Here is a 60,948-nt window from a genome sequence, read left to right as displayed (position 1 = left end):
TACCTACATGCTGGATCATTCCCATATAAATGTCCCACATGGCCAAAACTTCAGAGCTGATATTCTCTCACTTTGTAAGTGATTAAACCTGAATGCTTCACAGATCAGTGTAATATTTATAGCTTATGTTTGGCAGCAGCAATGGAACATTATTATGGAATTAGTTGTGAACATTTGGGCTGTTTACGTGGAGGATAATTGCAAAGGTATGCTGTTCCTCAGGGGTTTTTTTAGTTGTGTGAAAAGGTCAGATAGGAAATCTACAAGGAAAGCAATTAAAATTAGGATTCGTGTCGACCACATTGTGTAATTTACAGGCAATAGTTCTTTCAGTGTCCATAATCAAATTGAGTGCAATATTGAGCTTTAATGGTATAAATTTGACTGTTATGTTGAGCTGTTGGCTGACTAATAGTAGAAAAATCATATGGCAACAAACCAGCTTTTTTTCCCCTCTGTAGATGTGATTGTGCTACATAAACCTACCAGAATAAATCTTTGTTTTGGACTTTTGTTAAGTGGGCTTTTGTCCTTTTAGGTTCACAGATGGGATTTGAAATTTAATCTGTCTTCTTGCTGCCTTTGTTGTTCGGAAGGTCTTTGAAGCCTTCCCTGTATTGCCTTTGAATCTATGCACATTTCTTCAGTCACAGCCACGGAAAGTTGTGTATTTTGGTGGCTTCCCTCACTCTTTTCCTTCTTGCACACTCAGTTTTTGAGAACTGCCTACTCCAGACAGTTTACCAAACAGTGCCACACTGATTGATGCAAACGAAGACTGACATTGTATTGTATTGATAATTTATTTCATTAATTTAAAAGAAAAACAGAAAAGCAAAATTAACAAAACATTACAAACCATTGAACGAAAAGGAGCAGTTTGGAAGAACAAGTCTTATATATTCTGCCCCTTTTTTACAATACAATCTTGCAAAGCATCATCAATCGACATCATTGCATTTCTATGACTTTGTCACATGCCACCGACTTTCCTAATTTTAACCATTATTTAAAAGACTACATCCCTAATAGATTACATTTTAAACTTCAAACATTCTAAACATTATTAACAGATTACTTTTTGGCTTTGTTACAGCCCACTGACTTATTTCATACTTACGAAATACATCAAGTTTAATATGTTTTTTAAATAATTTAAGCGACCTTGATTCTTTGATTTCTTTGTTGAGGCTGTTCCATAATTTTACACCATTCACTGCAATACTCCGTTCCTTTATCTTGGTTCTGAATCTTGGTTTTTTAAAGACTTCTATGCCCTTCAAATTATAACTACTTACTCTTTTTTCAAACATATTTTGAATGTTTATTGGTAAGGCATTGTTATTCGCTTGGTACATTATTTGTAGTAATTTCAAATCAACTAAATCATGAAATTTAAGTACCCTATACTTAATAAACAATGGATTAGATGGATCTCTAAATCGACTGTTGCCAATCACTTTTAAAGCTCTTTTCTGCAAATAAATAAAGGTTGTGTATAAGTTGTACATGTTGATCCCCAGATTTCTACACAATAAGTCAAATATGGAACAATCAATGAATTGTACAATGTTAATAATCCATAAGGATTTAATGAATATTTAACTTTATGCAAAACAGCAATGGCTTTCGCTATCTTTACTTTTATGTAATTTATGTGTGACTTCCATGTAAAATCTTCATCAATCATAACTCCTAAAAATTTCGTTTCTTTTACCCTTTGAATGTCCATTCCATCTATTTTTAATGACACATCATTTTTTTTAACTCTGTCATTAAACAATATGAAATTTGTTTTATTAAGATTAAGTGACAATCTGTTTATATCAAACCAATATTTCACTTTTTCCAACTCTGTATTTATCACTTGTGCTACTTCCTGTATATCTGATCCAGAGTAAAATAATGTATCGTCAGCAAATAAAATGCTACCAAGTACATTAGATATATTCACAAAATCATTGATATACAAAATAAACAGTTTGGGTCCAAGTACCGACCCTTGTGGTACTCCACACATAATATTACACAATTCTGATTTAGTATTATTTATCTGAACAAACTGTTTTTATTTTCTAAGTAGCCTTTTACCCCCTCTTATTCCATATTGTTGTAACTTGTGAAGCAATCTTGAATGATCGATAACGTCAAAAGCTTTTCATATATCCTTATTATCTATTGCTGTTGATATTTTCTGTTAGTTCCATAATTGTCATAGCTGTTGAATGTTTTGTTCTGAATCCATACTGAGCATTATTTAAAATATGATGTTTCTCAATGAATTTATCCAATCTTGTCACAAAAACCTTTTCCATAATTTTAGAAAACTGTGGAAGCAATGACACTGGCCTGTTTGAAATGTTATGTTTGTCTCCATTTTTATATAATGGGACTACCTTGGCAATTTTCATTTCGTCTGGGAAAATTCCTGTTGACAGAGACAGATTACAAATGTAAGTGAATGGTTCAATAACAGTTTCTATTATACTTTTTACAGTCATCATGTCTAAATCTTCATAGTCAGTTGATCTTTTGCTTACACAGTTTTTTTTACAATATTCCTTATTTCATCTTTTTCCACATTGTCAAGGAAAATACTATTGACCGTATTTACAATTGTATTTAATTTATCTTCTACTATTGGTTTATTTCCCACCAGATTTGATCCCACCTTTGAGAATAATCATAATCAAACTCATTTACAACTTCTTTTATATCATTTATCTCTTTATTTTCCTTGACAAGGTAATTCGGAAAAGTTGATTTCACTCCGTCACTTTCCATCACATTTTTATAATTCCCCATGTTGCCCTCATATTATCTTTACTCTTATTCAGTTGTTCACTATAATAATCTTTTTTTTGTTTCCTAATTATTGTCAATAGTTTATTTTTATATTTTTTGTATCTGTTCTGTTTCCTTTGTTTGCATTTTTAAAAAGCACTTATATTTATAGTTTTTCTTTACACAAGCGTTTTTATTCCCTTGGTCAGCCATGGTTTATTTACTCTTTTCTTACTAGTTTTTATTAATTTACAATTTTTATTATATGATTTCATCAGTATTTTCATGAATGAACTATATGCTACATTAACGTCACCGACATAAACCTCTTCCCAATTTTGATTTTTAAGATCATAATTTCAGTGACTTGGTGATCATAATTTCAGTGACACGTTCAGTGACTTGGAAATGTTTATGTGTCCATCTCCTGACTTGTCTCAAGAAAACGGGCTGTAAAAGTGATCATTTGTATTAAAATGATATTATTATATTTAGTTTGTCCAATTACCTATGGGCTTTGGAAACAGGAGGACTATTTCTAAAAGGGGCTGTAAATCTAAATGGTTAATGTAATATTTTGTTAAACCACTTTAATTATAACTGATAGTCTACACTACAAGAACATTTGGACTGTCTGATTTCAGTTCCATTGTGGTGGTCTACTGAAACAAAATTATGAAGCATATCACCATCCAAATACTTATAGACCGTATTGTATGTAGCATTTGTGGCTACAAACATCTATGGCGCCTGTTTGCTGAAAAATGTGTGTTACAGTATAAAACGACGACTCTAATTTCCAAAAGCAGACACCAGATCTCCCATTGCTGATTCTAATTATTTTCTCATATGTTGTTACTCAAAACACACTTGACATTTCAGGGAAACCAAGATGGATGAGGTATTTGTCCCCGTTGATGCCACTTTTAATGAAGCAAGAAGCCACACTACCGAAACAATGTTTTTGGTAACAGTGTTTTTGATACGGTGGCCAAGAAAGACCAAACCACTTCCACATTAAGACATCACAAGTAAATGCAGAAAACACTTACAAATACAAAAAAGACCTGCATCAAATCTATGACAGCTAGTTTTTTTTTTTTATAAAAAGTCTTGCAAATTGAGAATGTTTAGAAACAGGGAAGATGAACGTAACCTGCAGCACGTGTAACAATTTAATGCGATAATGTCTGCTGCAAATTCAAACAATGCAGACAAAAACATAGACAACATAAAGAAGGTGAATAGCCACAACACAACAGAAATACTAACAATACAAAAAGAGGTTTCTGTCTGTAGGGCTTTAACTGATGAACTATGGACATCACTGCACGCTTTTTACCTTTCTCACTGTTCCAAGCAGTTTGTGGATCTGAACTATGGACCAAAGTCATGGTCCAGAAGTAGAAGTTTGTTGTTGTTTTGAAATTTTCAAAGTTTTTATATATTTCACAAAAATTTTATGCAGGTCCAAGCCATTATTCTAATCCAAACCCAAACCATTTAAAATGTAATAATGAACAATGTCCTGAACGTCCCATTTTCCTCAGGCTTTCAAAGAGAAAAGCATGTTCAACAGGCGCTGGCTTCATCCTTACATAGGGGACACCTGATTCACACCTGTTTGTTCCACAAAATTGACTAACTCACTGACTGAATGCCACACTACTATTATTGTGAACACCTCCTTTTCTACTTTTTTTTTTTTTACTAACAGCCCAATTTCATAGCCTTAAGAGTGTGCATATCATGAATGCTTGGTCTTGTTGAATTTGTGAGAATCTACTGAATCTACTGGTACCTTGTTTCCCATGTAACAATAAGAAATATACTCAAAACCTGGATTAATCTTTTTAGTCACATAGCACTGCTATTATTCTGAACACTACTGTATTTTCATGTTTTAATAATTCATTTGCAGTGCACTGAAAAGTAGATGTCCATAAGGGTGTCAAAAATCCAACCCCTCATCCGCGTTGTGACACCTGGGTAACAGATCAAGTAGGGGGTGATTCTTTAACTATGGGCACTATTGGCCTTGTAAATGTAATTTCCACCACACCATTGCCTTACAATATAAAGTGCCTTGGAGCAACTGTTTGTTGTGATTTGGCGCTATATACATGTGCTCTGATGTCACTGTTTAACTCCATAGAAACTACCCAAACAATCTTTCATACAAACTGTTTAAAGGGACATTACAGTGTTGTGGTGGAAATTACGGCAATAGTGTGGGACAACTACATTTTGTTTAAAAAAATCACAACAGTTGTATGACATTGAATACCCCAATATGTTTTGATTATTTTACTGATATTTATTCAGAGATATTTTAAAACATTAGAAAAAACATTTCTTTACCATTCATTTTTATCATTGAAGATCAAAAGTCTGGGTGTGGGACAAGCACATGCATATAATGATGCTGAAAAAGGCGAAAAAAAGGCGAAAAAGTCATCATAGACTACTAGAACAAATTTCTTAACACACTTTCATTGTAAAGATAACTATAAAAGTGTGAAATTTCCCCTTTTTTCTGTTTTTCATACAATATGATCAAAGGACATAAGTGCCCGTAGTCTTAAGAATCACCCAGGGGATTTCCTGTTGGGGTGAGATATGGTGGGGACCTTGTGTGCCCCATGGCTGCTTCAGTAGCCATCAAGGCCCAAGAGGAACCCTGAGCAAGAGACAGCTATCGGGGCTCTGGTGCAACAAAATGTCCTCAACGGCAGATCAGGTGGAAGAGGGGATGGCTTGTCACCCAGCGGCTGTGAAGGTGGATGAAGGCTGCAGCAGGTCCTCAGACTTTCAACGTCTTGGATTTCCCAGCCATCGGACCAGGCTAAGGATCTGTCAAGGACTGTGTTTGTCGGTGTGCAACAATATTCCCACATTAACAAACCCATGCACAGGCTTCTCTGGGTCAACAGAAAAGAAACTGTGCGCATCACAACTGAGCCTGTTTAGTCATCAACTTGTCCACCATCTCGTCGGGGAATCGATCAAGAGGCAATCTTCCTCACCCCCGAGGGAACGTCACTCTCTCATGCATCGTTCCAGACCGACAACAATCCCAAAAAAGAAAAAGCAATTTTTGCCATCATTTATAGGTTGTTTGGTGCCAACCACCATGACATTAAGCCCAACCAGATCTCTCATATCTCATGTTTCATGTTTTTCCCTTTGGTGTTCCTGAAGACAATTCCTTATCCATTATTGCACAAGAATAGTCAAATGTCATTTTCCGGGCTATATAAAACAATTGCCTTCATTTCATTTCCTTGCAGGTTTTGCTTCAGTCATGAAATTGATGTGATTTAACCAGCAGCAGTTTTGGCTCTGAATGCACATTTCAGCTGACGGAAATAACAAGCTGAAATTACATCTTAAAATTTCTGCGACACGTTTGCAGGAGCTGTTTGCTGCTGATGTCGTAGCAGGTCGTCATTACAAATCTTATATTGCTCCTTGATGAAACGGCAGAAGAGCAGAGTTAGTGGGATATGTTCACGGTCACATCCCAACCTTTGGCAGGGAAGCAGTCCTGATGGAGACGGATGTCAGACATTAACAGAGGCTCGCGTCACAGACAGTGCATTTTCTGACAGAAATGGGACCCGGTCAGTAGGTCAGGTGACTGCTAATCTTCCTGCTGCATTACTTGGCGCTCTTCACACAGCTTGACTGACACTCTCATTCTCTGTTCCCTCGCTGATCTTTTCGCTCAATGTGTTTTTGTCCTTTTGACTAATAGAGTGAGGGGGAAATATGTGTATACAAGTAAAATAAACACGTTTTAAAAGTATTTGCGGGTTTATAGGCTTTATCTTGTATTTGTTTGGTTTACAATTCAACACCAATGCCTTTTGTTTGATTTTGATTTTGTAACAAATGAGGCTGGCTTTGGTTCTATTGCTCAGAGATGTGGCCAAAAAAGGTGATGGAATGCAGCGTGCTCGCTGCACGCGTTTCCCACCGCAGACACTCGATGACAGTAATTCAGATATAGGAGTGGCCGGGATGGAGGATGCGATTGCCTTACGCATCACCGGGGTTATTTTGCATTTTATGTCCAGTGATTATCGGATGACAGCATCTGGAAGGACAGAACGGTACAGCTGAGTGATCCAGAGAGACGACACCTTAAGAGATATGACAAACTGTGAAAGGAAACACTGCTGGTGCTTATCAGGTAGTGAAATAAGATTACTGCAGACTCTGAACTCCCAGCATGCTTCAGTCCAGCTTCATTCCAACACCAGTTACAATATTAATCCCAACTACCAGAAATAAATGAAAACGTCTTTGGTCAAAACGCATAAGGTGGAGTTGCGTCAGGAAGGGCACCCGGTGTTGTGCCAAATCAACATACAGATCCAGCTTGGATCTGTGGTGGCGACCGTGAGTGAAACAAGAGAGCAGCTGAAGGAAGTTACTTTTACTATTTATCGTCTTTCAGACATCATCATCATCACTGTGTTCATTTTCACGTTCTGCAACACATTATGGGCATGGACACTTTGAGTGATAACCGGCGTGTTGATGCATTTTTTTTCCATGCATTGTCGCTGCGGTCAGCCAAAGGCGGGCTCAGGCTGCAGCTACTGTAGCATTTTATTACAAATATCTGTAATCGGAGGGCTTTTTTATAGAGCAACAGACTCTTTTTCCAGGCTAAGTGAAGATCTTCTAAATTAGTGAGACGCCATTTCCTCTCCAACTTACGGGTTATCTGCTTTAAGCTGCGAGTTTGTGAGTTATACCACGGAGTCAGGCACTTCTGATTTAAAGCTCTCTTTTTCAGAGGAGCTACAGCATCCAAAGTTGTCTTCAGTGAGGATGTAAAACTATTGACGAGATACTCTATCTCACTTACAGAGTTTAGGTAGCTACTCTGCACTGTGTTGGTATATGGCATTAGAGAACATAAAGAAGGAATCATATCCTTAAACCTAGTTACAGCGCTTTCTGAAAGACTTCTAGTGTAATGAAACTTATTCCCCACTGCTGGGTAGTCCATCAGAGTAAATGTAAATGTTATTAAGAAATGATCAGACAGAAGGGAGTTTTCACGGAATACTGTTAAGTCTTCAATTTCCATACCATAAGTCAGAACAAGATCTAAGATATGAATAAAGTGGTGGGTGGACTCATTTACATTTTGAGCAAAGCCATTTGAGTCTAATAATAGATTAAATGCAGTGTTGAGGCTGTTATTCTCAGCATCTGTGTGGATGTTAAAATCGCCCACTATAATTATCTTATCTGAGCTAAGCACTAAGTCAGACAAAAGGTCTGAAAATTCACAGAGAAACTCACAGTAACGACCAGGTGGACGATAGATAATAACAAATAAAATTGTTTTTTGGGACTTCCAATTTGGATGGACAAGACTAAGAGTCAAGCTTTCAAATGAATTAAAGCTCTGTCTGGGTTTTTGATTAATTAATAAGCTGGAATGGAAGATTGCTGCTAATCCTCCGCCTCGGCCCGTGCTACGAGCATTCTGGCAGTTAGTGTGACTCGGGGGTGTTGACTCATTTAAACTAACATATTCATCCTGCTGTAACCAGGTTTCTGTAAGGCAAAATAAATCAATATGTTGATCAATTATTATATCATTTACTAACAGGGACTTAGAAGAGAGAGACCTAATGTTTAATAGACCACATTTAACTGTTTTTTGTCTGTGGTGCAGTTGAAGGTGCTATATTATTTTTTCTTTTTTAATTTTTATGCTTAAATAGATTTTTGCTGGTTATTGGTGGTCTGGGAGCAGGCACCGTCTCTACGGGGATGGGGTAATGATGGGATGGCAGGGGGAGAGAAGCTGCAGAGAGGTGTGTAAGACTACAACTCTGCTTCCTGGTCCCAACCCTGGATAGTCACGGTTTGGAGGATTTAAATTGACAAGATTTGTTATGCGTCGACGCGGGTTGAGGAGCGGACCTGCGTCTGACAGAACCCAGCGGTAAAAATAACCAGAAGGCGGTTCCCAACAGAAACAATTTTTTTTCACCTGTGCTTACAAATGTAAAACATAAAAGCGTCCCTCTGGTGGAGTGATAAGTGGCACGTTCACCAGCGCCCACAAAGATTAAAGCCCGGCGCTCCTGGACTCACTACCACCGCCAAACACCCCCCAGGTGGACACGACGAACCGATTCTCTGTGGAGCAAAGAGAAGGTGAGGTGAGTCAGCAGATACAACTCTATCTTTCGCATAACACACGCTATCAGCAACACACTCAGGTCAATGTTTCTTTTTAACTTTATGCAAATGAGCAGCCTCTCACAACAGGTGGAGGATCACTTATCCTGCACGCCACCGCAGTGAGAAGCAAGCTGCACAATTCTCTTCACAATCTCAGTTTACTGTGTAACAAAACACCAAGATACTATCAACACTTACTTAATCATTACCTTTAGCGTGTGCTGACAGCATGTGTCCTCACCCTTCCCTGCTTCACGGCTCGATATGTCAAACCCAGGCGCGGTCCTCAGCGTCTCACAAACGAACATCACAAGGTCGAGTTCCCGGCAGTTCTGCTCAAATCACACATGACTTGTATGCAGAACGCCATCCAATTATCTGCTTCAGCTGCAAGTCTTCAAGGCCGCACGTGAGCCCCTGCCACAGGTGTTCCACATGACGCTAATAAGGGTGAGGACTCTTCAGCCAGCACTTTCTCCACAGACAAATCAGCCCTCATGCCACCTGGAGAGCAAAGAAAAGAAAAGAACACCAACACAGCCAGCCACGCCCCCCCAACACACAACAGTACCCCCCATCAATGGGAAGCCTCCCGGCGACCGAACCAACCAGGCCCGAGAACAGCATCCCCCTCCAGGGTCCACGTCAGGAAGCAGGACAGGCACCGCAGCAGGAAGGCCGGCTGGAACCAACAAAAAACCCCCAAAACATTCCCCAAAAACAGGGTCACTCACACAGGAAAAAAAAACAAACACAAAAACCCACCCAACAACCTCCCCAGGGGACCGTCCCATCAACCCCGGGAAGAAAAGAAAAACCCCCAAACGCAAAACCCCCAACATAGTCCCACAAACACAATACAAACGTAAAAACATAAAAGAAAAATAACAAACAACCCCCCCAGAATGACCTGCAGAGCCCAACCCCCCCCAGAAGGCCTTCATTGCCAGTTCCAGGAGGAACAGCCAAACCATAAGCCCAACAAAGGTCCCCAGGTGCACATGGAGCAACACGGCGCCCCCCCCAGGGGACCGTAACATCAACCCCAGGAGGTACCCACCCCACAACCCCGGAACCCCAGACTTGGTCACCATGGCTGGTCGGTCCCAAGCCAACTCCCCCCCAGGGGACCGTCCCATCAACCCCGGAGGTGGAACCCGGAAGGAAAACAAGATGAAATCAAAACCAACCCCCGGAGGGCAACAAAAACAACCCCGGGGGATAGAAACGACCACAAATCCCGCTACCCTCTCCAGCACCCCGAAGACCCCAGGTCCCTCCCAGAGCCCCCCGCGGCTCAATTTCGGCAAACGGCCCAAAATAGTAAGCCGGAGAAGGGAACAAGGAAAAAACCAACCCAGCTCAACCCCAAGGCGCAGCAGAGAACTGGAAATGCGTCCAGTGCCACAACTCGGCCATACCCCAGCCGCTCAGGAGGGTGGAACTACCGAAATGGCAAAACGGCAACAGATCGGCCCACCCCTCCGACTGAGGTAAGTCTCCGCTGCACCACACCCCGGCAACACCAATGACGAACGGTACAAAGGTTCACCGAGGCTGGAGTGGAACCGGGCCCTAACCAAACCAAAGAAACGCCCCCAACCCCCCCCCCCCCCCAGGTGCAGAGGTCTCTGAGAATGCTCAGCATGACCAACCTGCACCACCCACAACCCACAAGACGAACGGTCGTGGGGAAGTGAGGTCGGGGTTAGGGATGTAGAGAAATAAAACAAAATAAAACGACCCAACAAACCCCAAAAAAAAACCTAAACCACATGCAAACTTGACAATTAAGTGAGCCCAACAATCACTCCACCAGATACGCCCCTAAGTCCCCAAACACTCAACCCCTGATTAAAGAAAAAAAACCTTTACTTGTGCTGGAAATTTTTTTTTTTTTTTTTTTTGTGTTATGTTGCCTGTCCCAGAACACTTGGAGTTACGTCGCCGTTATTTCTCTTGACGCTTACGTGTCGGGGCAATACAGACATCTCTACTCGTCCGAGCTGCATGGGCTCGTCAACAGGAGGAGCTGGAGGTCCCGTCGGAGGAGCCTCAGTGGGGTGAGAAGAGGCGGCCCAGACCTGTGTCGGGGAAAGCCCCGAGACAAAAAAAACCGCTCTGATGGGCATCCTCTCTCACGTCCATGCTCCCTCATCCGATCATCCAGACGAATCACCAACGATATTAGCTTGTCTAAATCGTTTGGCTCATCACGGACCGCCAGCTCGTCTTTAGTGCCTCATTTAACCCGTCTACAAACACGCCCCGTAAAGCTACGGCATTCCAACCGGATTGAGCAGAAAAAATCCGAAAGTCCACGGAATACTCCGCCGCACTCCGCCTCCCCTGCCTGAGATTCAGTAACCGTTGAGCACCGGTATTCGTTTTCACCGGATGGTCAAAACCAATCGGAACTCCCGGGAGAAATCCTTAAAGGACCCTAACAATGGCGAGTTGTTACTCCACAACGCAGTGACCCAAGCTAAGGCGTCGCCTCGGAGCAGATTTGTTACATAGGAAACACGACTTCCATCGGGAAGAGAAGGCCGGTCGCTGAGTAAAGACCAAAGAACATTGCATCAGAACGAAGCACAAGCTTCGGCGTCTCCCGCATAAGGCTCCGGATGACAAATAACCGGTTCGAACACCGAATCCCTGGTGACGGAGTTATCTGCCCCGGTATCGATGATGCCACAGCTGGAGCTGCAGGAAGCGGAACGGCTTGCGCTGCAAGCTCCGTAACACGGGCGTCTGTTTGTTCAAGTCGATTTGCGAGATGCTGTAATTGCTTCCATATTTTCTCCAAGTGTTCTTGCACCTTTTCGGCAAAAGGAACCGCCTCTGCCGCTGAGTCCATTATGGAATGGCCGGGAACTACTGTTATGCGTCGACGCGGGTTGAGGAGCGGACCTGCGTCTGACAGAACCCAGCGGTAAAAATAACCAGAAGGCGGTTCCCAACAGAAACAATTTATTTTTCACCTGTGCTTACAAATGTAAAACATAAAAGCGTCCCTCTGGTGGAGTGATAAGTGGCACGTTCACCAGCGCCCGCAAAGATTAAAGCCCGGCGCTCCTGGACTCACTACCACCGCCAAACACCCCCCAGGTGGACACGACGAACCGATTCTCTGTGGAGCAAAGAGAAGGTGAGGTGAGTCAGCAGATACAACTCTATCTTTCGCATAACACACGCTATCAGCAACACACTCAGGTCAATGTTTCTTTTTAACTTTATGCAAATGAGCAGCCTCTCACAACAGGTGGAGGATCACTTATCCTGCACGCCACCGCAGTGAGAAGCAAGCTGCACAATTCTCTTCACAATCTCAGTTTACTGTGTAACAAAACACCAAGATACTATCAACACTTACTTAATCACTTAATTACCTTTAGCGTGTGCTGACAGCATGTGTCCTCACCCTTCCCTGCTTCACTGGGCTCGATATGTCAAACCCAGGCGCGGTCCTCAGCGTCTCACAACGAACATCACAAGGTCGAGTTCCCGGCAGTTCTGCTCAAATCACACATGACTTATATGCAGAACGCCATCCAATTATCTGCTTCAGCTGCAAGTTTTCAAGGCCGCACGTGAGCCCCTGCCACAGGTTTTCCACATGACGCTAATAAGGGTGAGGACTCTTCAGCCAGCACTTTCTCCACAGACAAATCAGCCCTCATGCCACCTGGAGAGCAAAGAAAAGAGAAGAACACCAACACAGCCAGCCACGCCCCCCCAACACACAACAAGATTTCTAGAAATGAGAGCTGCTCCATCCAAAGTGGGATGGATGCCGTCTCTCCTAACAAGACCAGGTTTTCCCCAGAAGCTTTGCCAATTATCTATGAAGCCCACCTCATTTTTTGGACACCACTCAGCCAGCCAGCAATTCAAGGAGAACATGCGGCTAACATGTCACATGTCATGTCCGATTGGGGAGGGGCCCCAGAGAAAACTACAGAGTCCGACATTGTTTTTGCAAAGTTACACATCCGATTCAATGTTAATTTTAGTGACCTCTGATTGGCGTAACCTGGTGTCATTACCTCCGACATGATTACAATCTTTCCAAATTTACGCTTAGCCTCAGCCAGCAGTTTCAAATTTCCTTCAATGTCGCCTGCTCTGGCACCCGGAAGACAATTGACTATGATTGCTGGTGTCGCTAACTTCACATTTCCTCAAACAGAGTCGCCAATAACCAGAGTTTGATCCTCGGCGGGTGTGTCGCCGAGGGGGAAAAACGGTTAGAATGTGAACGGGTTTGGCGGTGTACACGGGGCTTCTGTTTAGGGCTACGCTTCCTCCTCACAGTCACCCAGTCGGCCTGCTTCCCTGCTGCTCGGGATCTGCTGGAAGGGAACTAACGGCGGTGTAAGCTACCTTGGTCCTCATCGACTACAGGGGCCTGGCTAGCTGTAGAATTTTCCCACGGTGGCGGAGCCGAGTCTCCAATTCGGCCCAGCCTGGCCTCCAAAGCTACGAATAAGCTACACTTATTACAAGTACCATTACTGCTAAAGGAGGCCGAGGAATAACTAAACATTTCACACCCAGAGCAGAAAAGTGCAGGAGAGACAGGAGAAGCCGCCATGCTCAATCGGCTAAGAGCTAGTAGCTGCGCTAAGCTAGCGGATTCCTAAAAAACACACAAAGTGAATAATGTGTAATAATTTAGAGGTGATTCAGCAGAGGGAGTGCTTTAGTTAAGGCACGTGAAGATTACACTGTGAAACAAATCGTTATCTAGTTAACTAGATCAATCTAACTGCGCAGATTAAACAGCTAACAGATACAGCAAACACCGCTGTGCTCCGGAACAGGAAAGTGATACAATACCGCAGTGAGAGCCAACCACTAAGTAGAGGCCAAAAAAGGCATTTGCAAAACTGAAAATTATGTTTGTGAAGTGTGATTCAGCAACACTGCCATCTACTGGATGGAAATGTGAATAGCGACTTATATACTTGTGAAACTGAGCAGTTTTGCGCTGAGAATGTTATCAATATTGCGTAACCGAGCAAAGTGGTGAGATGCAGTGGTTCGGTGATCCACAAATGCTGAATCATACTTCACAAACAGAATTTTCAGTTTTGCTAATGCTTTTTTAATAATGAAAAAAACGACATACTTACAAATACACTTTTTTTTTTGTTTTGGTAAAACCCACACAAGTTACAAATCAGAAATTTGTGTTTGTGGATCACAAAACACATGTACAATTCAAGGAATATTAGTAAATTGCGCTCTGAATTTGCGGGTATGAGGGTGTTGCTTTGTGTGAATCGTGAGCTGTTTGTGGATTTGTGCAGTTTTGCGCTGAGAATGTCAGTATTGCGTAACTGAGCAAAGTGATGAATGTGTGTAATCGGTGATCCACAAATGCTGAATCACACTTCACAAACAGGATTTTCAGTTTTGAAAATGCCATTTTTTTTACAAATGAAAAAACTATTTACAAATAAACATTTGTAAAAACCAACACACAAGGTACAAATCAAGGGATATTTGTAAATCACCCTCTGTGTATTTGCAGGTATTAATGAGACAAATTTAACTCCATAAATCGATTGTCATATAAAATTCTGTTGATACTAAGGCTGCAACTGATTATTTTCATAATTGATTAATCAATTAGTTGTTAGGTCGATAAAATGTCAAAAATAGTGGAAAGATTTTGGTTTTTATCCAGATTCCAAGATGAGGCGTTCAGGTGTCTTGTTTTATCCACAGCCCAAAGATATTTGGCCATGGATATTGTTACAGTAACCTCAAGTATGTGTTGGTAAGTTGTTATATGGCAGTTATGTGACACCCTAATGGATTTTGTGTACATTTGAATTTAATATTGAAAAGCCCATTTGTTGCACATTTTGCATTATATCTCAATCAAAAGTGCCTCAGTCACTCTCATTTGTGACAGTGGGGTGCAAACTGGCACTCTATGAGTAGAATAAGTCTGATCCGGATCTGATCCATACTGCGGATTTAGTGGATATTTGATCTTAACATTGAAAAAGCTACTCTTAACATGACTTTGACTTTGAAAATTTTTTCCAAGGTAAAAATTAGTGGACTGGAAACTAGTGTTGGCAGAGGTTTGTGCTGTACGAGCACGGTGCTCTAGTTAAGTGTTTACATGCAAATATGGTTGTGTGGTTGCACTGCACAACAGTAATGTGTTTCAGATTGCCCCACTGAAATTTCTACAGGATATTACAGTATGGGTTGTACAGTGATCTCTGACAACCAGAGGTACCGACCACTCATGCTCAGTTGTCATTTCGCCTGTAAATGATTGTCTTTCAGGCACAACTTCAATGGCAGAATCTAGCCCTGTGTGCACTCAGACTTCTAAAGACAACTTCAGCCACCCACTCGGACGCACGCGCCACCCCTCCTCTAGATGATGCACCTAAACAGTATTCTCCTAAAATTCAACAGCTTGTCAATGACATAGCCAGCCTGACGTTATAGAGGTGTCAGACCTGAACGAGCTCCTCAAGGTGCGGGACAGTGTTGGAAACTATTCTTAGCACATATTAATATGAACCACAGTCAGGCTCTGATTATGTTTTCTTAGAAATAATCTTTATCTTTTTGTTTTAGAAACTCTGAATATAAAGGATGTTGGAATGATGCCGATGGGGACCATGGCTGCATCAGCTGTACAGCAAATCAGGTGAGCTTTTTGCTCCACAGGTTTTAACTGTAGTGTGGAGCGTGCACAATATAACTGTATAACATTAACACCTGACAGTATTTCAGCATTTTATCACGATACATCCTCTCTGGCACAGTAGTAACTAAAAAAAAATCTCAGGTTGTAAATGTCATTTTTGTTGTGTAACAGGCTGATGAAGAGGAGGAGGTTCCAGTGAAGAAAGAGAAGACTTTTTTCACAGTGAAATTGACAGCAATAAATGTAGCTGATAAAGTCAAAGTTATAAAAGAAGTGAAGAACTGCATGCAGGGCTTGAATCTGGTGCAGGTAAGCTTACATTTTTTTTTCACTCTCATCCTGGTCCACATCATGTAATATTGAATTTGGAACACGGATCAGGAAGGCCTGATCTGTGTTCCAATTTATCAGCTATAAAATGTGTATTGTGGCATCATTGCATTTAACTTTAAAATGTCCCTTCTGGTTTGCAGCATTGAAAACTGTTTTCCCTGCATATGCTGCAAAGTTATCATAGCTGCAGTACAGGCAGACATTATAGCGGTCTCTGTAACATGGCGGGAACCCCTGCCAGACCAGAAACATTTTCCACAATGCAAACAAAAAATATGGACAAATATCCATTAATTTGTATGTCAATATCTTACTGGTGGTCACCTGATAGCAGCGCAGCATTTAAAACTTCTGCTGTCTGCTTCATTTAAAGTTAGGAGTCAGAGCGTTCAACAGATATTAAAATGTGTCATCTATTCCACACATTAAAAAAGCAACCTCTGAATATATTTTGCACTACACTCATTTTTTTTTTTCGTTAGACACTTTCTCACCGTTTGCGCAGTCTGTCACCATTAAAGTCCTGTCTGCAGCTGGACTTCACCTTTGCACTGCACAGTTTTTTCATCAACCACTTGATTTCTGGTTGCGCTACTGAAACACCTCATTTAACTCCTTATTCGCACCAAACCTCTTGGCTGCTAAAGTCGGTCTCATTAAAAAAAAGTATAACACTTTGATTCTTAATGTGGTCTGTGTGATGGTTTGTGGCACAGCTGTCTGGCCACTGCGCAACACATGAATGAAGGTTACTAGCTGGCACCCTGTGAACCACATGAGGCCTGGCCTCCTTTTTGTGTGCACATGCTTTTGTTCACCAGAGTGTCTGGACTTGAACTTTGAAGCAAAATAGTTATCACTGAGATCTGTCAGTGATGACTATATCTCAGTCCAGTACACATCACGACCCACTACACCCCTGTTCACACTAATTAGATAGACATTAACATGAAAGAAATATATTATGAAGCATAAATTGTAATCCTTGACATTATCTCTTTCCTATTTCTATATTTTAGAACAATTTTTGCTTCTTCACAAGGTGGTTCTTCTGTGGAGCAGCCTTTAAAAAAAAAATGGTATCACAATACTCATTTTTTAAATTTGATATAGGGTCCATGGTGTGATTATTACAATAAACAATACATCGTTCCACCCCTAATTCACTAGTACCAAGATGTATGTCTGTGTAAAATACATGAAAATGAGTAGTGTGGCAGAGTGAGATACCTGATGGAGCATCCTAATTTCCCTGCTTGTATCTGTGACATTGTTCTTTCGGTCATTACCCACACTTCATGACCGTAAGTGAGGATAGGAGGCGAAATCCAGAGCCTCAGCTCTTTCTTCAGCATCACGGTCCGGTTCAGCATTGGCAGGACATCAGAAGCCCCAATCTGTCTGTCGATCTCGTACTACGTCTTACCCTCACTCATGAAACAAGGACCCTTTGATAATTTAACTCCTCCACTTGGGGCAGTAACTCTCCCCTGACCTGACAAGCCGCCCTTTTCCATTAGAGGACCATGGTCTCAGGATTTTGGAGGTGCGGTTCTTATTCCAGTCGCTTCACACTTGCCTTCAAACCTGCTCAGTGCACACTGGAGGTCAACATACTGTAATGTTTGGGATAGATGATGCCATCTGCCATGTTGGTAAATCTGGTAATTTCCCTGGTTCAAATGATCAAGATCTTGGTTTTAGCTGATATTATTACTGCTTTTCACACAGTTTAGTGTCCATTCCTTCGTGAAGTTTGGTGGATTTTTTTTTTTTTTGTCTGTTTTCCTGCTGTTTTATGCTTATTTTATGGTTGTAAATTAAGCTGCGGCTCACGCCGCTAATGGGTTATTAACTCTCGTGTCCATTTTTTTTTTACACCAGGCCAAGAAACTAGTGGAGTCACTTCCTCAGGAAATTCGGACCAATGTGGCCAAAGAAGAGGCAGAGAAAGTAAAAGCAGCCCTGGAGGCAGCAGGTGGCACTGTTGAGCTGGAGTAGCCAATATCTCTGCTCGTCTGGTTTGCCATCATTTTGCTGCTCCTTCACCCCCCCCCCCCCCTTTTATATATATATATATATATATTTATATATATATATATATATATATATATGATGATGTTGGGGACAAAAGTAACAAGGAAATACCGTGTCAGAGTAAAATCTCTTGATGCTGGTGATGTTGGGCCAATAACTGACAGAACTTTTCAGGTGTGTCGACGGCACACACTGCTGCCCTGTTGTCTGCTTTTTCAGTCGTCCTTCTTGTTTGTTATTTTGTTATGGAGCAGCTATGCTACAAAAATCCTGTCCTTTGGTGCCCAGTCAGTCATTCAGTCATTCTCTGTATGCAGGTACCTCAGCAAGATGAAAAGTTTTGCAGTAGGGACTTGAATACGTTGTCCTGTTTGAAGAACACAAAATTGAGCCTTACAGGCAGCAGAATTGTTACTTGTGATTAAAGTTGAATTATTGATAATGTTATTCTCTGATCATGTGTTTTTACATTGGTGATGTGGTTGATTTTTTTTTTTTTTTTTAATAACCCCCACCCCGTCCACGAGCCTTGTAAATGCAACTCTTCTAAAACTGATTGGTGGGTTTCAGTGAAATTTTACATAATGGTAGAACACTGGGGGGGGGGGGGGGGGTTGTTTTGGTTTGGTTTTTGTTTTGTTTGAGGTTGCTGGCTTTATAATAAAACAAAACCAAATCAATGTGGGGGCCAAAATATGGCCCACAGGCAGTGCCCAACTGAAATGAGCACTGCCATATTTGTCTGAATAGACCCATGATGCTGTCTGTGTGTATGATGATCTCACTCTCCAAATGAAATGGGTTCTTCAAGCCTGCTTTTGTTCAAACTGCTTTACTGCTTGTGGCCACTAGATGTCACAAAAGCCACAAAGAAAAACCCTAGTTGTGTGGTGTGGCACTATGAGCTTGTCTAATGTTATGAATTATGTTTTAGAAATTACTCATTTGGCAAAGTTTCATTGGAATCTTTTTTCTGTAGTATAGGTTCATCAGTCCAATTTGTGGTACTGTAACCATTTAAGCACCTCATCATTTTGAGCTGCTTGATTACTCTTCGATAATTGGTCCAGAATGCCAATTATTCTACTGTCGTCATTCAGTGGTTTTGTTAGTCATGTGATCTTTTACCTATGTAAATTACACCTGCATGAGTCGATGGCAAACAAAGTGAAGTGTTTTCAATAATGGAAAATCAGGCTGACATGTTTAAAGGTAAGATTTTGACAAAATGTGCTCTCTGTAAAAGCACTGAGCACTCTATTTTCATCTATTATCTATTTGCATCTGTTTTCACACCCCTTCCTGTTAAATGGTACTTGGCATACTTTAAGTTGTACAGCAAAGGAGAAAATCTATTGAGACCAGCAGGAACAAAGACAAGCTGATGGCCTGAATTTTAAGACCAAACATGGTGCATCCGGAAAGTATTCACAGTGCTTTACTTTTTTCACATTTTTTGTTACAGCCTTATTCCAGAATGGAGTTAATTCATTTTGTTCTTCAAAATTCTACTCCCACAACACTCCCCAGTGACATGAAAAAAAGTTTTTTATTGAAATATTTTTGAAATGTATTCAAAATAAACTAAGAAATCTCACGTACAAAGTATTCACACCCTTTGCTCAATACTTTGTTGATGCACCTTTGGCAGCAATTACAGCCTCAAGTTTTCTTGAATATGATGCCACAAGCTTGCTGCACCTATCTTTGGGCAGTGTTTGCCCATTCCTGTTTGCAGCACCTCTCAAGAAGCTCCATGAGGTTGGCTGTGGTGCGTTGGTGCAGAGCCATTTTCAGTTCTTGCCAGAGATCGGATTCAGGTCTGGGCTCTGGCTGGGCCACTCAAGGACATTCACAGTGCAGCCACTTCTTTGATATTGTGACCGGAGGACCTTTGTGGCCGGGATGCTGGTGGGATCGAACCCTGGACCGGGAATTCCCCTTTGGCTGACCTGGTAGAGTTCTGGTCGTTAGTTCGAGCAGTCCGGGGTTCGATCCCACCGCCGTCCCGCCCACAAGGTCCTCCGGTCACAATTGGCATTGTTGGCAGGATGTGGGTAGTCACAGAACATGCTTAAATGCACCTGTGACTTCAGGACGAAGTCAAAAATGGTGGGGCGATAAGTAGCAAGATGAAGTCCAGAATGAAAAGGCGTTCCCCCCAGCTTGGCTAACGGGGAATTCCCCTTTGTCTGACCTGGTACAGTTCTGGTCGTTAGTTCGAGCAGTCTGGAGTTCGATCCCACTGCCATCCCAGCCACAAAAGGTCCTAGAGTCACAATATCTTGGCTGTGTGCTTAGGGTTGTGATGCTGCCACCACTATGCCTGTCTGGTTCTTTCAAACATGACACTTGGCATTCACACCAGAGAGTTCAATCTTTGTCTCATCAGACCAGAGAATTTGTTTCTCATGGTCTGAGAGTCCTTCAGGTGCCTTTTGGCAAACTCCAGCTGTGGGCTGCCATGTGCCTTTTACCAAGGGCGTAGGTTTGGTCTCAGCTTTGGTAGGGACAATACCACACCCCCCGGCCCCCCTGCTCACCACCATCACCCCCTAACCCACTCATACCATTAGACGCACAAGTACAGCATAATACATAACATATGATGACATAATGCTGAATAATTTAACACTTTATTTACAATATTGTGTAGGCAAACAAACAAATAGCTTAAATAACAAAATTGCACCCAAAATCACGAATCTATTCTATAGGCCTACACCTGAGAGAACAAGACAACAACAAAAAAAAAATACTTGTGGAGCTAACAAAATAAAAAAAAAAAACAGTTTTTGCAAACAAGATGTATAATCTATTCTCTTCATCAATAATGCAGTTGTAGGTATCTGGCAACCTAATTTGCCAAAAAAAAGGGATTTCCAATTATATATATGGTGTATTACGGTAACGTAGCCTGTGATGTCATAACACAGAGGAAAACCGGAAGTTTCACACTAGTGCGCCGCTGATTCTCATTACCGTAAGTTCTCATGTAAGCCCTCACTCTGAAAAATTTCAACACTGACAGCAAGCCAAGAACCCGTGCTTTCCAACAGTATGCTATATGTTGCATATATTACGGTAAAGTGCGTTCGGTGACTTTTGAAACGAGGGAAAAGTATGAAAAAGCGCAAAAGTGACAGAAAAGTACATAGACAGACAGCAAACATAAATGTAGTATTTTTTGAGGAAAAGGCAGGGTGTTAGTGTCATTTGTGAAGGTGTGTGCAGTTTATTTTAAGTGTGGCGCACAGCATTGTTCGCAACCCCTCCCCCCGCCCTTCTTGTTTTTCTGCACCGGAGCAGTGTTGCCAGATATGAAATATGAAACTATCCTACCAAAACCTCAAAATTATCGTATTTTGGGAGAAATTATCGTTCACAAACAAAACGCATACAACGTAGCTATTTTAGCGTTTTTTTTTTAATTTACCAAAGAATTTTATGTCACATTTTTAAACAGTAATTATAGTAATGGGGAAACTGGCACAAAAAGAACGCAAATGCACTAACAGACTGTGAAGTAACACAAACATGTGTTAATTACAAGACTAGAAAGAGTCGAATTCAACCTCGAGGTCGCTGTCGTCATCCGATGCCACTTGTGCAGATTTTGTGAACACAGAAAAAAATGTTGACACCTCCATAAGAACTTGAACTTTTTTTTTATTTTTCTTGTATATCTCTTTGCTCTTGTGTTTTGTTCGTTTGTTATTGCATTTGTTGAAATACAGTTTCGAAAAAAAAGAAAGATGTTGGTTGGGGAATCTTCCTGTCCTGTCCTGCAGAGATTGGATGGGAACTCATTACTTTGTATGAGAGGGGCGGGCTTTCAAATGACTGTCCCGGCAGCCCAAAGCCAGCAGCAGCCCTGTGTGTGGTGTGTCTTTGATGCCGCCTGAGTGCAACGCCTGCAAAATGATTCTTGGGTGTCAGAGAGAGATGCGTGTTTGGGCAACCAACTGAAATTATCGTACATATTGGGGTTTTTTCCCATTATTGATCGTACAGAGGGCAAAACTATCGTACAAATACGATAATTATCGTACATCTGGCAACACTGCACCGGAGCCACCCATCCTCTGCGCTCCGGGACCTCCCACTTTACAAATGAAGCACTGCCTGCCACGAGATGCGCTTTGTTTACGTCCATGTGAGAAGAACGTGAGCCAATGAAATTGCAACATGGGTAACCCTGTCACTCTGGCACGTCGAAAACACAAAACGTGACGACTAAAATTATAGTATCGAGTTCGCAAAAAAATAGTGAATGATTTTGTTATATAAACAAAAATGCTAAATATTGGTAGGGACTATTTTGCCATCCCAAAATATTGGTTGTGACTTGTCCCTATGGTCCATATGCAAACCTACGCCCCTGCCTTTTACTAAGGAGTGGCTTCCGTCTGGCCACTCTACCATACGGGCCTGATTGGTGGATTGCTGCAGAGATGGTTGTCCTTCTGGAAGGTTCTCATCTTTCTACAGAGGAATGCTGGAGCTATGGCAGAGTGACCATGAGGTTGTTGGTCACCTCCCTGACTAAGACCCTTCTCCCCCAATCGCTCAGTTTAGACAGGTGTCCAGCTCTAGGAAGCATCCTGGTGGATCCAAACCTCTTCCATTTACAGATGATGGAATCCACTGTGCTTATTGGGACCTTCAAAGCAACAGAAATGTTTCTGTACCCTTCCTTAGAATTGTGCCTTGAGACAATCCTGTCTCAGGTCTACAGACAATTCCTTTGACTTCATGCTTGGTTTCTGCTCTGACATGCACTGTCAACTGTGGGACCTTATATGTAGACAGGTGTGTGCATTTCCAAATTATCTCCAATCACCTGAATTTACTCCAGGTGGACTCCAATTAAGCTGTAGAAACATCTCATGGGTGATCAGTGGAAACAGGAGGCACCTGAGCTCAATTTTGAGCTTTATGGCAAAGACTGTGAATATTTATGTACATGTGATTTCTTAGTTTTGTTTTTAATAAGTTAAGCAAAGATTTTAAAAGTGAAGTGCTGTGAATACTTTATGTGCACAGTATCTTATTCATAAAAAGAGAACAGATGGGTCTTGAATCTGGACTTGAATGAGTCCAGAGATTCAGACTGTTTTATCTTGGCATGGAGATTGTTCAACACATGTGCAAGAAAGACAAGAGGTTGCTCTGTGGCCTGCTGACTTCATTTTAACTCTTGGAACATGCAGTAATCCTGCCTCCTGAGAATGCAGAACATGAGCCAATACATTAAATTTAATAAGGTTGGACAGATAGGGAGGTCCATTAAGAATTTTGACAGTAAATAACAAAACCTTAAAATCTTGCATCAATCAATCAAGTTTTATTTCTATAGCACTTTACAACAGTTTTCACTGAACCAAAGTGCTTTCCAATAGCACCAGCTAGAGATAAAAAGAAAAGTACGAAAAACACAAAACACAATAAGAGCATCCAAAATAGAATAAAAATAGACAAAAAAAAAAGTGTCAAAGCAATTATGTGCAAAAAGCTGCCCTGAACAAGTATGTTTTTAACTTAGCTTTAAACAGAGGCAAGCTATTAATGGACCTCAGTTCAGGAGGTAATGCATTCCACAACTTAGGACCTGCTACTGCAAAAAAAAATGGTCACCCCATGGGTCCAGGAACGGTCCTGCTGCATGGGTCCAGGAAGCCAGTGAAGAGAGGCCAGACTTTCTGCTCCGAGTCAGAATTCTAGCAGCAGCTTTTTGAACCAGCTGAACACCACTGACGTTGTGGTATGCCAGAGAGTAGGACATTGCAGTAATTAAATCTAGAAGCAGCAACAACAGTGAATCAATGCTTCTGTCAGCCATGTACAGGATAGGATGAATCTTCGCAATATTATGGAGGTGAAAGAAAGTGGCCTTAATGATTTCTCAAGGACAGCATGGGATCAAAAGTTAGCCCCAAATTTTTCATTTCATCACTGTTACATCTAACACGAAAGTCCAAGGTTAATGTTAGCAGGTCACACTGATGCCTTTGTCTTCTCGGACCAATGACCATCATTCTGTCTTGTCAGAATTTAGAAATAAAAAGTTGCTAGACATCCAGTTTTCTCTGAATCCAAGCAACCAATTTATACAATTTGGACCAAACTTGGAATGACTTGTGAGCGTAGCACACACAAGATTTAATTTATGAATAATCGGCTAAATGTTAGTCACACGTCACAAGCCAGGCAGAGTGCATTCATAGAGGGGATATTTAGTGTGGATATTTTGAGAAATTGGTCAAAGATACACCTACAGTGTTTTACAGGTGTATAATATCATCCATGTCTGAGTGAGGGAGATGGCTGGAGGGTGTCAGGTTCTCTTTATTTCCATCCTCTGTCACTAACCTCACTTTAACTTGCAACCTTGCGTCACAGATTATGTTAAATCATCTCTTGGGATGATATCAGTGTTCTAAATGAAAACTGATTACTTTCAATGGCAGGAGGAACAACATTTGCACCTTCTCACTGAGGTTCATTAGTTTGCAGCTGACTGGACGACCAGAACCCGGAAATATTCTGAATTTTTATGTTTAATAATAATGATAAACAACACACATTCAATAATCTACCTATTTGATATTCTCCTAATTTTACAACATCACCTGATGACAGCAAAAGTATGTTTGCTTTTGAACTTTGGTACACGTTGAAAGACAGAAGCCCCGCTTTATTAGTTCAGCTTTAGATTGACGGCTGCAGTTTCTTCTTTTGATTTCTTTAATGCATGTCTGGACATTTGTGGTCATGTTCACTCTGCTGTGCTTGATTCTCTCAGCTGGATGTTTGAATTTGAAACACCCAGGAGCCTCAGGCAGAGAAATCACTTTTTGTAAATGACTTTCAACCTTTACATGTGCAGATAGTTGATGCTGTCAGTGGTCTTTGCACCAGCAGGTGGAAAAGCACACCAAATAAATCTCAGTAACTTGGTCTGTGTATATTTACAGAATGCACTCTGATATAATGACAGCATTTTTCTTCTCAAATGGTGACATATTGCCTTTCACAGTAGCCCATTTATGGGACTGTTGGAACGAGATAAGATTCTGATTGTGGTTCCTGGCAAAGCTCTGTGCCATTACACAGGAACTAAAACACATGTCAACTGGAAAGATATGCCAGCCCAAATAATATTTTCAATATTATTTTAACATTTTCATAAGTTTGATTTTGTGTAACTATATTCAGCAATATAAATGCAACACTGCGGTTCCCATTTTAATGCATTGAAGTATATGATTTAAGGTTAATACACGGAAAATGCTCATTTCTCTCAAATTTTGTTCAAATATGTAAGATTGTATGTTGGTGAGCATTTTACCTTTGCCAACAACCTTGGTTTTCTATTGTGACCAGTTTAAGGTACATCTGTGCAGTATGTTGTTTAATCAGTGGTTTGATTATCTCGCAAAGATGAAATGCTCCCTAACAGATTTTTATTTATTTATTTATTTATTATGATTGGAGGAAAATGTGCCTGATGTGCATAGAAGAAGGCTTAAATACTTAATGTTGGAAAAAAAAAAACAGGAGCAAAAACTACAGTGTTTCATTTAGATTTTTCTGATAAAGTGCACCTGGAAAGTATTCACAGCGCTCGACGTTTTCCACATTTTATGTTACAGCCTTATTACAAAATAGAGTAAATTAATTTTTTTCCCTCAAAATTGAACACACAATACCCCATGATGGCAATGTGAAAAGTTTTTTTTTTTTTTTTTTTTTTTTAGATTTTTGGAAATTTATTTAAAAAAAAAAAAAACAAACAACAGCAAAACAACTAAGAAATCACATGAACATAAGTATTCACAGTCTTTGCCATGAAGCTGAAAATTGAGCTCAGGTGCATCCTGTTTCCACTGATCATCCTTAAGATGTTTCTACAGTTTAATTGGAGTCCACGTAGGGAAAATTCAGTTGATTAAACATGATTTGGAAAGACACACACATGTCTACATATAAGGTTCCACAGTTGACAGTGCATGTCAGAGCACAAACCAAGCATGAAGTCAAAGGAATTGTCTGTACACCTCTGAGACAGGGTTGTCTCGAGGCACAGTGGCCCAGGACTGGGTCACGGGAGTGAATGCAACACCGCCCCTGCTGTGCCGATTCTCCAGCCAGTCTCATGCTCTATTGTTCCCTCATTTGTGAACAAAACCCCAAGATACTTGAAGTTCTTCACTTGCAGCAAGACCTCATTCCCTACTTGGAGTAGGCAATCCATCGGTTTCCTGCTGAGAACCATGGCCTCAGATAGAGGTGCTGATCCTCATCCCAGCCACTTCACACTCGGCTGTGAGCCGATCCAGTGAGTGCTGGAGGTCACAGGCTGATGAAAACAACTTTACCTGAACTTATTGGACGACACAAATGGCAGCCATCTTTTAGTGATTTGCACATGAACACCAGGAAGTAAATGAGCACAACTGGTATGCGTGTGTGCATTTACTTCTTGGTACTCATTTGCAAATCACTAAAAGATGACTACGGATTAAAGCATAGCGTCGTTAGGTCGCGACTTCGAAAACGTCATGCGGGGCTACACCATGTTTACAGCGGGGTTTCCTCCATTCAGATAATGGGTCACTGTTTTGCTCCACTAACAAATAAACAAATGGTTCTGTTTCAAAACACCCATAACACTGAATTAAACAACTGCTTTGTTGTTGTTTTGAAGCACTGACACATAAATGCTGCATTAATACTTGTGATTAATGCACAGGTGCAAACTGCAGAAAAAAAGTGGCGATCCCATTTCATGGAGCTCACTGCATGATGACGTAAGGAGATCACGAAGCATTCTGTACCATACAGTGTAACAAGGCATGTCTGGAAAAATCTCCTTGTTTTGCCTCCACGTCAGAATGAAGCTCCAAACAAAACCTTTTTTGTTTGGAGCTCTTTATCAGGCACTCGATTGCTGATGGAAAACAGATGGTCCACTGTGATGGAAAACATCCAGAAGGGAAATGGAACATGGTGATAGTAATGTTTTACACACACACACACACACACACACACACACACACACACACACACACACACACACACACACACACACACACACACACACACACACACACACACACACACATAACTGAATAAAAAAATCAGCTTACATGTTTTAGCTCATTTTAATGAGTGTTAGGTTGAAAATTGGAAAAACAAAAAGTATTTGGCTACCACTGTTAACTTGATGTCTCCACAGTGGATCCAGTAAAGATCCACTTTGGGATTTGGTATAAATGCAGATGGCCTTCTTGGTGCAAGACCAGTTCAACATAGAGAAACCTGCTGACAGCTTCTGGCCAGCCCATTAATAATCAGGAGCTCCTCTGATTGGCGTCTGAGATCTGATGGGATCAGGGTGGTAAGGCTGAACATCAAAACGACGGCAGTGGAATTGTAGCATCTCATGAATGAGTGGATGATGGTTTGCAACAGGGAGTGATGGAGTCAATTTTATGGAGCTTTTCGTTCTGTTTGATTACAGCCATCAATATGGTCAATGATTTAATTTAAAAAAAAATCTCCATCAACAGCATAGTCTCCTGAAGCTTCCTTTCAGATCTGTTTGAAGTTTTACATGGCTAATAGCTGCTAATATTCTTATATTTTTCTCTCTACTGGATTATTAAAAAATGGCAGTTCATCATTGTAAATGAAGTTCTGATCGATTCAATAATTCCACAGTTGACAATCTTAGGGGGTATTTCAATCCTTAAACACAGCTAGCACCAATGGATCAGTGATCACTTTCATTAAAATTACTTTTTTGTTTCTTAACTCTTTGAAGTTATGGTTCTATCATCGGACAGACAAAGGTAACGGTTCAGTATTTTTCAGCTAAGCTGAAAAGCAATATAGTGAAGCAAAGCTGATTTAGCAGTTGCATTAATCGTAGAGGTGCATTAAGGTAGGATACGTGTGGAGACACTGATGGGACGGACTCCAATCCGACTGGAACCCTTCATATAACTGTAACTGTGATGTTTGTGAAAACCAGTAAAGTGCTTTTCTCAAACAGGTCACTACTGTATTAGGATTCCTCCGTGGCGTCTTTCACATTAAACTTACAACATTTCCCATAAATTTCTGGAGGTGTCCTGAAAAGGCAATACCCATAATAAAGTCAGATGATCTGATTTCTTTACGGCCGTGCAGATATCAAGTTTAATGTTACAGTTGGAGTTGGGGCTGTATTTTTTTTCCACTTAATATGAACTGATTAATGATCCTGAAAACTTTATGTTCTCACACGTTAACGACTTGGAGTTGTAAGATGCTGTCATGCAGTTCTTTCCAGATGATTTTATTACATCTTTAATAATGTGCAGGCAGATGCTTGAAGAGGAAATGCTGCGACTGCATGCTGCTAAACTCTTCACCAATGAGCTCTTATCCTCTTGACTTACTGTCTGTTGAATCTTCCCGTGTTAAAACATTTGCAGCTCACGCTGGGAGCTCCCTATACCGATGATCAATGGGGCACAAGCTCATTACTGGAAGTGTTGATTTTGAGGCATTTTGGGGGCCTGGCTGATTCGGAGTTCTAGCCTTTGTGGCTTCTGGCAGGTCTGTGTGGAATCGCAGCGCTTTCAGAATTTAGCGCCTTCACCACCTACACAAAGTTCAAACCAATTATGCCTATATGTGCTTTTTTTTTCAAAATATGACTATTATAGGAAGATAAGGTGCCAAGACTCTTTCTGGAAGTGTCATTGAGTGGAATTCAACACGTCACTGTTGGGTTAATCCAGGAAAGCATCCTGTCATCGTTTTTGTTTGACACTTTCAGAATCTCAAGGTGCAACTGCAGGTTGGTGAGCACTCAGAGTTTTGCGATTGTCATTAGTGAAGATATATGTGCAAGATTTTGGCACATTCATCAAGCTGTTAAGAAGTACTGATGCTTGTAGGTGTCAAGTTATGGGAGTTTAGTGTTCTTTATTTCTACCATTAAATACAGTTGGAGATAAATGATAAACATTCACAAAGTCCCACAGCTCATTTTCATTGCATGAAGAAACTACACTGCTTTAACAAAAAAATTATGCTTGAAAAACATTGTTTTTATCTCTGTTGCAAATATGATATGGCTGCCTTTCTAATGCGTTTTCAGGATGTTCCACCCCAACCATAATTCCAAATTACATATAGAGCACCAATTCACAACATAACACACCCGAAGGTACTACACATAGAGTAAGATTTAAACTGTACCCACTCCATGTGTACTCACATAGTCAACAGTGGTTCATCTTCTTCTTATAGGAAGAAACCTCAAGCAGACCAGGTCTCAGTGGGGTGACCATGTGCTTTGGTCATTCTAACAATAACAAAATAATGAGGAGTAGAAGAAAGAATTGTCAAAGAAGCACAGACAGAACTATTGGAGCTAAACAATCATATAGTCCAGTCATCACAACAACTCCTAGCTCAAAAGAACCAAGAAGTGACGAGCAAAGTCCCAGTAAAATGGCCTACAATTCCTTGACCACATGATGGTCCTCTAACAGATAGCCACGCTCTGGATCCCCAGCAGTTCCCACATGCTACCATCCACAGCATCTACACATACCAAATAGTCCAGCACCTCTTTAGCGTTAACATTTCCGTCCTGGTTACCCTGACCAAAGTCTACAAAGTCAACCATTTTCTCCCTGTCTTTGGTCATACTCATATTTTATGGCTTACAGTTGTGTAGTTTCTTGATACATGATAAAACAGATCAGGTCAGGTCTGAGAGAATGTGGTAATGGTGTAGTCTGCTACTTTCAGCACACACCAGAACTATTCCTAGCAACCATGCAGGCAGACGACCGCTCCATCCCCAGCTCTTGAAAGTAACTATCTCTCTGCTGCAGCCAGGTGAAACATTGGCATTCTCTTGACCTTTTGCAGTTCCTGTGGTCCTCAACACTGAGGTACCTACATGCTGGATCATTCCCATATAAATGTCCCACATGGCCAAAACTTCAGAGCTGATATTCTCTCACTTTGTAAGTGATTAAACCTGAATGCTTCACAGATCAGTGTAATATTTATAGCTTATGTTTGGCAGCAGCAATGGAACATTATTATGGAATTAGTTGTGAACATTTGGGCTGTTTACGTGGAGGATAATTGCAAAGGTATGCTGTTCCTCAGGGGTTTTTTTAGTTGTGTGAAAAGGTCAGATAGGAAATCTACAAGGAAAGCAATTAAAATTAGGATTCGTGTCGACCACATTGTGTAATTTACAGGCAATAGTTCTTTCAGTGTCCATAATCAAATTGAGTGCAATATTGAGCTTTAATGGTATAAATTTGACTGTTATGTTGAGCTGTTGGCTGACTAATAGTAGAAAAATCATATGGCAACAAACCAGCTTTTTTTCCCCTCTGTAGATGTGATTGTGCTACATAAACCTACCAGAATAAATCTTTGTTTTGGACTTTTGTTAAGTGGGCTTTTGTCCTTTTAGGTTCCACAGATGGGATTTGAAATTTAATCTGTCTTCTTGCTGCCTTTGTTGTTCTGAAGGTCTTTGAAGCCTTCCCTGTATTGCCTTTTGAATCTATGCACATTTTCTTCAGTCACAGCCACGGAAGTTGTGTATTTTGGTGGCTTCCCTCACTCTTTTCCTTCTTGCACACTCAGTTTTTGAGAACTGCCTACTCCAGACAGATTTACCAAACAGTGCCACACTGATTGATGCAAACGAAGACTGACATTGTATTGTATTGATAATTTATTTCATTAATTTAAAAGAAAAACAGAAAAGCAAAATTAACAAAACATTACAAACCATTGAACGAAAAGGAGCAGTTTGGAAGAACAAGTCTTATATATTCTGCCCCTTTTTTACAATACAATCTTGCAAAGCATCATCAATCGACATCATTGCATTTCTATGACTTTGTCACATGCCACCGACTTTCCTAATTTTAACCATTATTTAAAAGACTACATCCCTAATAGATTACATTTTAAACTTCAAACATTCTAAACATTATTAACAGATTACTTTTTGGCTTTGTTACAGCCCACTGACTTATTTCATAGTTTCATACTTACGAAATACATCAAGTTTAATATGTTTTTTAAATAATTTAAGCGACCTTGATTCTTTGATTTCTTTGTTGAGGCTGTTCCATAATTTTACACCATTCACTGCAATACTCCGTTCCTTTATCTTGGTTCTGAATCTTGGTTTTTTAAAGACTTCTATGCCCTTCAAATTATAACTACTTACTCTTTTTTCAAACATATTTTGAATGTTTATTGGTAAGGCATTGTTATTCGCTTGGTACATTATTTGTAGTAATTTCAAATCAACTAAATCATGAAATTTAAGTACCCTATACTTAATAAACAATGGATTAGATGGATCTCTAAATCGACTGTTGCCAATCACTTTTAAAGCTCTTTTCTGCAAAATAAATAAAGGTTGTGTATAAGTTGTACATGTTGATCCCCAGATTTCTACACAATAAGTCAAATATGGAACAATCAATGAATTGTACAATGTTAATAATCCATAAGGATTTAATGAATATTTAACTTTATGCAAAACAGCAATGGCTTTCGCTATCTTTACTTTTATGTAATTTATGTGTGACTTCCATGTAAAATCTTCATCAATCATAACTCCTAAAAATTTCGTTTCTTTTACCCTTTGAATGTCCATTCCATCTATTTTTAATGACACATCATTTTTTTTAACTCTGTCATTAAACAATATGAAATTTGTTTTATTAAGATTAAGTGACAATCTGTTTATATCAAACCAATATTTCACTTTTTCCAACTCTGTATTTATCACTTGTGCTACTTCCTGTATATCTGATCCAGAGTAAAATAATGTTGTATCGTCAGCAAATAAAATGCTACCAAGTACATTAGATATATTCACAAAATCATTGATATACAAAATAAACAGTTTGGGTCCAAGTACCGACCCTTGTGGTACTCCACACATAATATTACACAATTCTGATTTAGTATTATTTATCTGAACAAACTGTTTTCTATTTTCTAAGTAGCCTTTTACCCCCTCTTATTCCATATTGTTGTAACTTGTGAAGCAATCTTGAATGATCGATAACGTCAAAAGCTTTTCATATAATCCTTATTATCTATTGCTGTTGATATTTTCTGTTAGTTCCATAATTGTCATAGCTGTTGAATGTTTTGTTCTGAATCCATACTGAGCATTATTTAAAATATGATGTTTCTCAATGAATTTATCCAATCTTGTCACAAAAACCTTTTCCATAATTTTAGAAAACTGTGGAAGCAATGACACTGGCCTGTAATTTGAAACGTTATGTTTGTCTCCATTTTTATATAATGGGACTACCTTGGCAATTTTCATTTCGTCTGGGAAAATTCCTGTTGACAGAGACAGATTACAAATGTAAGTGAATGGTTCAATAACAGTTTCTATTATACTTTTTACAGTCATCATGTCTAAATCTTCATAGTCAGTTGATCTTTTGCTTACACAGTTTTTTTTACAATATTCCTTATTTCATCTTTTTCCACATTGTCAAGGAAAATACTATTGACCGTATTTACAATTGTATTTAATTTATCTTCTACTATTGGTTTATTTCCCACCAGATTTGATCCCACCTTTGAGAAATAATCATTAAACTCATTTACAACTTCTTTTATATCATTTATCTCTTTATTTTCCTTGACAAGGTAATTCGGAAAAGTTGATTTCACTCCGTCACTTTCCATCACACTTTTTATAATTCCCCATGTTGCCCTCATATTATCTTTACTCTTATTCAGTTGTTCACTATAATAATCTTTTTTTTGTTTCCTAATTATTGTCAATAGTTTATTTTTATATTTTTTGTATCTGTGTTCTGTTTCCTTTGTTTGCATTTTTAAAAAGCACTTATATAAATAGTTTTTCTTTACACAAGCGTTTTTTATTCCCTTGGTCAGCCATGGTTTATTTACTCTTTTCTTACTAGTTTTTATTAATTTACAATTTTTATTATATGATTTCATCAGTATTTTCATGAATGAACTATATGCTACATTAACGTCACCGACATAAACCTCTTCCCAATTTTGATTTTTAAGATCATAATTTCAGTGACTTGGTGATCATAATTTCAGTGACACGTTCAGTGACTTGGAAATGTTTATGTGTCCATCTCCTGACTTGTCTCAAGAAAACGGGCTGTAAAAGTGATCATTTGTATTAAAATGATATTAATTATATTTAGTTTGTCCAATTACCTATGGGCTTTGGAAACAGGAGGACTATTTCTAAAAGGGGCTGTAAATCTAAATGGTTAATGTAATATTTTTGTTAAACCACTTTAATTATAACTGATAGTCTACACTACAAGAACATTTGGACTGTCTGATTTCAGTTCCATTGTGGTGGTCTACTGAAACAAAATTATGAAGCATATCACCATCCAAATACTTATAGACCGTATTGTATGTAGCATTTGTGGCTACAAACATCTATGGCGCCTGTTTGCTGAAAAATGTGTGTTACAGTATAAAACGACGACTCTAATTTCCAAAAGCAGACACCAGATCTCCCATTGCTGATTCTAATTATTCATTGTTCTCATATGTTGTTACTCAAAACACACTTGACATTTCAGGGAAACCAAGATGGATGAGGTATTTGTCCCCGTTGATGCCACTTTTAATGAAGAAAGAAGCCACACTACCGAAACAATGTTTTTGGTAACAGTGTTTTTGATACGGTGGCCAAGAAAGACCAAACCACTTCCACATTAAGACATCACAAGTAAATGCAGAAAACACTTACAAATACAAAAAAGACCTGCATCAAATCTATGACAGCTAGTTTTTTTTTTTTTATAAAAAGTCTTGCAAATTGAGAATGTTTAGAAACAGGGAAGATGAACGTAACCTGCAGCACGTGTAACAATTTAATGCGATAATGTGTCTGCTGCAAATTCAAACAATGCAGACAAAAACATAGACAACACATAAAGAAGGTGAATAGCCACAACACAACAGAAATACTAACAATACAAAAAGAGGTTTCTGTCTGTAGGGCTTTAACTGATGAACTATGGACATCACTGCACGCTTTTTACCTTTCTCACTGTTCCAAGCAGTTTGTGGATCTGAACTATGGACCAAAGTCATGGTCCAGAAGTAGAAGCTTTTGTTGTTGTTTTGAAATTTTCAAAGTTTTTATATATTTCACAAAAATTTTATGCAGGTCCAAGCCATTATTCTAATCCAAACCCAAACCATTTAAAATGTAATAATGAACAATGTCCTGAACGTCCCATTTTCCTCAGGCTTTCAAAGAGAAAAGCATGTTCAACAGGCGCTGGCTTCATCCTTACATAGGGGACACCTGATTCACACCTGTTTGTTCCACAAAATTGACTAACTCACTGACTGAATGCCACACTACTATTATTGTGAACACCTCCTTTTCTACTTTTTTTTTTTTTACTAACAGCCCAATTTCATAGCCTTAAGAGTGTGCATATCATGAATGCTTGGTCTTGTTGAATTTGTGAGAATCTACTGAATCTACTGGTACCTTGTTTCCCATGTAACAATAAGAAATATACTCAAAACCTGGATTAATCTTTTTAGTCACATAGCACTGCTATTATTCTGAACACTACTGTATTTTCATGTTTTAATAATTCATTTGCAGTGCACTGAAAAGTAGATGTCCATAAGGGTGTCAAAAATCCAACCCCTCATCCGCGTTGTGACACCTGGGTAACAGATCAAGTAGGGGGGTGATTCTTTAACTATGGGCACTATTGGCCTTGTAAATGTAATTTCCACCACACCATTGCCTTACAATATAAAGTGCCTTGGAGCAACTGTTTGTTGTGATTTGGCGCTATATACATGTGCTCTGATGTCACTGTTTAACTCCATAGAAACTACCCAAACAATCTTTCATACAAACTGTTTAAAGGGACATTACAGTGTTGTGGTGGAAATTACGGCAATAGTGTGGGACAACTACATTTTGTTTAAAAAAATCACAACAGTTGTATGACATTGAATACCCCAATTATGTTTTGATTATTTTACTGATATTTTATTCAGAGATATTTTAAAACATTAGAAAAAACATTTCTTTACCATTCATTTTTATCATTGAAGATCAAAAGTCTGGGTGTGGGACAAGCACATGCATATAATGATGCTGAAAAAGGCGAAAAAAAGGCGAAAAAGTCATCATAGACTACTAGAACAAATTTCTTAACACACTTTCATTGTAAAGATAACTATAAAAGTGTGAAATTTCCCCTTTTTTCTGTTTTTCATACAATATGATCAAAGGACATAAGTGCCCGTAGTCTTAAGAATCACCCAGGGGATTTCCTGTTGGGGTGAGATATGGTGGGGACCTTGTGTGCCCCATGGCTGCTTCAGTAGCCATCAAGGCCCAAGAGGAACCCTGAGCAAGAGACAGCTATCGGGGCTCTGGTGCAACAAAATGTCCTCAACGGCAGATCAGGTGGAAGAGGGGATGGCTTGTCACCCAGCGGCTGTGAAGGTGGATGAAGGCTGCAGCAGGTCCTCAGACTTTCAACGTCTTGGATTTCCCAGCCATCGGACCAGGCTAAGGATCTGTCAAGGACTGTGTGTTTGTCGGTGTGCAACAATATTCCCACATTAAACAAACCCATGCACAGGCTTCTCTGGGTCAACAGAAAAGAAACTGTGCGCATCACAACTGAGCCTGTTTAGTCATCAACTTGTCCACCATCTCGTCGGGGAATCGATCAAGAGGCAATCTTCCTCACCCCCGAGGGAACGTCACTCTCTCATGCATCGTTCCAGACCGACAACAATCCCAATAAAAAGAAAAAGCAATTTTTGCCATCATTTATAGGTTGTTTGGTGCCAACCACCATGACATTAAGCCCAACCAGATCTCTCATATCTCATGTTTCATGTTTTTCCCTTTGGTGTTCCTGAAGACAATTCCTTATCCATTATTGCACAAGAATAGTCAAATGTCATTTTCCGGGCTATATTATAAAACAATTGCCTTCATTTCATTTCCTTGCAGGTTTTGCTTCAGTCATGAAATTGATGTGATTTAACCAGCAGCAGTTTTGGCTCTGAATGCACATTTCAGCTGACGGAAATAACAAGCTGAAATTACATCTTAAAATTTCTGCGACACGTTTGCAGGAGCTGTTTGCTGCTGATGTCGTAGCAGGTCGTCATTACAAATCTTATATTGCTCCTTGATGAAACGGCAGAAGAGCAGAGTTAGTGGGATATGTTCACGGTCACATCCCAACCTTTGGCAGGGAAGCAGTCCTGATGGAGACGGATGTCAGACATTAACAGAGGCTCGCGTCACAGACAGTGCATTTTCTGACAGAAATGGGACCCGGTCAGTAGGTCAGGTGACTGCTAATCTTCCTGCTGCATTACTTGGCGCTCTTCACACAGCTTGACTGACACTCTCATTCTCTGTTCCCTCGCTGATCTTTTCGCTCAATGTGTTTTTGTCCTTTTGACTAATAGAGTGAGGGGGAAATATGTGTATACAAGTAAAATAAACACGTTTTAAAAGTATTTGCGGGTTTATAGGCTTTATCTTGTATTTGTTTGGTTTACAATTCAACACCAATGCCTTTTGTTTGATTTTGATTTTGTAACAAATGAGGCTGGCTTTGGTTCTATTGCTCAGAGATGTGGCCAAAAAAGGTGATGGAATGCAGCGTGCTCGCTGCACGCGTTTCCCACCGCAGACACTCGATGACAGTAATTCAGATATAGGAGTGGCCGGGATGGAGGATGCGATTGCCTTACGCATCACCGGGGTTATTTTGCATTTTATGTCCAGTGATTATCGGATGACAGCATCTGGAAGGACAGAACGGTACAGCTGAGTGATCCAGAGAGACGACACCTTAAGAGATATGACAAACTGTGAAAGGAAACACTGCTGGTGCTTATCAGGTAGTGAAATAAGATTACTGCAGACTCTGAACTCCCAGCATGCTTCAGTCCAGCTTCATTCCAACACCAGTTACAATATTAATCCCAACTACCAGAAATAAATGAAAACGTCTTTGGTCAAAACGCATAAGGTGGAGTTGCGTCAGGAAGGGCACCCGGTGTTGTGCCAAATCAACATACAGATCCAGCTTGGATCTGTGGTGGCGACCGTGAGTGAAAACAAGAGAGCAGCTGAAGGAAGTTACTTTTACTATTTATCGTCTTTCAGACATCATCATCATCACTGTGTTCATTTTCACGTTCTGCAAACACATTATGGGCATGGACACTTTGAGTGATAACCGGCGTGTTGATGCATTTTTTTTCCATGCATTGTCGCTGCGGTCAGCCAAAGGCGGGCTCAGGCTGCAGCTACTGTAGCATTTTATTACAAATATCTGTAATAATATGGCTTGTTGTGTGGTTAATTCTCCAAACACATCATCTAAGATGTGTGTGCACCAGTATTTGCATTGAATGAAAACATCATGTGATGATATTTGGATTCTAACAGTGTTAGCATTTGTAGCAGCAATCAGTACCTTTATGACACTATGTTGTTAATTTACAGTTATTGTCATCATTTTTGATGCCCACACAAAAGCAAACCACAGCTCAGCAGCACCCCCAAAATATGATGCAATAAGCACATGAACTGAGGCTAGCCTGCTAGCCGAGCTTGTCCGTTTTCTAGTTTCCATTTGTCCTAACCAGGTCCAGGTCATACGTTCTCAACAACGCTCTACCTCCTGTCCCATATTCAGTGGCTTCACATTTCCATAAATGCACTGTAATTTTCCTACAATCCACTATGATTTTTGGTGCAAAAATCAGCACACCACAATTTCCGGTGCAGATATGAACAACGGTGAGGACAGAAGATGCCCATTTTTTGAGTGATTCATCTAAATGTACTGGTCTGAAAAGAAGGAAAGTGGCTCATGTTTTTGTGACACTCCACTGTGCAGCAACTCATCTGGGAAGGATAATGCGCCTAGGATCCAAAAAACATACTACAGATTCCCACACAAAGAACCACAGAGATTGCAACAATTCTCCCAGCAAACCGAAACTTGTCCCTCATGGATCTCGGATGAAATCTCGCACCTTGAGAGTTTGCGATATTTCGAAATACAAAGCCACTGGATATGGACTGTGCACGCACACACACACTATGTGGGACCAGTTGACATCACCAGTTAAATAAATACAGAATACAGCATTTCTTCCTGTGTAAATCTTGCAAACCAGAATCTTTGCTTTCCTGCAGCATTAGAGGAACATTGCTTATGATCACCACATATGACACCAATTAGATGAGATTCATGTTCAATTCTCTTCCCCCTCATTCTCCTTCTCCTCCTCCAGGTTGGGGCGTAGCACGTGAACATGAAGATCCACATTGCGAGCTGTGATGGCAGTGACCTTTTCCTTGCCATTTTATTTTAATTTGACCATAAATCTTTTTTTTTTTCCAGCTGACTGAATTCAATTTAGGTTTTTAGTCCCGACCGAGGTTGAAATGCTGCAAACCTTCATTCCAAATTCAATTCTTAGAAGAGCTGAGGCTGTAACGGCAGGGCATTGTGAGCATAAAAGGCAAGCGTTTGGAATAAATGTACATCATTTTATTATGCCTTTTCTCTTATGTGAACTTTATTCTAAAACATACAGTCACAGTACCTGCGCAGAAGCCACATTCTCCTTCCTAGATCTTCATGAAGAGTGCACTTCCATTATCACCAAAAATACATATTCATTAAAGAGCTTGGTGAAAGCCACTATTAAGTTACTTTATTTTGGAAAAAAAAGTCCATCAGCACTCCACTAATCATTCTGCCAGCCTCGCTGCCATGCCGTCTCGCCCGTGCCAGCGTGGTTTTTGACAGATGTTCTGCAGAACACCTCGAGCTGCATCAATGAAAATGATTAATTACATCTGAACATTTCACCTCTGCATGCCCTCAGGACCAGATAGCATGCATGGTGTTGAATGGAAACCAAGTTATCTTGTGAGTGACAATTCTGGAGCTACAGCACAAGCGGCACTGGATTACAGGAGGAGGGGAAAGTCAAGAGAAGTCATACAACTGTATATTAGAAAGACTGCCATAAGGATTTCAGAATATTTACAAGCTGACCATCATATTTCATCAAGAAGGATTCCTGAGAAAATATAGAAAATTTCCAAGGTCATTCCAGAATTTGTTTTAGATTATACTTGGTAAATGGACTGCATTTATATAGTGCTTTTCCATCTGAAACAGAAGCTCAAAGCGCTTTACAGTGATGCCTCACATTCACCCATTCATACAGACACATTCACACCCCAATGTCAGGGTGGTGCATGCAAGGTGCTCACCACACACCAGGAGCAACTTGGGGATTAAGGACCTTGACCAAGGACCCTTTGTGATTTTCTGGTCAGACTGGGGTTTCAGTCGAGGATCCTCTGGTCTCAAGTTCAACACTTAACCACTAGACCATCACCTTCTATGCTGTTCCAAATGCTGATTTACTGTACATGTCATTGCTGATAAGTACCACGTCTGAATAAAGCCTTCAGTGTTCAATCAGGAGTAAAGCAGGCCTGACCCCCAATATGCTCAAACCAAAGACGTGTCCTGGAGAAAGTGATCCACTTTTCATACCATATGTCATCAAATGTGACATCAATGACTAGACCCAACACCGACTCAAGTGAAGGAACTGTCTTCGGCTGGCTTCACACTCATGTTTTCAACGACATGAGACAAAAATCTTTGTCCACAAAGCTGTTGTCATGCCAACCCCGCTGTACTGATTTGAGACCTGGACCACCTACTGTTGCTACCTGAAGACCCTCAAACAATTCCTCCAATGCTGCCTGAGGATTATCCTCTGCATCAGGTGTGAAGACTACCATACCAACATCAGGGTCCTGGCTGAAGCCAAGCTCCAGAGCATCAAGTGTGTCATCACTTGTTGGGTGGGTCACATTGTTAGGATGGATAACAGCCAACTTCCCAAGCAGATCTTCTACTTCCTGTGATATTTTCATATAATCCCAATGTGAAAGCAACATTTTTGATGCATTATCTTGAGAAATAATGACCCATTTTCCACCGACTTCCTTCATAACAGAGAGAGAGTGAGAGAGAGAGAGAGAGAGAGAGGACAGTTGACGGTATGTGCAGGTAGATTGTACGTGCATTTTGAAGCCATTTATGTCAGGTGTGTCTTGAATGTGGTGGTCTTTGTGCAGTCTTATATTAGACAGCACTGGACTTTAGACTTGATATGTGCTGGTCAAACACTCTTTCTGCTGAAGGATGACATGAATGCACAAACTCTCATTGTTTTAGACCAATATGCTCACAGGAGCAGTAGTAATGTGATAGTGTTTATTATATAACGGCTGAGTGCATCCTTCTCATTTGATTGGTGCTTTGTATGTCACATGACATGGATTAATTCATCCCATTTGTGTTGCATTGTTTCCATTTAGATTGCAAATTTGGTTCCATACATTTTGGTACCATTGCACTCTGCACATGTGCACACACACACGCACGTGTGCATGTCCTTGTGCATGCACATGCATGTACCACATGTGCATGCGCTCATGCATGCACCACATGTGCATGTGCTCATGCATGCACCACATGTGCATGCGCTCATGCATGTGCACGCGCTCATGCATGCACATACGCGTGCCCACACATGCACGTGCCCGCACACACACACACCGCGCACGCACACACAAAACAAATCCACTGCGCTGTCTGGAGGCTGTTGGCAGGAATTTGAAATGAAAAGCTGGACTAATTTTTGACGTGATTTTTTTTCCGCTGCACTGAGGATGTACACAGTCTTTTTTTGGTAGTACACGCATGCACAAGTGCCAACCCGGTTGCGTGTGTGTGCACACGGGACAGTGATTCTATGATTCTACTGAGACATGAGTTGATTGAGCTAACTGACGCTGCTAATTCTTGTAACACACACACACACACACACACACACACACACACACACACACACACACACACACACACACACACACACACACACACACACACACACACCCCTTTGACTTTCTCCTGGGGTCCTCAATAATGAGGCACCTGTGCACTGGATCATGCACAGAGAAGCGCACCAAGTGGGGAAAATGTGATAGCTGATATTTATGATAAGTTATAAAATATTCCTTTATTAGTCTCACATGGGGAAAATCGCATTCTCATCTGACTCTCGCCACGTAACCACCCGTGACACAGTCATTCTAGCTATACCCTCAACTCCTCAGAAGACAACTTGTATTAAAAACATATATACAACCCCTGGCAAAAATTATGGAATCACCGGCCTCGGAGGATGTTCATTCAGTTGTTTAATTTTGTAGAAAAAAAGCAGATCACAGACATGACACAAAACTAAAGTCATTTCAAATGGCAACTTTCTGGCTTTAAGAAACACTATAAGAAATCAAGAAAAAAAGATTGTGGCAGTCAGTAACGGTTACTTTTTTTAGACCAAGCAGAGGAAAAAAATATGGAATCACTCAATTCTGAGGAATAAATTATGGAATCACCCTGTAAATTTTCATCCCCCAAATTAACACCTGCATCATATCAGATCTGCTCGTTAGTCTGCATCTAAAAAGGAGTGAACACACCTTGGAGAGCTGTTGCACCAAGTGGACTGACATGAATCATGGCTCCAACACGAGAGATGTCAACTGAAACAAAGGAGAGGATTATCAAACTCTTAAAAGAGAGTAAATCATCACGCAATGTTGCAAAAGATGTTGGTTGTTCACAGTCAGCTGTGTCTAAACTCTGGACCAAATACAAACAACATGGGAAGGTTGTTAAAGGCAAACATACTGGTAGACCAAGGAAGACATCAAAGCGTCACGACAGAAAACTTAAAGCAATATGTCTCAAAAATCGAAAAATATACAACAAAACAAATGAGGAACGAATGGGAGGAGACTGGAGTCAACGTCTGTGACCGAACTGTAAGAAACCGCCTAAAGGAAATGGGATTTACATACAGAAAAGCTAAACGAAAGGCATCATTAACACCTAAACAGAAAAAAACAAGGTTACAATGGGCTAAGGAAAAGCAATTGTGGACTGTGGATGACTGGATGAAAGTCATATTCAGTGATGAATCTCGAATCTGCATTGGGCAAGGTGATGATGCTGGAACTTTTGTTTGGTGCCTTTCCAATGAGATTTATAAAGATGACTGCCTGAAGAGAACATGTAAATTTCCACAGTCATTGATGATATGGGGCTGCATGTCAGGTAAAGGCACTGGGGAGATGGCTGTCATTACATCATCAATAAATGCACAAGTTTATGTTGATATTTTGGACAATTGAAAGGATGTTTGGGGATGATGAAATCATTTTTCAAGATGATAATGCATCTTGCCGTAGAGCAAAAACTGCAAAAACATTCCTTGCAAAAAGACACATAGGGTCAATGTCATGGCATAGGGTCAGTGTCTACGAGCAGATCTGATTTGATGCAGGTGTTAGTTTTGGGGATGAAAATTTACAGGGTGATTCCATAATTTTTTCCTCAGAATTGAGTGATTCCATATTTTTTTCCTCTGCTTGGTCTAAAAAAGTAACCGTTACTGACTGCCACAATCTTTTTTTCTTGATTTCTTATAGTGTTTCTTAAAGCCAGAAAGTTGCCATTTGAAATGACTTTAGTTTTGTGTCATGTCTGTGATCTGCTTTTTTACTACAAAATTAAACAACTGAATGAACATCCTCTGAGGCCGGTGATTCCATAATTTTTGCCAGGGGTTGTAGTCGTTGCATTAGGTCACCTTTCAGATCTACTTCATAGACCAAATAATCTGAACTAGTTTTCAAGGATCTGCTCTGGTTTTAAAGAATTTGCTCATTACAATAAATAATTAATTAACTCATTCATTTTCCAAGTGAGCTTTTCCCAGGAAAAACTGGTGTTTGTCAGGAATGTGTTCTGTTTCCTACATTGGTCAATGCTTGCATGGACTGGGTTCTGGGTAGAATTGTGGATTCCAGTGACTTAGATGCTTTTGTTGGTAAGAAATGGTTTACTGACCTTGACTTTCCAAATGATGGTGTGATCTTTGTGGAATCAATTAAATACCCTGATTGCAGCACTTGACAAGCTGAGAGAAGAATCAGTGTGTCTGGGTTTGTGATTGTTGTGGATTAAGAATAAAATTCTGAGTTTTAATAACTTCCTGGACTCGATCACCCGAAGTGTTTTTGTATGTGGGAAAGTGTTGAACTTGCAGAAACATTCACTTATCTCAGCAGTGACATTTGTATCTGAGAGTGAGAGATGCCAGAGTTTATGGAGTCATGCTGCTAGAGGAGTTTGGCGATTTCAAGATCTTTGAAGGAGAACAAATATCAGAGTCTTTTGGGTCATGGTGCTGCCTGTTTTACTGTGTTGTTGGGAGACTTGGATGCTTAGCAGTCACCTAAGGTGACAACTAGATGTTTTTGGGACTCTGTCTTTGGGGGATCCTTGGGTACTGCTGAATTGACTTTGTGTCAAACAAGTGGTCACTTAAGCAGGTGTCACACTGTGACAGGTTGAGGCAACGCATGACCAACTGAAATGAAATTTAGATATTGTGTCTGTTTTTGTCCTGTACAAATCCTATTCTCATTTCTTACATTTATTCCTTGTCAGCTGAAGTCTATTGGGAAGTTCGCTCTCAGACTGCAGGCTTACTTGTAGTTCCTAGGGTTTGTAAGAGTAGAATGGGAGGCAGAGCCTTCAGCTTTCAGGCTCCTCTCCTGTGGAACCAGCTCCCAATTCAGATCAGGGAGACAGACACCCTCTCTACTTTTAAGATTAGGCTTAAAACTTTCCTTTTTGCTAAAGCTTATAGTTAGGGCTGGATCAAGTGACCCTGAACCATCCCTTAGTTATGCTGCTATAGACGTAGACTGCTGGGGGGTTCCCATGATGCACTGTTTCTTTCTCTTTTTGCTCTGTATGCACCACTCTGCATTTAATCATTAGTGATTGATCTCTGCTCCCCTCCACAGCATGTCTTTTTCCTGGTTCTCTCCCTCAGCCCCAACCAGTCCCAGCAGAAGACTGCCCCTCCCTGAGCCTGGTTCTGCTGAAGGTTTCTTCCTGTTAAAAGGGAGTTTTTCCTTCCCACTGTAGCCAAGTGCTTGCTCACAGGGGGTCGTTTTGACCGTTGGGATTTTACATAATTATTGTATGGCCTTGCCTTACAATATAAAGCGCCTTGGGGCAACTGTTTGTTGTGATTTGGCGCTATATAAAAAAATTGATTGATTGATTGATTGATCAGACAGAGAGCTTCTCCAGTGATTGCACATTTGTTTTCCATTTTGTCCTGTACTAGTTTGTTAGCGTGCTAGTGGACGTCTGGTAGATGCTAGTTTTATCTGTATGTTATCTGTTCATCTTCTGTTTGCATCTGGAAGCACTGTGCACCCAAATTCTATGGTTGTCCACCCATTCCAGAACCCCCAAACCACCATAGACTGATGGATTAGACAATTTTTTCCATGGACAAATTCTGTAAATACATTGTATTCAGTTTACCCTAGTTTGTCACAGTGTGACTACACCTTTAGGGAGACTCAGATGATGAGTGTCACTTGAATTGTGAGGGGTGCATTTCTCATGCACACACAGCTGCCTGAGTGTTGAAGACCCCAATGGCTAAAGAAGGCCCTCTGAGCCAACAGAGTTCACCAATAACTAACCAACTGTACTGCCAACAATAATAATAATAATAATAATAATAATAATACCTCCTGTGGGTTCACCACCTGCAGAGGGGGCCATGGGGGTCGGGTGCAGAGAGGATTGGGTGGCGGTCGAGGGCGGGTGGCCCAGCGGCCCGGAGACCTGGAGGGGGGTGATCGGGAAGCACGGCCTCCCTGATCTGAACCCGAGTGGTGTTCAGTTGTTGGACTTCTGTGCTAGTCACAGTTTGTCCATCACGAACACCATGTTCGAGCACAAGGGTGTCCATAAGTGCACGTGGCACCAGGACACCCTGAGCCGGAGGTCGATGATCGACTTTGTAGTCATATCATCTGACCTTCGGCCACGTGTCTCGGACACTCGAGTGAAGAGAGGGGCAGAGCTGTCGGCTGATCACCACCTGGTGGTGAGTTGGATCCGCGGGGAGGGTAGGAAGCCAGTAAGACCTGGCAGGCCCAAATGTATTGTGAGGGTCTGCTGGGAACGACTGGCGGAACCCTCTGTCAGCGAGGTCTTCAACTCCCACCTCCGGGAGAGCTTCTCCCAGATCCCGGGGGAGGTTGGAGACATGGAGTCCGAGTGGACCATGTTCTCCACCTCCATTGTCGATGCGGCTGCTCATAGCTGTGGTCGCAAGGTCTCTGGTGCCTGTCGCGGCGGCAATCCTCGAACCCGGTGGTGGACACCGGAAGTAAGGGATGCCATCAAGCTGAAGAAGGAGTCCTACTTATCTTTGTTGGTAGGTGGGACCCCAGAGGCAGCTGACAGGTACCGGCAGGCCAAGCGTGCCGCAGCCCGTGTGGTCGCAGAGGCAAAAACTCGGGTCTGGGAGGAGTTTGGAGAGGCTATGGAGGAGGACTATCAGTCGGCCTCGAAGAGATTCTGGCAAACCGTCCGACGCCTCAGGAGGCAGAAGCAGCTCTCCACCAGCACTGTTTACGGTGCGGGTGGGGAGCTGTTGACCCTGACTGGGGATGTTGTCGGGCGGTGGAAGGAGTACTTCGAGGATCTCCTTAATCCCATCGTCACGTCTTCCGAAGAGGAAGCAGAGACTGGGGACTCGGAGGCGGACTCATCCATTACCCAGGCTGAAGTCACTAAGGTGGTTAGAAAGCTCCTCGGTGGCAAGGCTCCTGGGGTGGATGAAATCCGTCCTGAGTACCTTAAGTCTCTGGATGTTGTGGGGCTGTCTTGGCTGACACGCCTCTGCAACATCGCGTGGCGATCGGGGACAGTGCCTCTGGATTGGCAGACCGGGGTGGTGGTCCCTCTGTTTAAGAAGGGGGACCGGAGGGTGTGTTCCAACTATAGGGGGATCACACTCCTCAGCCTCCCCAGTAAGGTCTATTCCAGAGTACTGGAGAGGAGAATTCGACCGATGGTTGAACCTCGGATTTAGGAGGAGCAGTGTGGTCTTCGGTCGCGGCACACTGGACCAGCTCTACATGCTCCATCGGGTGCTCGAGGATTCATAGGAGTTTGCCCAACCAGTCCACATGTCTTTTGTGGATCTGGAGAAGGCATTCGACCGTGTCCCTCGGCCCACCCTGTGGGGAGTGCTCCGGGAGTACAGGGTCCGGGGTCCTTTGGTAAGGGCTATCCGGTCCCTGTACGACCGCAGCAGGAGCTTGGTTCGCATTGCTGGTAGTAAGTCAAACCTGTTTCCAGTGCACGTTGGCCTCCGCCAGGGCTGCCCTTTGTCACCGGTTCTGTTCATTATTTTTATGGACAGAATTTCTAGGCGCAGCCAGGGTGTAGAGGGGGTCTGGTTTGGGAACCACAGAATCTCATCTCTGCTGTTTGCGGACGATGTGGTTCTGTTGGCTTCGTCAAATCAGGACCTTCAGAGTGCACTGGGGCAGTTTGCAGCCAAGTGTGAAGCGTCCGGGATGAAAAAAGAACGAGATCGCGAGTACAAGCGGCCGAGATGAGTTCCCTCCGCAGGGTGGCTGGGCGCTCCCTTAGAGATAGGGTGAGGAGCTTGGTCACTCTGGAGGAGCTCGGAGTCGAGCCGCTGCTCCTCCACGTTGAAAGGAGTCAGTTGAGGTGGCTCGGGCATCTTTTCCGGATGCCCCCTGGACGCCTCGCTGGAGAGGTGTTCCGGGCACGTCCCACTGGGAGGAGGCCCCAGGGAAGACCCAGGACACGCTGGAGGGACTACATCTCTCGGCTGTCTTGGGAACGCCTTGAGGTTCCCCCGGAGGAGCTGGAGGAGGTGTGTGTGGATCGGGAGGTCTGGGCGGCTTTGCTTGAGCTGCTGCCCCCGCGACCCGACTCCGGATAAAGCGGAAGAAAATGGATGGATGGATGGATGGATAATAATAATAATAATTATTATTATTATTATTACCATCATCCTCATCATCATCATCAGGCTCAAGGACCTTTCTTTAAACAAAACAAAACCGTATTGTGTTAATATTGAGAATATGTACATCCTTTGCAGTTACACTGGAGCAGAACAAAGACCAACATCAGATCTCCAAACAGCTGTAATTCTGTCTATCACAATAGATGTAATTTACCATCTGTTTGCTGTGCTTGAATGATGCATCAGGCTCTATTATTGTGTAGTAAAACAGAAGCTCAGGCCTCAAGAGCAGACGATTTCAGACAGATAGAAAAGGAACCGTACATGACTGCAGCCATACAGAAGAAAAATCTGCTGTCTATGACTTTATACAGTGTCTTCATCAGTTCAGAAGGAACAAAACATGAATGCTGATAGAATGAGAAATTAACTTTCCATTATTTATTTTTTCTTACATGAACATATTCTGGCATTAAGTCACTGCTCTTCTCTCAGCATCAACTTTTATTGAATGTTTCACATTCATTCGCTCATTAAATCAGACATGTTCTGGCATTGCAGTTATTGCTCCTGTTACGTGTCTTTCTGCTCTATTAAAATGCTATAATGATTTTTAAGAAAGCGATAATTGCAGTGGTTATTTATTACTATCGTTAAGATCTCGTGGTGGTGTTTGCATCTCCTCGTTTGATAAGATTGTTTAAATTGTAATGGATTGTGTTAATGGTTGATTTGGGATCATTAAGCACATTCAGCAGAGTCCCTGAAGTCATGTTGAAGAACAATTAGCAGCACACCGCCAAACCCTGAACTCAGATACACTGTAATTACTGCTCATCCATTACTGCAACCAAGATTAAACATCGTCAGTCATTTTTAGTGCCACAATCATCCATAGTTTCATGCTTGAACTGAGAGAAATAAAAATGTTTTTTGGCAATATTACTCATACGATCAAACTTATTTTTCTATCCTATCTAATCCATATTGTGTTTAATATTAATGACGTGTTGAGAACAAATTGTTTCCGTTGGAGAATTTTTATTTTTATATTTGCTGTGATACTATACCATACCATACTATACTATATATATATATATATATATATATATATATATATATATATATATATACGGCTAAGTGGATCCTTGTCATTTGATTGGTGCTGTGTATGTCACATGACATGGAATAATTCATTCCATTTGTGCTGCATTGCATTTAGATTGGCAGTTTGGTTCCATTTAGAGTGCAAATTTGGTTCCATACGTTTGGTACCATTGCACTCTGCACACGTACACACACACACATACACACATACGCACACGTACTCACGCATGCACATGCTTGTGCTCACGCACGCACATGCATGCGCGCACATGCTTGCCTACACACATGTGCGCGCTTGCTCACACGCGTGCATGTACATGCGAGTGGACGCACACACATAACAAATCCACTGTGCTGTCTGGAGGCTGTTAGCAGCAAGAAAGAAAGAAAAGCTGGACTAATTTCTAACGTGATTTTTTTTTCCCTTCACTGAGGATGTACACAGTCTTTTTTTGGTAGTGTACGTGCACACAAGCACTGACCCGGTCACGTGTGTGTGTGTGTGTGTGTGTGTGTGTGTGTGTGCGCGGGGGATGACTCTGACGATGATTTGATTGAGCTAACTGCTAATTCTTGTAACACATGCACACACACACACACACACACACACACACACACACACACACACACACACACACACACACACACACACACACACACACACACACACACACACACAAAATCCACTCCGCTGTAAGCTGTCTGGATGTATGAAGAGCTGTTCAGATGAAAAGCTGACATGATTTTTGGCTGGACTGAGGAACTACACAAAGACTTCTTTCTTTTTTTGTGGAAGTCCGATGTCAGTAGCATGTCACAATTTGGACTTTAGCAGCAGTGGAACACCAAAATCTAAGTCCCTTTTCTGTTGTTTAGAAATTAATAAAATATCAAATGACAAGGATCTATTTTTAGCCATTATATAAAACAAATAATTAATATTTTTACATTTTTTCAATGGAACAAATATTTAATTTGGTGAAAGCTGGAACATAAAATGCACCAAGTTGAGTCTGAGTAATTGATTGATTATTTTATTGAGTAGCTGATTAGTTGTTAGCTCCATAAAATACTAAAATGATTAAAACAAATGTAGATCACTGTTATCCAGAGATCAGGATGACTCCTTCATATGTCTTGTTTTGTCCACAGCTCAACGATCTTCATATTACTGCCACATATGTTGTGTGTTGGGGGGGTGTGGCTGGACATTTTGGTGTTCTTTTCTTTTCTTTGCTCTCCAGGTGGTATGAAAACTGATTTGTCTGTGGAGAAGGTGCTGGCTGAAGAGTCCTTCACCCTCATCAACGTTATGTGCAGCACCTGTGGATGGTGCTCACATGCAACCTTAAAGACTTTCAGCTGAAGCAGATAATTAGATGGCGTTCTGCATTTAAGCCATGTGTGATTCAAGCAGAATTGCCGGGAACTCGACCTTGTGGTGTTCGTTTGTGAGACGCTGAGGACCGCGCCTGGGTTTGACATCGTGCCTGTGAAGGAAGAAGGGTGAGGGACACATGCTGTCAGCACACATCTGAGGTGAATAATTGTTTGACTAATTGTTGATAGTAACTTGATATTTTGTTACGCAGTATATTTGAATTGTGATGAGAATTGTGCAGCTCGCTTCTCACTGCCGTGGCGTGCGGACAACTGATCCTCCACCTGTTGTGAGAAGCTGCTCATTTACATAAAGCTTAAATACAGACCTGAATGTGTTGCTGATAGTGTGTGCCTTTTGAAGGATATTGCTTGTAACTGCTGACTTACCTCACCTCTTCTATCCTTCGCAGAGAGTCGGTTTGTCGTGTCCACCTGGGGGGTGTTTGGCGGTAAAAGTGAGTCCAGAAGCGCCGGGCCTCGATCCTTTTGGGCGCTGGAGAGCGTGCCAGCCTTCACTCCACCAGACTGACGCTGTTTTAGTTTGTACACGTTGTTATGCACCAAAGGGTGGAAGAAATAAATTGTTTTGTTATTGGAACCGCTTTCTGGTTATTTTAGCGCTGGGTTCCGTCAGACGCAGGTCCGCTCCTCAACCCGCGTCGACACATAACAACATAGGAGTAATACAGCTGATAAAATAAACCAGAAAATATTCACATTAAAGAATCTGAATTAAAAGAATTTGGATTAAAAAAAAAAAAGATTCAAAATGTCATGCCTGGCCCTGATCCAGGCTTTGATCCCTTTTTTGCCCCATTCTTTGCGGCATCTTCTGTTCCCCCTTTGATTTATTAGTTATTTATTTTCATTATGTTATTCTATGTTCTATTTTGCTTTGACACTTTCTCAATTTCAATTTAATTTCAATTTATTAATTTATATAGTGCCAACTCACGACAAAGTCGCCCCAAGGCGCTTCACATAATTCACAACAACACAAATTAATCTAAAATCAAAATTAAAAGCAAGAAAAGCACAGTAAAAAGATAAAACACAGTAGAATAAAAAGAAATTACAAAGCAAACACAAACAGATTAAAAAATTAATGATAAGACAGTCTAAAAAAGTGGGTCTTCAGTCTTGATTTAAAAATCTCCACCGTGTCAGACTGCCGAATAACAGCAGGTATATCGTTCCAAAGAGCCGGACCACGGTAGGAGAAGGCTGTATACCCCACAGACTTTTTGTTCATCCTCGGAACACACAGAAGCCCTGTGCCCTGCGAATGCAAGGGCCTCGCAGATACGTAGGGCTTAACCAAGTCCGCCAGGTAGATAGGTGCTAATCCATCAACAATTTTATAAACCAACAATAAAACTTTAAAATCCGATCTGGCAGAAACCGGTAGCCAATGAAGGGATGCCAGAATGGGAGTAATGTGGTCAAACCTTCTACTTTGTGTCAAAAGTCTGGCAGCAGCATTCTGTACCAACTGAAGTCCTCAAATGCTAGACTGCGGCAGGCCAGAAAATAAAGCATTACAACAATCCAGTCTAGAAGAGACAAACGCATGAATTAGAGTCTCAGCATCAGCCATAGACAGGATGGGGCAAATCTTCGCTATATTTCTCAGATGAAAGAAAGCATTTCTCGTAATTTCCCTAATGTGGAGGTCAAAGGACAACGTAGGATCAAAAATTACCCCAAGGTTCCTCACTTTGTCAGTATGATGTATAACACATGAACCTAGGCTAAGCGCCAGCTGATCAAATTGATGCCGATGTCTTGCTGGACCAAGAACCATCATTTCAGTCTTATCAGAGTTCAAAAGTAGAAAGTTGCTAGACATCCAACTTCTCACTGCTGCGAGACAGTCCTGTAAAGATTTTATGTGGACAGGATTTCCAGCAGCTATCGGCATATACAACTGAGTATCATCAGCGTAACAATGAAAAGCAACCCCGAAATGCTGCAAAATGTTCCCAAGGGGTGCCATATACAGGGAAAAAAGCAGGGGACCCAGAACGGATCCCTGTGGAACCCCGAACTTCATGCCCTTAAAGTCAGAGGTAGTGTCATTGCACAAAACTGAGTGGGAACGGCCAGACAGATAAGACGTCAGCCATGCAAGAGCAGTTCCAGTAATCCCGAAACAGTTTTCTAGCCTATCAAGTAGAATATGATGATCAACTGTGTCAAACGCAGCACTGAGATCCAACAACACCAGTGCTGTAGTAGTATCTGAGTCCATTGCTCGCAGAAGATCATTAATTACTTTAATAAGTGCTGTTTCTGTTGTGTGGGCCGCTGAAGAGGAGGTACTGCTGGCCCACCACCACCAGAGGGCGCCCTGCTTGGAGTGCGGGCTCCAAGCACGAGAGGGCGCCAGACCTAGAAGAAGTGACAGCTGTCATTCATCCCCTGCACCAGCTGTCACTCGTTCATCATCATCACCACCATATAAGCTGGACTGCAACTCCACCTCCTCGCCGAGAAATCGACTACCAGTACCAAGGTAATTTCTCTGCTGACTAACACTGTGTGTGTAATAACTTGAACTTCTATTGCAGCCGTTTTCCTGGAGTGTTGCCTTATCTGGAGGATTGGCGTTTGGTGTGACAGCGACGGCTTCGCCTCACACCCCATCTCAGATAAGTGGTTGACCAGGAGCTGCACGAGTGTGTGTGATTTGGAGGTGGAGGTGCTCCCTCCTAACTGTGTTTGGACTGTGAATTACTGAGTGTGCGGACTCACACTCACACATCATATCTCTGCTTTCTGCCAGCAGTACCAGGGTCGACAGCCGAAGACAGAGGCCACCTGGGGACTCGGGACTTGGCGGCTCCGGTGTTCTTCAGACCGTTGGTGGTGGAAGCCGTGTGGGACGCGGCTTCTCTCTCGTCAGGGGTCTTCTATCTTCGAGCCTGCCCACACGTCACCTGGTGTTTATTGACTGTGAAGATTACTGCACGTTTCATTGTGTATTATCACAACATTAAATTGTTACCTTTTGGCTTACTCATTGTCCGTTCATTTGCGCCCCCTGTTGTGGGTCCGTGCTACGACACCTTCCCAACAGTTTCTGTGAAGTGATGACTTCTAAAAGCAGACTGCAGTGGCTCAAAAAGGTCATTCTCAGTAAGATAGTCCACAAGCTGCCGTGAAACCACCTTTTCCAGAATTTTAGAGCAGAATGATAGATTTGATATCGGCCTATAATTTTTCAATACACCAGGATCAAGATTAGATTTCTTGAGTAGTGGTTTAACCACGGCAGATTTAAAACAATTTGGAACAGATCCAGAGTTTAAAGAAAGCTTAACAATTTCCAGCACAGTCAGCCCAAGAATGGGCCAAAGATCCTTAAAAATTTTGTTGGTATAGGATCAAATAAACAAGTTGTGCTTCTAGTAGACATCACGAGTTTCGTCAGCACACCTTGTGAGATACTGTTAAATTCTGTGAATCTAGGTAGCACCTCAGTGGTAGTCCCCAGCTCAGTAGCTGAATACAATGACTGGACCAAAGTATGCTGAGATGTGCTCAACCTAATATCTTCTGTTTTCCTTTCGAAATAGTCCAGAAAGTGCTGAAAAAGGAGAACAACCAACAGGTGGCTGTCCATGAATAAGAAATGCCACCGTATCAAACAAGAACTTTGAGTTGTGCTTGTTTTTGTTGATCAATTCAGAATAATAAGATAATAATAACAGAATAAAAAAAACAGAATAATAATGTTTCTTTGTTACTTTTATACTTTAGCCATTGTCCAGTTCCGTTCTTGTTTTGTTCAGCCAGTTTGTGTTTTCATTGTTTATCACTTGTTTGTTTTATTCTCATTTTTAAATTATCTGTTGTGCTGTAGTGTCAGGTTTTGTTAATCACAGTTTCTGTTTTATTTATAGTTTGTTTAGCCACTTTGTTTTCTTAGTCAGTTCTGGTTTAGTTTTGTCTTAGTGTTTATTTTCTTTCAGTTCTCATGTTCATGCCCGGTTTGTTGTTGTATTTTATTCTGCCCTTGATTCCCATTTTAGCTCTGTTCAGTTTTTCCTCATTGCCATTTGTTTGTTTCCACTCCACACCCCTGGACCTGCCATCATGTCTTCGTCCCTCACTCATATTTGATTGTGTTCACTGCAGTGGCCTCGTATTGTTCACTCACACTCTTGGCACCAGCTCACGTGTCTTTGTCTATTACATCAATCCACTTTGTGCACTCCCCTCCTCACAATCTTGCCCATGTATAATCATTGTTCACTAGCCACGCCCCTTTCTAGATCTTTCCTCAGGTGCACCTCGTTAACGCCACCTGATCCTCATCTCACATCCTGATTAGTCCACCTGCATTTAAACCTCACAGTCCATCATTTCCCTGCCAGATTGTTGTCTTTGTACACTTTCCAGTGCCTTTCACAGTTCTGAGTTTTGCCAATCCGTGTTCTGATTACTGCTCTGTTCTCCTCGACTATGCCTCTTTGCCTCTCCCTGGATGTTCATGTTTGCTTGTGCCACAGAACCCTGCCTGTCCATGACTGCGTCTCAGTCTGATCCTCCTTGTACCTCTGCCTCGCTGACTGATTACATGTGTACTATACCCAAGCCTGGAATAAAGACCATGATTTCCTCCACACCTAAGCCTAGTCTGGGAGTCTGTATTGTGGGTCCAGCCGCTCCTGGTGCCGGGCTGCCTCCCGCCCTGACGCAAAATGATTCATCGATTGTCAAGATAGGATTGAATGTCATAATAATGATTCATTTAATGGTAGATTAATAATCAACTGTAGTTGAGTATGATATGAGAGAGGTGATCCAAGTGAATATCAGAGGGCTTCGTGAAGCTTCATCATTTCTCAACAGTCTGTCTTAGAAACACCTCAGAGTGGAACATTAACACCCCAAAGTCATAAAGGGGCTAGAGATAATCATGGGTGACCAAGTGAAGGAAGACATGAATAACAGCTTCTTCTTCTTCAGTACATTTATGTGGTCTGACTGTTTCGTGATTCTCAGGGCCTCCAAACAATCTGATAATACAAGTGTATCACAACAGAACTTTAAAAAATGAAGTAAAGTCAAACTTCAATTGAGTTCTGCGTTGAGCAAATCACATCATTAATGTGGATTTTTTTTCTCATAAAGAGAAGGCTTGAGCCTGATTTGCACTTATACAAATGTGTGTGTGGTCTAACTAAAGGTTTGTACTGAAGAATGTATATTTCAAATGTGGAAAATAATACTTATTGATCATATTGTGCTTTAATGAATCTAATTTGGGTGTGTCTACTCGAGTGCACAAAACACACAGGTTAATTTTCACATGCAATGTGATTTATCAAGCCCAAAAGACAATTAAAGGGCTATTGATTGGGTCTATATGTTACACATTTGAAAGCAGGGTGCTAACTGTGTTGTGGCATTACAGACACGCACACATCTGATTCAAAGTAATTTCTCATAAGCAATTTGGGGTATGCATTTCTTTATTTTCACGTAATCTTCTTTAACACAGAAAGCACCAGGATTACACATTCTTTTATAGTGGCCTAATTTTTAAAACAAAAACAAAACATTCACAATGTAAAGAAAATTAAGTGTGACATTTATCACAACTATTTTACCCTTTTCACCAATGTTACATTTTTATCAGAGTACTTTCTTTTTCTCAGGTAGTGCATCCGTCAGTTCCATAAACAGGGGCTGAAAAAGCAGGTCAGCATGCATAATGTGAACAGCTCCACCTACAAATCTAACACGCACAAATCTCTATGTATTTCATTATATGTCATGTCTTCTCCAGTTATGTGAATGTGAAGAGAATATAAAGTATTAACACCAGAATCAGTACTCAGTACCATGAAAAGCACCTCCATCACAGGAACGTGCATTTGAAGGTAGTTGCCTTACACCAACAGTTTAATAATAATAATTAATAATAATATTTATTCAGGATATCCTAGCTCACCAAGTTATACAGAGAGAAAGAATGGGCACTGATTCTATTCACAACAGGATTAGTGAAATGAATAAAATCTAAATAAAGTTTATTGGTCATGGTGGGGATTTCCATGGCAGCAGTTTTGAATGCATGCTTGTGTCACACACGTTGCACCTCCTGTGAAATAGCAGTCAAACCATTTTCGCAGCACATCAGTTTTTGATTTGATAAATGTTCAATAAATAACATTTTCAGTTAAAATGTGTGTTTGTTTTATTTTGCACATAACTGCAATTGGCTTGTTGAATGGATTAATTTTGTGCTAATGGTCATTAACATGCAAACTCCTCATTTACACACTGCTGTGTGCACCATGTTACCACCAGCTCTCATTTGTGCTTTTATAAGTAAATCACCCGCAAAATGTTCATCAACCAAACTTGCTTACAATTCAGATACAATTTAATGCTCGTCATGTAGGATCTTACGGGTTTGTAGCTGGCCTGGGTGTCTTGGGAGCTTCCCTCACCACCAAGATACCCATGATACAGCTGAAAGTCTAAGCACAGTCCCTCTACCTAAGGGCCTGTTATGAATAATTAGTTACTTTAATTAAATAGAAAAACAATTTCCCATTATATTTTTGTTACAGCAGGAATGGTTGGATGTTTCAAATGAGATTTTCTGATAACCCGCTTATTAAAAACAAACAAAAAATAAAAACGTCACATTTGCATTAATCTTCAAAGGTCTGCCTTACCTTTGATCAAAAATAACTGCTTCTGTTAATGATTTTTATATTATGCAGAATACAGGTGTATGCAGATTATGCAGATTTCAAGAGTTCAATCAACAGCAGGTGTGTCTGAACTGAACTGACTTTGCTGTTTGCCCAAGGACAAGTGCACTGGAATTCTTCTGAGGATCCCACAGTCACGATAGTAGAATATAAAATACACAAGCTGCACTAGACTCATAAGTTGCACTCATAATAAATATTATGCAACAGTAATGTTGTGTGGGCCGCTGAAGAGGAGGTACTGCTGGCCCACCACCACCAGATGGCGCCCTGCTTGGAGTGCGGGCTTCAAGCACGAGAGGGCGCCGGAGCCACTGGGAGTGACAGCTGTCAATCATCATCAGCACCAGCTGTCACTCATTCATCTCATCACCATAAAGGCCGGACTGCAACTCCACCTCCTCGCCGAGAAATCAGCTACCATTCAGGTAATTCCTCTGCTACACTTAACACTGACTAATAGTCTGAACTTCTTTGCAGCCGTTTTCCTGTGGGTGTTGCCTTATCTGTGGGATTGGCGTTTGGTGTGATCAGCGACGGCTTCGCTTCACACCCCAACCAGATAAGTGGTTAGACAGGAGCTGCACGAGTGTGTGATTGGAGGTGGAGGTTTTCCCTCCTAACTGTATACAGACTGTGGGATTACTGAGTGTGCGAACTCACACGCATCAGGACTGTCTCTGTTCTCTGCCAGCAGTACCGGGTCTGACTGCTGAAGACAGCGGCCACCTGGGGCGCAGGGCTTGGCGGCTCCGGTGTTCTTCAGCTCCGTTGGTGGTGGAAGCTGTGTGGGATCCGGCTCTTCTCTCGCCAGGCGTCTTCTATCGTCGAGCCTGCCCACACGTCACTTTGTGTATAATTGACAGTCCACTATATTGTTATTGTCTGTATGTCGTTGTGCGATTCACAACATTAAATTGTTACTTTTGGCTTATCCATTGTCCGTTCATTAACGCCCCCTGTTGTGGGTCCGTGTCACGACACTTTCACAACAGGATTTCTCGGCCAGTGTCATGGATCCCGAGGGGCATCAACCATCGCTTGAACAGCCAATGGAAGAGCGAGGTGCACAGGCGCCAGCAGGAGGCGTGCTAGGTGAGCTGCAGCACATCTTAACCGCCTTTACCGCTTGGTTGGACTTAGTTACCGAGCAGAGCATTGTTCTCAATCGTAGGATGGAGGCTCTCACTGCCCAGGTGGAAGCGCATGCTCAGGGCGCTGCTGCAGCACCTCCTCCTGCTGACCGTGTGCCAGTGACAGACATTCCGCTGGTCGTTCAACGAACCCCCCCACCTTCCCCAGAAGCATACATAAGCCCTCCGGAGCCATATGGAGGCTGTGTGGAGACGTGCGCGGACTTCTTGATGCAGTGCTCGCTCGTCTTTTCACAGCGTCCCGTCATGTACGTGTCAGACGCTAGCCGGGTGGCTTACGTTCTAAATTTGCTTCGAGGAGAGGCACGTGCCTGGGCTACGGCGCTCTGGGAGCAGAATTCACGGCTCCTAATGGTTTACACTGAGTTTGTGAGGGAGTTCCGACAGGTGTTCGACCACCCTCATAGAGGCGAGACCGCTTCAAGCGTGCTGCTGTCGATACGGCAGGGGCGTCGGAGCGCAGCGAAGTATGCAGTCGACTTCCGCATCGCGGCAGCGCGAGCCGGCTGGAATGCTGTTGCGCTCCGCGCCGCCTTTGTAAACGGACTGTCTCTGGTCCTTAAGGAGCACCTGGTGACGAAGGACGAGCCGCGGGATTTAGATGGGCTTATCGACCTGGTTATACGGTTAGGTAACCGATTAACAGAACACCGACGGGAGCGAGACGAAGGGCGTGGTCAGGCACAAGCCGTCCCTCTTCCTCCCGGGTCCGAAAGGAAGCCGACTTCCCCACGCTCCACTGCCAGGGCTCTCAACGTGACAACAGCTCCCCCTGCTGACGTTGCCATGGAAACGAGCAGGGCCAAAAAGCGATCAGATCAGAGACAAAGGAGGCTGATCCGTGGAGAGTGTTTTCTCTGCAGCTCAACTGAGCACACACAGAGAGAATGCCCCAAACGGTCAAAACAGCAGCACTCGTCCTTAGAGACTGGGCTAAGGGTGGGTCACAACACCCACGCGGGGAAACCCCGAAGATCTGCACGAATCCCAGTCACGATCCTGAGCGGGGATCTAACCCTTCACACCCCAGCACTGGTGGACACGGGGTCGGAGGGGAATCTGCTGGATAGCAGATGGGCAAAGGAGGTTGGGCTCCCTCTAGTGGCCTTACCGTCACCATTGTCGGTGCGGGCACTAGATGGCACCCTTCTTCCACTAATCACACACCAGACACAGCCAGTGACATTGGTGGTGTCTGGGAATCACAGGGAGGAGATTGCGTTTTATGTAACACCTTCTACCTCCCGAGTGATTTTGGGTTTTCCATGGGTGTTGAAGCACAATCCCCGGATTGATTGGCCGTGTGGGGTTGTGGTTCAGTGGAGCGAAACCTGCCACCGGGAGTGTTTAGGATCCTCGGTTCCACCCGGTGTGACAGCTAAGGAGGAGGTTTTAGTCGCCCCAATCTGGCGGCGGTGCCAGCCAAGTACCATGACCTTGCTGACGTCTTCAGCAAGGATCTGGCACTCACGCTGCCCCCACACCGTCCGTATGATTGATTTGATACCGGGCGCTGAGTACCCGTCCAGCAGGCTGTACAACCTCTCACGTCCAGAACGCGAATCAATGGAGACCTACATCCGGGACTCGTTAGCTGCCGGGTTGATCCGGAACTCCACCTCCCCGATGGGTGCTGGTTTCTTTTTTGTGGGCAAGAAGGACGGCGGACTCCGTCCATGCATTGATTACAGAGGGCTGAACGAGATCACGGTTCGCAACCGATACCCGTTACCCCTGTTGGATTCAGTGTTCACGCCCCTGCATGGAACCCAAATATTCACGAAATTGGACCTTAGGAATGCTTATCACCTGGTTCGGATCCAGGAGGGAGACGAGTGGAAGACGGCATTTAACACCCCGTTAGGTCACTTTGAGTACCTGGTCATGCCGTTCGGCCTCACCAATGCGCCTGCGATGTTCCAAGCGTTGGTTAATGACGTCTTGCGGGACTTCCTGCATCGGTTTGTCTTTGTATATCTGGACGATATACTCATCTTTTCTCCGGATCCTGAGACCCATGTCAAGCATGTACGTCAGGTCCTACAGCGGCTGTTGGAGAACCGGCTGTTTGTGAAGGGCGAGAAGTGCGAGTTCCACCGCACTTCTTTGTCCTTCCTGGGGTTCATAATCTCCTCCAACTCCGTCGCCCCTGATCCGGCCAAGGTTGCGGCGGTGAGAGATTGGCCCCAACCAACAAACCGTAGGAAACTGCAACAGTTCCTCGGTTTTGCAAATTTCTACCAGAGGTTCATCAAGGGCTACAGTAAGGTAGTTAGCCCCCTGACAGCCCTGACCTCCACAAAAGTCCCCTTCACCTGGTCGGATCGGTGCGAAGCCGCGTTTAGGGAGTTGAAATGCCGGTTCTCGACTGCACCAGTTCTGGTGCAGCCCGATCCTAATCGCCAGTTCGTATTTGAAGTGGACGCCTCTGACTCAGGGATAGGAGCCGTGCTATCCCAGAGCGGGGAGTCCGACAAGGTTCTCCATCCATGTGCCTACTTTTCCTGCAGGTTGACCCCGGCTGAAAGGAACTATGACGTCGGCAATCGGGAACTTCTTGCGGTGAAGGAGGCTCTTGAGGAGTGGAGACATCTTTAAGGTGGCAGTAATTAAACCATTACTTAAAAAGCCATCACTTGACCCAGCTATCTTAGCTAATTATAGGCCAATCTCCAACCTTCCTTTTCTGTCAAAGATTCTTGAGAGGGTAGTTGTAAAACAGCTAACTGATCACCTGCAGAGGAATGGTCTATTTGAAGAGTTTCAGTCAGGTTTTAGAATTCATCATAGTACAGAAACAGCATTAGTGAAGATTACAAATGATCTTCTTATTGCTTCGGACAGTGGACTTATCTCTGTGCTTGTTCTGTTGGACCTCAGTGCTGCTTTTGATACTGTTGACCATAAAATTTTATTACAGAGATTAGAGCATGTCATAGGTATTAAGGGCACTGCGCTGCGGTGGTTTGAATCATATTTGTCTAATAGATTACAGTTTGTTCATGTAAATGGGGAATCTTCTTCACAGACTAAAGTTAATTATGGAGTTCCACAAGGTTCTGTGCTAGGACCAATTTTATTCACTTTATACATGCTTCCCTTAGGCAGTATTATTAGACGGTATTGCTTAAATTTTAATTGTTACGCAGATGATACCCAGCTTTATCTATCCATGAAGCCAGAGGATACACACCAATTAGCTAAACTGCAGGATTGTCTTACAGACATAAAGACATGGATGACCTCTAATTTCCTGCTTTTAAACTCAGATAAAACTGAAGTTATTGTACTTGGCCCCACAAATCTTAGAAGCATGGTGTCTAACCAGATCGTTACTCTGGATGGCATTTCCCTGATCTCTAGTAATACTGTGAGAAATCTTGGAGTCATTTTTGATCAGGATATGTCATTCAATGCGCATATT

At 41.9% G+C, this 60,948-nt stretch overlaps 1 protein-coding gene across 1 annotated transcript; it reads left to right on the top strand.

The window, feature by feature from the left end:
* Positions 1 to 3,970: 3,970 nt before the first annotated feature.
* Positions 3,971 to 18,502, top strand: LOC117528013 (39S ribosomal protein L12, mitochondrial-like). Its single transcript, XM_034190536.1, is given in 7 exon segments — positions 3,971 to 4,024; positions 15,313 to 15,472; positions 15,475 to 15,519; positions 15,613 to 15,671; positions 15,857 to 15,994; positions 17,903 to 18,054; positions 18,116 to 18,502. Coding segments are annotated over 6 exon segments (573 nt in total). The 3' UTR covers positions 18,020 to 18,054; positions 18,116 to 18,502.
* Positions 18,503 to 60,948: the final 42,446 nt, after the last annotated feature.

The sequence above is a fragment of the Thalassophryne amazonica genome, chromosome 16 (assembly GCF_902500255.1).
Source record: "Thalassophryne amazonica chromosome 16, fThaAma1.1, whole genome shotgun sequence".
Classification (NCBI taxonomy): domain Eukaryota; kingdom Metazoa; phylum Chordata; class Actinopteri; order Batrachoidiformes; family Batrachoididae; genus Thalassophryne; species Thalassophryne amazonica.
This window is presented reverse-complemented; position numbering and strand designations above follow the sequence as displayed.